The 72,089-nt window shown below is 39.2% G+C and overlaps 1 protein-coding gene and 1 long non-coding RNA gene across 2 annotated transcripts; both read right to left on the minus strand.

The window, feature by feature from the left end:
• Positions 1-8,329: 8,329 nt before the first annotated feature.
• Positions 8,330-31,598, minus strand: wt1a (WT1 transcription factor a). Its single transcript, XM_053318688.1, has 8 exons — positions 30,958-31,598; positions 26,884-27,006; positions 25,845-25,947; positions 16,363-16,462; positions 10,496-10,640; positions 9,452-9,541; positions 8,908-9,000; positions 8,330-8,607 (listed from the first exon to the last, which is right to left on the minus strand). The coding sequence occupies exons 1-8, from the start codon at positions 31,433-31,435 to the stop codon at positions 8,486-8,488; spliced, it is 1,254 nt and encodes a 417-aa protein (XP_053174663.1). The 5' UTR covers positions 31,436-31,598; the 3' UTR covers positions 8,330-8,485.
• A 35,518-nt stretch (positions 31,599-67,116) lies between these two features.
• Positions 67,117-67,678, minus strand: LOC128358295 (uncharacterized). Its single transcript, XR_008321397.1, has 3 exons — positions 67,643-67,678; positions 67,361-67,420; positions 67,117-67,169 (listed from the first exon to the last, which is right to left on the minus strand). It is a non-coding gene; the product is annotated as an uncharacterized LOC128358295 (long non-coding RNA).
• Positions 67,679-72,089: the final 4,411 nt, after the last annotated feature.

Here is a 72,089-nt window from a genome sequence, read left to right on the forward strand (position 1 = left end):
CCCTTACATCTTTTGGGAGGGAGCAATTATAATCAAAGTAAGCAAAGATATCTGTACTGTATATCTCAATGGTATACTGTAGCACACATCGTCTGATGTCTCCAAATCTTTCCAAAACATCCGAAAATTTCACAATCATAGAATCAGTTTGTTAAAAAGACTCTTATCAATGTCAGTAAATGTGTGTTTGGTTGATATCAGCTCTCCTGTTTGCTTTGTTGCAGCGGTCAGGGTGGAACAAAGTGTTTCATTAAAAACGAGTAGCTGATTAAATGAAAGGAAGTTGGTTATCAGTCTGGCAGTAGTATTGAAACTAGGACTTTTTTAAGCTTTATAATTTAAAAACTGACTACATTAAATACTAACAAGAGCTAATTTCTCATTATTATATATTATTATACTTATACCAGACACTGTCAAAGCTTCAGCTCGGTCTGGGATGAAGAACATCTCCTTCTTTCTTTTTCGTCTCACAAAGCAATTAAACAGATCATCCTCAAAATTGGCCCTGGAGGCACAAAATGTAAAATACAGAGTAACAGCTGGTAGAGACTGCCAGTCCTCCCTTAATTGTGTAATAATTGCGCTAACCCTAAAATCACAGTTAATGGAGAAAAATGTATAAGTACAGACTAAAAGGATAAATGATGACTTTGCCTTGTTTTATTTTGTTTACTCAGCACTTTTTTGAACATACTTTGTGTGACTTTCCTGTATTCAGATTTCTATCTTCTTAAAGCAACTCTGACAGTAAGTGAAGGAATGCAGGCTCTACCAGTGTGTATGTATGTGTGGGTGTGTGTGTGTGTGTGTGTGTGTGTGTGTGTGTGTGTGTGTGTGTGTGTGTGTGTGTGTGTGTGTGTGTGTGTGTCAGAGGAACAGGTTGAGCTGATCTGTACCAGGACCAAAGCATCTAAACATCCAGAATATTGTCTCCCTTTTCTCATGCTTCCTCAGAACAACTTGACCGCAGATTTGGTTGATCTCTCTTTTACTCTCTGATCTCTTCTTTTTCCCTCTCTCTCCTGCTCTGTTGCTGTTTTTCTTTCAAAGTATTCATGTTCTCTTTAGCTGTGGCTTCTCTATACTACCTAGTCTGGAAAGTAGTGAGATCATAATTGTTGTTTTTGCCATTTCTACTCTCATCTTCACTCACAGAATGATATATATATATATATATTTTTTTTCAATTATCTTTTTATTTTATTTTTTTTACATGAATGATATATTTGATCATATTTTGAGTGGTAGTAGAGAGCAGAAGGAAGTGGGTGAGATGTCATAGTATTCATGCTGCAGGGTTAACCCACTAGGGGGCAAAACTTTCCTGTATCAAAACTGTATTGCTACCAGTGATCAGCATTGAATCAGTACTTTATACATGTGCTCCAGTCTGTTTCCAGTCTTCATCTGTTAGATAAAGGGCATCTAATTTAGGGGAGGTGGAAAATTAGTCCAGAGGTTTTGGTATTGTACATACTAGGATGATGAAAATGTGTCTATTTTTCATTAAATACTGCAACAAAAGCCTGAATATATGGTACAGATGATCAAAAACTTTGATGATGGTTCAGTTTTTTAAATATTGTGGAGTTTTCTTATAAATAAAGTCTCTTACATTAAGTGTTTCTCTCTCAAACTCTTTGTGTATGTCCATGAGGCTTGATAAAACATGCATTTCCTCTCTCATAAAACATTTGCAGTCTTTTTGTTGTTGTTGCATTGTTTAAATCCTTGTTAATTCACTTGAGTTTTTGTCTTCACTGCCTTTGTTGGAGCATTGCTGCTCTTCTCAGCACACTAGTCTCCTGTAGATGAGTTGGTACTTTTAAGTTCTCCAACTTTGTCTTAAAGGCCAATATTATTCTAGTAGTAGATTTCTGCAGTATTGTACATGTTTTGTCAGTATATGTATACTTTATACTTGTGGTTGTGTGCATGACACAATGAATAAGACATAATTAATTCATTAATTCATAAAATACACCAGTGAAAACCCCAGTAATGACCCTAAAGAACTTTTCCACAGCAAACATTGCAGCATGTGTCAGTAGGAAAAGCACAGGTGTAATTCATACAATTAAAAGGACTACATTACACTGAGCTCTCTTTCACAGCTTACACCTTGGGACACCTTGATAGAATAGAGCCATCATTAATGATATGAGTAACATCTGTACCTCTCCTGATGTGACAAGTTAAAATACCTGCTTGGAAAAATATCAATAAAAGAAGGCATGTGAAAAACCTCTGCTGACTTCAGACAGGTGTTCCCAGTAGTTTGCAGTAATGATAATCTATTGTGTTCATTTATGTTCAAATTTCTTCCCAGAACCATAAGCATGACGAGACAAAAGTCTGGTTACATGTTGCTCAGCTCAGAATCAAGGTGTCGTCAGTTATTCTGGCTGATCAGGTTGAAGTCTGGCTGAGGCATGCTGGGAATTACAGGAGGACACCAAACTAAACGTCCCTATAAGAATGATAAGGTAAGTTGTCCCAGTCAGTCACTTTATAATTTTGAGGTACAGTAGTTTACTTGAGTATTTACTCTTTACTCCTATAATACTCAAAAACCTATAATAAGTATTGTAGTGCACTGTATATTTAAGTGCCCAAAAGCATATCAATTGTTTAAATTTGCTCAATTTCAACCAGATACTACATTAAAGTGCTGCATATGTTCAGGTACTTCTGATAATTGTTTGGTTTTTTAACTAAGAATAATTACTGTACTTTTAGTTCGGTAACATTTTGAGTGCAGGACTGACAGCCTGTACTTTGCCACCCAGCCTTGAAGGTTAATCATGGAGAATAAGGTCAAATGTCTGTCTAGTTGGATCACAGGTGTGTAGCGACTTTAGATCTTGTTTGTCTCCAAGATGATAATCATCTTGCAAAAGGGCAAAGTATTTAGAAAAGAAAAAATAATATTCTGAATCATACTGTATAGTTATTTATAATTACATTATGCATCAATCTATAGTTAATGCGGACATCAAACAAGAATTTTAAGCTCGTTAATCAATTTGTGACCATTAAAGAAGCCACTGGGGCAGAAAAGGCTCCAAAACAGCCTGACATTGCCTTCAAATCCTGCATATATATCTCCAGCAGGACATGATGGTCTGTTAGCTCTGCTTTGGTCTTCACTGAGAAAAAAATCGGACTCTTTAGTCAATAAATGTTTAAGTTATTCTGCCAGATAGCTACTAACTTTATGTGATTGCTGTATATGCTCAACTGAACTAAAACAGTATAAAATACTCCACAAACAACTCCTTGTACTTTACGCCAATGAATTCGCAAAATAAGCTAGCTATCAAATATGCCAGAGTGTGTAGAAGAATATAGTGCCTGTAAAACTCGCGCAAAATGTGAAAAGTTCTCTCTAAAGCCAAAGTTTAGTTTGCCCATTCTGGGCTACCGTAGCAACATGGCAGTGCACAATGGTGGGCTCCGTGAAAGAGGACCGGTTCCCTATTTGGATATAAAGGGTTCAAATAAGGCATAAAAAACACAAAGATTCTTAATCAAAACATACTTATGAGTATTATATTCCATTTCTCTCAAATCTGTTCTGCTAGATGCCACTAAATTCTACACAGTGCACCTTTAAATTACTACTTTTAATTATAGTCCACAAGTAATCAGTGTCAGTGTTAGCTTGTTGTTCTTGGCTATAATTAGGAGCTAAATTATAGTTTTTTGGAGTTTTTGTTTTGTTTTTTTTTCAAAATAAAATTGCAGCACTAATAAGAAGATACAAAGAGATTTTAAGTGTTAGCAGTTACATGGCTGTGAGCTTTATTTATTTAACATTAAATAATGGACAATAAGTTTAAAGCCTTCTCATTAACATTTTCTTGTTCAATATTACCATTAAATGCAATATAGTGTTATTCAGTTACAGTGGTAGATAGTTACTGGTATGGCGATGGTTTGATCATGATGCCTCCTGGTTGAGACTGTGTCAATAATGCCATTAACATCTCATTTTAATTTCTCTTCAGCAAACAGGCTACATAATAATCTATTGCAGCTACACAGCTGGAACTCAGGGTAGGTTGAGTCATTTGCTTGTAAATAACTAGATATATTCTGATTGGCTGAAGACACACCGCAAACATTATTGATGTTCTGTACTGGGCTGCCCATACTCATTGTTTTTTTCTTTTTTTTCCTTCTTAGTACTTTGCAAGAGATCTAATCCGTGTTTTCTACATCTGTTCTAAGTAGAGTATTTAGATACAGCATCTAATGTGACTACTGAAAGTGGACAAAACTATAGTTACACTGACCAGCTATCAGGCTTCAAAGGCCCTCAGCGGCATCAGGCTGAGACAGAGACGAAGCACCAAAACGCACGCACGCACACACACACGCACACACGCACACACACACACACACGCACACACGCACACACACACACACACACACACACACACACACACACACACACACACACAGATGAGAGATATAGGCCTTGTCCGACAGCTGAGATATAGCACAAGAGCCCTGGGGAGTTTCAGGGGATTTCCACCGAGGGAATCGGACACATTGTCTGATTTACACTAACACTTTGGCTAAACTTATGATAAAAGTTCACAAAAGAAACATTGCTTTATCTGTCTTTATCCATCGCTACCTCCATCTGTCTCAGTCTCTGTTTTCTGCTCTGCTGCTTTCTCTTGCTTTCTCTCTCTCCATAAAACTCAGCAGTGGCTGATTGGGCATTTTAAAGTGGTGAATCTACTGTCATCTTACTCAAGATTTCATTTCATCATACATATTATGAAAAATGTATTGTGAAACCAAAGGTCATAACGGTGATATTAGGATATATATATATATATATATATATATATATATATATATATATATATATATATATATGTATACATATATATGAAAAAAGACGCTATAAGCAAATTTGGAGTAGGGAGGATGAGACATACTGTAGAGTGAGTTTTGGAGAGGAAGCAACACGAGGGGAGTGAAAGAGAGTTGAGAGAGGCTGAAAGAAAACACGTTCATTTTTATCTGCCTTTTTTTTTTTTTTTTTACTGAGAGGGGAGCCAAGGAATGCAATGAGGAATCTGGTGAGAGATAAAGAGAGGAAAGTGGATGGTACTGTACTGTACGTGTGTGTGTGTGTGTGTGTGTGTGTGTGATGATTGTGCAACTGTTAGTGTCTATGAATGTGTGCATAGTATCTAAAGGACGTCTGGACTCCTTTGTCTTGTCACTCCCAAGTGCACTCATCATGTTTTAAATCAGTTTTACAATTAAAAACTTGTTTTAGGTTCAGTTGTATATTTCAAAAACTAAGACAATTATAGAATTATATGTAATATTTTATGGATATTACTGTGTGAGGGCTTTATGGTGTAAAAAATATTATACTAATAATTAATAAAGGAAGACTTTATATCATTAAAAACAACAACAAAGAAACTTATAATTGAATAAATAAAGACCAGAGAGACAAACTGTTACTGTATCAAAACAGCCACAATACATTTACACAGAGAGAAACCATCATTTTCAATTATAGCACACTTTTGAGTACAAAATGTTTCACTGACATTTGCTGTTTTATAACCCAAATATTAATACATCAAAGAAAGAAAAAAAGAAAGTATAAACAGTTCCTGGATCCATCCAAAGAAAGTCTAAAATATATCAGTTAAGTTACATATTTTCCCCATGGAAAGAGCTCGGTTCCCATGGTGAAGAAGTATTATTTACATCTTGACCAAAATGTCCTGGCCACAGAGCCAGTGTGACCCAGCAGACATATTTTAGAGCTTGCAGTGTCTAAAACACTGCCAAAGTCCAGCAATATTTACACACCACAGAGACAAGGGGACTCAGACGATTAAGCTCCAAAGAGCGCTAGAAAAAAAACACAAATCAGATTCTCACATTATTCAAAAAGAAAAGTGGACGTCTGCGTCAGCGTATTTAAGGCATATTTGTGTTTGCAATGTACTTGATAATGCTGAACAGAAAAACAACAAACACTTACATTGCAAACACTGCCTATGATGTCAGATGTGAGTTATTCACTTAATTGGATCTTTTTAAATTAAAGCCGACATATCTTTAATAGTGTAACTATGAAAACAATTAGAAAAGGCAGAGAGGGCTACAAAGAGACACTATATCACCTCTCTGCCTTTAAATCATTCCAGTGAAAACAATGTCTGTTCACAGAAAGAAAATAAATAAGTAGTTCAACATAAGAGATATTATTTACAACAGCTGAAAAAGAGCTAAGCTGTGGGTTCATCTGATTCTGACCTCTGACCTCCATGTACACGCAGTGGTGGTAGTTAGGGGGCGAGAGAAGAGGCAAAAAGTGGAGATAAGAAATGAAATATCACCTTTTAGTTAAGATGGAAAATTTTAGTCTGAGATACTTCAGGACTGAACTGTAGATTGAGTCATTTTTATAATATTTACATCTGCCTTACACAGCATTTTATGCCTGTGGGGGGAAAAAACAATATAAAGAAACATTAAATGTTGTGAGTTTTATGAAGATAACCTGGAAGAACTGATGAGCTTTTTGACTTTCTGAAGTGTCAATTTACAACTAGAGGAAAGGTTTCTGTAAAGGATGAGTTTGATAGTATACAGTATTTCATTTATAGTCAACAAATCTCATGACAAGACCAAAACCAACAATGAATCCTGCTAAGTTTTGTCAAGTATAGTCACCAGTAAAATGCACTATTTACACCTGTTTAACCCTCCTGTTGTCCTCCTGAGTCAAAACTGACCTGGGTTAGTGTGACTGTTTATAAAGCATTAATTATCACCCAATTCTGTGTTAGACCTTTTTTAGCCAACTTCATTCCAACTTATTACCACAGCGTTTTTTTGGGGGGTGGTTTTATGGTCGTAGGCCTCATTTAAATTAAATTATACCTCATGTTTGAGTTAATGCCTGTCTTTGCTTGTCCTTGGGTAAAAAATGACTCAAGGACATCAGGAGGGTTAGGTCATATTTGCTAAAAACTACAGTGCTGGGCTATTTAAGGAAATTACTCACTATTTTTTTCAGAATTTATTTTAAAAGTCTCCAGTATGAATGAATGGGCTTGGGCCCGAGAGCTATGGACAGTCTAGGAAAGTCAGATAGACTGAGTGTGCGTTCAGACTGAAAACAGCCCTGCGTTAAACAAATGCAATGAAGAGGCATGTTGTGTCAGGTACCAGAGAAACAATGAAATACAATCCAGAAGGTCCAGTTGGAGTGACAGACCCATGAGTTTGAATGCTCATCAGACGCCAAAACACTACACATTGGCTCAGAATATTACGAGCAAGGATTTTACAACTCTGCAACTCTTGGGTTGCGAGGATGGATTGTAAGACATAAACAGTAGAAATGCAAAGTAATCCACTAGGAATGTGCACTTGCATGTATTTGGCTGAGGCAGAGCCCTGTCAGAAGACGATGCATTGGGTTTTGGCAAAAGTTGAGCCTGTTTTTTTGGGGTTTTTTTTGCTAGAGCCCTGTGGGTCAAGGCAGTTAAATGAGAACACAGTGGCAGTGGCAGTCTGAACACAGCCTAACACACAGTTGGTTTTAGCCTTTACATGGAATTTCTTCAGTTTTCTAATTGGTCCATTTCCCCCTTTGGAACAAGTGATTTGGCCAGATCTGAAAACAGCAGTTGTACTCAGGTGTGGACAAAAACAGCTGTCCCAGATAGATTCTAGAGCAGTTCATTTGTGTTGGGAACGTGATACGACCTTGATCCGACCCATCTACAAAGCATGCTGTGTACCATAACAGGACATGCTTTGCATGCTTGGATGCAAATTCAGCTTTTGCACAAGTAATGACTGTTTTTATGTTCTTGCTCCCACCCAAAACACATCTAATCAAAGAGAGGAGTGAACGCTCTCATATGGCTTTTAGTGATACATTTTAGTTTGCTTGGATTTTGAAAAAACTGAATCAACACGCCCTTAGACAGATGTGCATTCTGTCTTAGGCTATACAGTAGACTGTGGTATCTAATTTGTCAAGTCAAAATAATGTAGAAGTACTATTAAAGGGTAGTTCCACAGATTTAACACATCAACGTGTGTTTCCAGGTGTGTTCCCCATTTTAGCCATGACCAGCATCACACACGTGCTACTCAGACCAAATTATTGGTGGTTGAGTTGCTTTGTGGGTAATGTAGGCACCAGGTATTGACAAAGAGGAAGAATGCATGGAATAAAAACAACAATATCTCTTGTTCTGCTATATTTCTTTTAAACTGTCCATTGTGAGTTTGAGGATGCTAAATTGGAAGAGTACTGTTTTAACTTTTTAAGGGCCGAATCGGAAAACACAGAGCCATAGACGTTGCTGTGGTTGAGAAGGTGATAACCAGGTTTGGATTAACCAGAGACAGAATATATAAACAGATGTAAGCCCGGTGTTTACATGTTGAACCGTGATATGGACTGAACACACACTCAGATGGCCAGCTGGAGCTTGGTGAGGTTCCTCTGGTGCATGTTGTGGTGCCGCACCAACTCATCGCTCCGGGCAAACTTCTTCTGACAGTTCGGCCACCGGCAGTTAAACGGCTTCTCACCTGAGAGGGACAGAGGTGAGATGGATGGATGGAGAGGGAGGAAGGTGGAAGAATGACAGAGGATGGAGAATTAGGACAGGAGGGGTTTGAAAATGAAAATGGAAGAAATATTAGAATATTATGTTGATCATAAGTGAAATGGGAAGATTAAACAGACTATTAAAATACTTTTAAAATCTAATCAATGATGGCATAAGTATAAGAATAAATACATGTTCATATTTCAATATTACTAAATACATTAATATATGTACACATCAAAATGGATGAGAAGAAATGGAAAAATAAAAGTTTACGCACTTGTTTTACCTGTATGAGTCCGGGTGTGTGTCTTAAGGTGGTCAGACCGAGAGAACTTTCTCTGACACGTCTCGCATTGGAAGGGTTTAACTCCTAAACACATGTACAGTATGCATGCACCCACACACACACACACACACACACACACACACACACACACACACACACACACACACACACACACACACACACACACACACACACGCAGGTTCACACAAACAAGCCCATGTTCACACCCACGCACACACACACACACACACACACAGAGGGAGATACAGAAAAATACAGTAGAGCAGAGGCTTGCAGGGAAGCCATTCCAAAGTCTGGCCAGCCTTAATTCACTTTATCTAAAGGGAGATCAGTACGGTGCACCACTGTACACAAAATGCAAACTGTGCACTTCAAAAAGACTGCATTATCCACAACATGGCTGTCATGCAAACAGGAGAGGAGAGCGAGTAGAGAGAGAGCAAAGACAAAGGACTGAAAGGAGAAAACGTGAAAAAATAAAGAAGACAGAGAGGCAGATGAAAAGTAATCAAACCTGTGTGTCTCCTCTGGTGTCTTTTGAGCTGGTCGGAGCGAGAAAACCTCCGGCCACAGTCTGTGAACTCACACTGGTAAGGTTTCTCTCCTGGACAAGAGAGACAAGAGAGAGGACACAGAGAGTTATATTGAATTGGAAATGATTTTATGTCTGGTCCTACATGATAACTTACTTCTGATATCATGGGTAACACATACAGTACCTAAAGGGAATGTAAAAAGGTCAATTATATACTTTCTTGACAGTAACAGTGTTGTTCTTCTTTTAACTGCTTACAGGAGCTAGAATGATTAGATTTTTTGATCAGTCAACCAATGGGAAATTATTTTGCATCAATTGTGATAATCTATTAACTGTTAAATTAATTTCCTTTAGCAAAAATGTTGAATGCTCAGTGGTTCTAACTTCTAAAATATGAATATTTGCTGCAACAACTGCTAGATTAAGAAACTGTCCTCATAAAATGAAAATAAAAGGCAACCAAATGATAAAAGCACCAAATTTGTCTGTGAGACATTTTAACAATATTCATTTATTAATCATATTCATTTTAAGACATCACTGCACTTCAATTAACCACTGAAAGTCCACTGAATTGGATCATCTACACGCCTCTACAACAGTGGTTCCCAGAGTGGTAGCTGAAACACCCTAGGGTGCCATGAGGACAAGCCAAAGGTGCTAAAAGATGTTTTTAATCTCTTCATACCGATGTTTCAAAATCAGTAGGGACATTGAATACTTTGTTGAGAGGTAAATGGAAAACTGAAGACATGTTTTGGCTGTTTTTGCCCTTAAAGACCTCAAATTAAGATTATTTTACTTTATTTTGATCATCATTTTAAGTTGATTATTGATCTGCAAACCTGCACAGCAACATGACCATGGCAGTGACAGATTATAACACTGAGGTTAATAAACATTGTGGCTCTCCATATGCTAAACTTAAAACTTGAATGTTGTCATGGTATCAAAAGCACACGTCAGAAGATGTACAATATATGTCATGTTGCATTGCAGGTGGCTTTCTGCTGGTTTCACCTGTGTGTTTGCGACTGTGCATCTGCAGATGAGACAGCTTGAAGTAGCGTTTGTTGCATCCTGGGTAGGCACACATGAAGGGGCGCTTCTCGCTGCTCTCTGACCGCACTATTGCTGGAGCGATGCTGGGCACCCGCCGTACATCCTGCACACACACACACACACACACACACACACACACACACACACACACACACACACACACACACACACACACACACAATCCAAACACTTTAATTTAAACCCAAACCACTCTAATAAGAATTAACAAAACCTCTCCCTGGACATCAATAATTGAACCAGTAAAGTGTAATTTAGATAACAGGCAATTCAATCTGTCCTGTGTGTAAATAAGTGCATGTGATCTGTCTGGCTCATTGGGATCATTATAATAAAATGCTCATATATTCATTAGATGTGAATTAGCAGTAAAATGACCCCAGACTGACTGCAGCCCAGAGGGAGCTGTTAGTCACGCCTTTTAGACAGACCCCCTTCCAGAGTGCCCCATTATTACCCTGCTGCTCCACTGCAGACGCTCTAGGAGAAGAATAACAGAACATAACACATGGTGGTATAAAAAAATATCTACTTTTGTATTTGAGTTCATCTGCAGAATAAATCATAGCATGTTTTTATTTTTTGAGCCTTTAAATGTCATAACCTATATTTTTTCAGTTTTACTATCTGACCCTTTTATGACATTTCTAACACTTTCTTCACACTTCTCTTATATCTTCCTCATTTTCTCAGCTGTTTCCTCCTTATACCACTTTACCCAAAACATCCCCCCCCCCACCTCAACACCCCTTCTTTCTCCCCCCCTCTGCCTCCACACCCCTTCTTTCCCTCCTCTGCCTCTACACCCCTTCTTTCTCCCCCTCCTGCAGCCATCTGCTCTTCATTTGCTTGGTGTTTAACATAATGGCTCCAGCGTGAGCCCTGCTGTACTGTTAACAGGTACTGATAAGTAGACTACATTACAACCATTAGACTACATGCTAGAATAACAGCCACTTCCAGTGTCCATGTAAAAATGAAAAACATTCAACCTAAATTCTCACATGATGAAACAGTATACTGTGAGCTTAATAATCTGAATCTTATCTACAGTAGCAGGTAATGCAAAATGCATACTGCACAATACTAGGAGCTCATGTGCAACATGTTGTTCAGGAATGCAAAATTAACCCCAACACCAGTCAACACTGACAAAGAAATTCATTATTAGATGCAAAACACACATTTTAAACGAGTTAGTGTCAAATATATAAAATGTATTTGAAAATAAACAATCAAATGGTAAAATACTATTTTAAAATGTATAAATAAAGCATATATTTAAAAAATAATCAAATAAATAATCATAACTCAACCTCCTTGTTATGAAATGCTTATTATATAGTTGTATTAACTAGCCTAAATTAACCAGCTAGCTTCTGCTGTTCGAACACTTTGATGCACCAACTCAAAACGAAGCCGGCTAGCTAGGTAGCATGTGTAGCCTTGTTACACTAAATAAAAGTAAATTGTGTTTATTTGCCGCAGAAACTGTTTGAGACATTATCACTTTACTATTGTTGGTGATAGAAAACAGATGCTAGCTGGCTAAATTTGGTAGCATTGCTCAGCTTGCTAAAAGACTGTCATAAAAAGCAGCCTTATGAAAAGCAACAAAATTGGGTAAGTGTAATTGGGGAAAATGCCAATATGAATGGCAATACAACTATTATTACTACAGTAAAATAAGAATGATGATATAATAATGTGCTGAGTGGTGAAATGGTTCATTTATACATATACAACTTCTTCATTTCATTATTACTTATTCAAAAATGTAAGATTAGAAAAACTTCAGTGTCTTCTGGGGGCAATTTGCTTTACAGACAGTAGTCCAACACAAATACATACATCATACTCAACACATCATAAGACATATCTCCTACACTGTCACAATGAATCGTGGATAAAAGAAAGAAAGATGCAATGACATCCAGAGTTATTGCTTGTGTAAGAAACCAACAGCAGATGGAACAAAGAGCAGTGCTACCTTTGGACGACTAAACCTCCATCCTGATGGAAGCATGTGGAACCCAAGACTAAGACTAGCAACTCAGAAAAAGAAATAACAGACTCAACAAAAGAAGAATAAAACACTCTCATCAGTGTCATGTCCAGATTAACGTTTTGCAACTTCCTTGAAAAGAACAGCTATTGATTTGCCTTTTTTTCATATAGCATCAACTTTTGCCACTAGCTCATCCCTATAATCACACACAATGCTAGGGCCTCACAAAGTCAATACACACTTCTTTGGTCTTAGCCACATTCATTCACAGGATGGACTGGTCATACTAGATCAATTCAATTCAATTCAAGTTCTTTTAAATAGTGCCAAATCCAAACAAAAGTTATCTCAAGGCACTTTTTAGATAAGAGTACTCTACTTTATTTAAGAGACCTAACATTCCTCCATGAGCAAGCACTTGGCGACAGCGGCGAGGAAAAACTCCACTTTAATGGTAAGAAACCAGAAAGTTAAGAAATTCGTCAAGGACAGGGTCATGATCTTGTTCCACACCCTGCAGAGGACTCACAATCACATAGTCATCGGCATACTTAAGAACAAATCTTGATACATGAATGCTCTGACGCTCATTTGTATAAAAGATGAATAAAAGTGGCGAAAGCACACAGCCCTGAGGGGATCCAGTGGAAGATGAGAGTTTACTGGGCAGAGTTCCATCAACCCGGACCCTCTGAGATCTGTTTGTTAAGAAGTCAGAGCCAACATACTGTACTAAAATCTGAATACAACTTAAAGCAGAAGAAAAATCAATAAAGCAAATGTGCATGGTTTTTATTTCCCCCCCAGGTGCCTCAGTATGAGATTTAACAGAGTAGCTATAGAGTCCTCCACTCAACTCAGTACCCTGCAGGCAAACTGTAAGGGATGTAACATGTCATCCACTGTGTGTAAAATTTCAGATGTGACAATATGTTCAAATGTTTTCATAATAAGTGCCACAGAGTGATAATCATTCAGTGCCTTGAGAGAATTAAACTTTCCCAGTGGCACCACAATAGATTCCTTCCACATGCCAGGAACTTTCTGTTGGTCCGATGAAGACTGGAAAATAAATGAAAAGAAATACTATACAGTTGCCAGGCTCAACACTTCAATAATTTCCCCCCTGTGCCATCAGAAAGAGCTTCTCCTCTCTTTAATACCACCTAAGGATTTTCACGCAACCACCTCATCAATTTTAATCTTGCAGGCCCATTTCTAAAATTAGAAAGTTCATCATTGAAATCATAGATATCAAATCAAGAGTAGAATTTGTTTAACTCTTCTGCCAATTCAGCATCAGGGTTCTCCTGGTTCTGCATCCCAAACATGGATTCCTTTCCAAGCCAACCTTCAGTATTCTTTATACAGCTCAACCTCCACTTTCCATTTCTACCTGATTTTAGTGTGCTTTATCTGTCTTTTAACAAGTTTATGTGCCTCCCTCCTTTCACTGATATCTCCTTCATAATAATACACCATCTACTGATTAAAGACCTGTTGTGTGTTTAAGCAATTTCCTAATCCAGGGATTATTAGTGGGTTTTGCGAGAAAACACCATATTTTCACAAAAAACAATGTACCTAGAGGCCGAGTCTGTGAGATCATCTAGGTCAGAGGAGTCTTTATATTGATCCAAATCAGCACCTTCAAAGCAGTCTTTCAGTTCTGGTGTAGAGTCTTTAGTTCAGACCAGAATGAGTCTGTGCACAATTTTCCCTCTCTTCAGGGCTGATTGATGAATGAACAGTGCTGTTGTCTGACAAACCCAGAAGAGATTTATAAGCTCCCCTAATGGTGCATTAACACTGATCCAATACTTTGTATTGTTGAATAGGTGATGTACTGGAATAAAACTAAATAAATATAAAACTAAATAAAGTAATAATGAAAATCCCCCCTGATTGGGACACATAGTCGGTAGATGCTGCACAGTTATGACTACAGTTGCTGTTGTATTATCCACATTTGCCTTATTGTGAATATCGCAACAAGAGTTATGGGGATTCAGGCAGAAAATATAGTGGTCAAAGTAAAACACTAAAAACTATAAAACTTCAATATCAGGGGTTCTGTGTCTCTAATGACCACAGTTTTACACAATTGGGTGTTTACGTACAGGCACACACCCTCCATGTGTTTTGCCAGTTGGGTGTGCGTCACGATCTAGGGGCCAAAAATCTTCAGTTTCAATGTCAGCGTCAGAGTTTTGGTTTTTAAGCCAGGTTTTTAGTGAGGGAAATGATACAACAACGTAAAATCTGATGAAAAACTTGCCTGTAATTAATCTATTTTATTCCTTAACAACTGCACATTGGCAAGCATGATGGAGGGCAGAGGAATACGAAGCGGCTACTGTCTCCGTAGTCTGTGGCGTGCTACACCCCTCCTTCCTCACTTCCTCAGTCGAACAGTCTTGTTCCTTGTAGAGTTGGCATTCTATCCAAAATCTTTCCGGATTGCCGGTGGAATTACAATTCCAGGCTCCAGTGCTGCTACACTAATGTTGCGGCACTGAAGAAGAAACTCTGGGCTGCACTTCATTCCATGAGGCTGGTCTAAATCACGAAGGGTGAACGCAGCCACAAAGTGTCAGAAACACCAGGAATCAATGAGCCACAACCGTGACTGACAGATGACAGCGAGCTCAAACAGGTCACCGTTCATTCAGTGAAAAGTAGTCAAAGATCGACAACCGGTTATTTCTTTAACATTGGACACTTTTAAGTCCGATACTGAAGTAACCAACAACTAATCCAGCAACATCTTGCGATCTCCTGACATGCAGAGTGATATAATTATCTGTGAGTTGACATTTCCGACAAAAGTCTCTTCATCATAGAGTTCAGTTTTTAACAAGCTGCCTAATACGTTTTTTTTTTTGTTGTTTTTTTAAGTCATAAACCAACATTAATGAAGAATGAAATTCCATGGCTGTCAGCCGTATTTCCTTTGGCAGTGCTGAGAATTAGTGTAAACCCTCTAATAAAAACGATGGAGCGAAGCATCACTGTGCTACTCAATCTGTTCTCTCGCATTTTAGCAGCTCTTCAATTATACTTTAAAAGACACAGGAGTAAGAGTTTGTTTATTCCTTTTGCGCTGAGCCAACCCTCTTATGTGTGTTTTGTACAATCCATTTCAATGAACAATGTAAAAAAAAAAAAGAAAAGGAGAAAAAAAAGAAAAAGAAAAAGGAGCAGGGTGAATGATGAAGCAGGCCTTGCAAAGAAAGAACGAAAAGATCCCAAAAAGTCCTGCTGTGGACTAAGAGCAGGTCTGGAGAATCTCTTGCTCCCTGTCCTTTAGAGCTGCTGACAGACAATAATTAAAATCTAATGATTTATTAACATGCTGATCCTCGTATGGAAACTGTATCTTTACCCAGTGTAACCCTACGTGTGTGTGTGTGTTGTGTGTGTGTGTGTGTGTGTGTGTGTGTGTGTGTGTGTGTGTGTGTGTGTGTGTGAGGGAGAGTGTGTTTCTTAGCTGCTAATGGATTTGTGGAAAAAGATTCCTCTTGGCCTTTAGAGCAGCCTTTTAAAAAATTTCTGTGCATGCGTGTGCATAATGTGTCTCTTTGTGTGTGTGTGTGTGTGTGTGTGTGTGTGTGTGTGTGTGTTTGTAAATCTGTGCTCTGCTACATATCAGTATTTCCTCTTCGCATCGCCTGGTCATTGCATCAGGCCTCTCCATTCCACCTCCTCCTCTTCCTCATCTCCCAAGTCCACTCATTAAAACATTAAAGGAATAACACGTATAGATTCAGTTCATGCTTTATAACAGTGTGAGTCTTACCTGTATGCCCCTGAAGACTCCATGTGTGTGTATGCGGTACTGTGTGCTGCAGCTGTACACCATGGGGGTGTTGGGGTCACTGTCGTAGCCTGCTGCATGGCTGGAGATGAGGGGGAAAAACAGAGTGATGATTATAATTCACATTATTTCATCAGGTGAATGAATTGAGATCGTAAAAAATCAATTTGGCATCAGCGCTTGGTTCAACACTTTTTGAACAGCTGTTTTTTTCAGCGCAAGATCATCATTTTCGTGAGTGTACGCAAAGATGAAAGGAAGGTTCCCGCATGGACTGTTGCCACATACAGTAAGATGAACGTAACGCAGACATCAGATAACAAGATGTTTCAATGCTGTAAATCCATACAATGTAACAAACTGTGGCAGAAATATAGAGCATGAACTGTTGTTTGAGTGAATGTACTGAGTGCAGGTAGGTTCATGAGGGCATCATTATTCAAACATGTTCATGTTGTCACATAGAGTCCATAACGCAAAACACAGACCAATCATTTGTCAGCTCACAGTACAGATGTTAGTCATGATGATTTGTTTTTGGAGTACCATATATCCAGCTGAATCCTGGAGAGGAAAGTTGTGTTGGTTTATGTACTCGACTGTTTGTACAGTAAGTTCTGTGAGGTTTGCAACGATAACCGCTGATGCAAAATCAACAGTAATAACTAATAATTACTGCCATTATAGTCAATTACTTTCTGGATTAGAGCCCAAGATGAAGTTTTCAAATGTCTTGTTTTGTTCACAACACAAAGATGTTCAGTTTACTGCCATAGAAGACTGATGAAACCAAAAATTATTCACATTTTCCTTTCAAAATGACTCCGAAAGATTAATCAATCATCAAATAGTTGGCGATTAATTTAATAATGGAATCAATTACTCGACTAATTGTTGCGGCAGGCTACACATGTGTAGGTTGACTTCATGCTGTAAAGGTGACTGCAGTCATCACTGCTACAGTCATTTACAGTATTTGTACAGGTTATATTTTATCCACCCAACCTGCCTCCTACTAAAAAGCAAACATCAACTAATAAATGACTCATTTGACTCATTTAAGGAACTTTGTGGATAGATTTCATCAGTTAGAGTAGCAGCAGTCAGTGTTTAACTGGTGGAATAATCAATACAATCAATAAGAAACCTGTCCTGTGTGAGGAGTGTACTGTATGTAGCTGACACAGAAGTAACCCCAACCAGACCACACCATGCCTGCCAGAAAGAAAGATGGGCATCACATGTTATTTATTTATTTTTAACCTATTTTCTGTCTAAACTACGTATAAATTAAAAATGTTTTATTATTAATGACCGTGTGTGATCTGTGCCCACGCAAGCGCGTGGGCTGCAGCAGGTCAGTGAAGCACACAAGGTACTCAGAGGAAAATAGGGTAAAAGTAAAGTAACAGCTGCATACTGAAGAATGGATGAGTACGTTTTAAAAACTACAGTATTACATACATTATAGACATTTCCCAAAAAGTGTATTGGCAAAAAAATTGAATTAATAAAATTGAATTAAAAATTGCACTTGAGGGAAAAAGAAGGGATTTGCACATAGCAGTGAAAATACAGTTATTAATTTGACATCTTAAAGTTCCGACAAACATTGCAAAACTCGAACACGCATTCATAATAATTATAACACATTTATAACTACATGTAAAAAGTGAGAGAAGAAGAACATGTCTTGCTTTGGTAAGTGACTTTCTGATTAGAAAGGTTAACGTTAATCTACAGTTGATTTCATCACTAGCTGCAACAGAAACAGTATAATATATGACACTAACAGCTTTCAGTATTTCAGCACGTGTTGAAAAGCAGAACAAAACCAGCTCTGTGTGACACAGCTGCCAGTGTTGCCTCTTGTATCTCCTTATGATAACACGAGAACATAAAGCTCTTGTCTATGAAATGTGTGATATTTCAGTCCGTTTAACCAAACGAGGAGGATGGGAGTTTGCATCCTGTGCCGCTGCAATGGGAATGTACTGTGCAGTATACAGCATAAGGTGCTCTTTGTCTGCCTCGCTGTTCCCAAGGACAGGACAGACATCGAGACTACGTCAGCGGTATTCACAGTGTAAATCATTTGTTCCTCTACTTACAGTTAGTGCATTCACTCTTTTAGTATTTTTTTAATGTGCAGGTAATGTACAAGCCAGGGCATCTTGGCTGGTGACTGGGAAACTTCCTCAATGAAACTCTTTCCCCTCCTTTTAAATGATGGGTCCTCACTCTGTGATTAAGGAGGATGGAGGCTGACAGCGGCTCAACACTCATCTAAACTGCCTTATCGACTAAGAACAAGCATTAATATCCACACTTATGACTTGACTAAACACATTGAAATAAATTCAACCTAACATATACAAATAATAAATACATACAGTATATAAATAGGACGGCAAGTAGTAGTGGTCTAAAAATAAAAGATAATAATTCTATTTAATTGCAAAAGGAAATCCCCTTCATTAACCCCTCACAGCCCTTTTGAACCCTTAATGGACATTTTCTGAGTCTGCAAAGCTGCTGTTTTGAGGGAATTACCCTAAATATAATAAAAGTGATGTAATATGTAAAAGATTATAGACAAAAATGCACCAAATGAGCCGCAAGGGTTAAAGTTAACTAAATAATGGTGTTTTAATGAAATGTTAATGACATAAACATGCCCTGACTTAACTCAGCTGTGTCTAAACATAACCATTTAATAAAAGTTAGTCAAGCTTTAGTTGCAACAAGCTGATCTTTTAGAGAAAACCAAATAAATGTTGTCAAAAAAGCTTTTCAGATACATTTTCCATAAACATAATGTCAGTGTTTGATGTTGTGTTTAAGTAATACACTGTATAAATCTACTTTTTAGGAGACAAGGTTGCATTATCTCATTCGTCACACTGAGCACACAGGTGATGTGCGGCTGTGTGTTTCAGTGTGAATGCCGAGCCTATCTGTTCTTCCTCTCTAAGCTCGACTCCCTTACGATTCCTCTTCCTCATCTCCTGCTCCTTGCCCCACTCCTCTTTATCTCCTTGTCTTCTACTGACTTCCTCCTCATCCTTACTACTCCCTCACCTCCCTTTCTTTCTACTGCTGCCCCTCACTGACTGAAAATAAGAGTAACATAATAAATAAGAGAAAAAAAAACAGAGACAGACTGCCTTCGAAAACACAAGTGTCTGTTTGCCAGAAGGCTTTAAAAACCATGTGAAAAATAATATGCTATTAAATGAGCCTCACCATGCAGCAACACCCCACAAAGCGTACACATTCCTTCTTGCTACCACACCTTTGTGCACATACACAACTCTGTAAGACGCAGACGCATGCACACACGCACACACACACACACACATTCATTTGTTAACTATGATGAATGCCTGTTGGCTCCAAAGATATTTGTGAGTTGACGCAGACGTTGACCGGCGTGCAGCTATGCAGGTCATGATGACACACAACACAGTACAACGCTGCTGAATGGTTTGAACTCTCAACAACGGACGCTCATGTTTCCGCAATTATTCCTGCCTGGCTTTCTGCTTTCATTTGAGAGTGAAAAAGAGGGAGAGGCATTATTTACCGACTTTTTAAATCATTATACAACTTAACCAGTATCTGACAAAAGTCTAACATGCCTGCTGTCTTTTTAATGCATGTTTTAATACTAAGCACTGACGCTAGCATTATCCAAAGTAATAAAATAAACATTTTTGTGAGCTTGTATGCATCTACTCATTTATTTACACAATGTGCTTTAATGCAAAGTCAGATGTATCTACAACTACTGGCCAGATTGCCATTAAAAAATGTTTAGCATGGACTTTCATGGTCCCCAGTGGATGATTTGTAATGATTTTAATGACATCCTTGACCTTTGTCTAGTGCCTCTGTCAGTTCTACATTAAACAACATGTTCTCAGTATGACTAGCTGGTTCAAACAGTGGATGTGTTTCCATGAAGTTTACCGTGAGAGGATCCTTGCAGCTTAAAGTGTAAGACATATACCATATCTGATACACATCATCTTCTCTCCTTGTTTCCTGTCACCTATTTAATGTCAAATTTTAAATAAAGTCACAAATGCTGCCAAATATTTAGAGAAATGCTGTCTGCGGAGAATCATGGTTCCCAGATGACCCTCTGACCTTTCATGTCATGAGATGTAATGAACATCACAGCCTCTAGGGGCTGCTAGAATGACTTTAAACTTGTATAACAAACCTCTTCATTCTTATTTTTATCGCAATGATTCAACTGATTCAAACTTTGCTCGGAGTCCAAAAAGACAAATATGCTATATAAAATTCTACTGTGTTTTTTGTTGTTGTATGTTAAGAATCTGCTGATCAAGCAGAGATGTTTAGGAGCATGTTTAACATCAATTAAACATCTGACTGCTACAATTTTTGTCAAACATACAGCACATGCTAAAACATCAGCATTTTCAAGAGCAGACTATCTGCCTGCAATAGCACGATTGTTTTTGAATATATTTACACAGCTCATCAATATATCAAACTAATGCAGCTTCAAGTGTAACTCAACACCAAACTGAAAGCAGTGTTTTATTGCATTCTCTAGTTGAAAGCTGGACCTTGAAGTGTGCTTTATAGTGGTGTCACGGTGTACTGACCACACTCGAGAGCACTTCTACATCACTGCAACGAGTCAAAGAAGCAAGAAACAAGATTTGTGGTCCAAAATGATCACTCTATTCACTCTCTGGAATCTAATCTACTCTATATGTTTCCCACTGTCTTTTTCTACATGAACTTGACTGGCCGCTGCTTTTCAAAGAGAGTGATGGATGAGTTCCTACCTCTTTATGGTGGATGCCAGTGTATTGACAGGGTTCCAAGTCACACACTCCAACTGAGAGGTCATTTGATATAAATTTTCACCACTGTGGAGGAAAGACAAAACGTAGAAGAAAAGCTCATGAGCTGCGCAGTGGACTGTCATTTACCATCTGTTTGCGTCGCTGCGTTGCCTTTTGTTGTCCTCAATGGAAACTCACTAATGAAAAATGCCAACACGCACAAACACACACACACTGAGTCGCAGGTGGAGCTGAGGTTAAAGAATGCGCCTCAGACAGACACCAAGAAAGCTGAATTCTCCCACAACAGCTATCTTTCATTAAACACAGCAGACTCCACAATCATTATTCAGACCTGCCATGTGATTAAATAGGCTGCCACAAACATGTGCACACTCACACACGTGTACACACACACACACACACACACACACACACTGGATTTATAGCTCTCACCCCTTAACACCACAGCCCCTCTATCACACCACCTGCAGGCTTGCAACAGTCTGGACGGGGTAGATGTGGTGCCTGGTACCCTGCTCATTACACAGCTATTATTTTACAGTACAGCAGGGGCACGCAGCCAGCAGAGCACAAATGGTATTTCTGCTGAAATATTGTTGGAACGGAGGCTGAGTACAAGATTTAAAGTAATGATCTATGACATTTTCAAATAAATAAGAGCCTACTTTTCTTCTCTATTGCTGAGTGATGGAGCCCATCACAGATTCAGCCTACATCCATTTAATGAAAACACCCTGGTCCAATTTTCTGCCCTAAACAGACAGTGAGTGGTACAGTGGATCATTGAGGGGAAATCCCTTCTAGCTCCCACGAAGCCTGTTGCAGCAAGGTACCATTTCACTGGAATAAACAGGAGAAGAAACTGCTTTCTGTACTCTTTTAGCTAGAAGAATGATATTACAAAAATGGAAAGAAGCATTACCACCTGTATATGGACACTGGGTGAGAGAGGTCATGTACTAAATTCAACTAGAAAAGATTCCATACACTATAAAGTGGTCAATTCAGAAATTCTTTGTTGCCTGGCAACTTTTCTTGAATTACTTTGAAAATGTGAATGCAGACAAGATTAACTTTTAGAGTGTAATATGTCAGTATGTATGCGTGTGTATCTACATATTATTTTCTTAATTCTTATTCTTTCTTTCTTTTCTTTTTTCCCCTTTCTTTTGTCTGGCTATTGTGTTCAGATGTTGGTGATGTTGGATGGGGAGGGGAGTAGAGGAAGGAAAAAGGGGGGGAAAGTTTGTATAATGAATATGTATATGTTCATCTTTTTCTCAACATATTATTAGAAAGACCTTGATAGTTTCCATCACTGAACTGACAACGAAAAGAGTGCAACTACAGAATATCATCAAGCACGTAGATCATAAACCCTCAAAGATAAAAAGGTCAAAGGTCTAGGGACCTTGTAAATAGAGTACAGATTTTCATGGCAATCCATCCAATAGCGGTTGAGTTATTTCACTCTGGACCAAAGTGGTGGACCGTCACATGCTGCTACTGTGGCTAAAACGCCAGAGGGCTAGTGTGGGATTTTTGGAGGTTTTTCTACTATTGGTCTGACTGGACCGTGCAGATTGAGAGAGTCTACTTCTGTATCCCAAATAAGTATTTCCCTCTGATTCCTCTCATAACGAATATAATAGTCAGAACAGAAACTGACTTCATGTTTGATGTTCACTAACTGATACTACACTGTGCATGAATACTTTAAAGCAACAAAGAAGCCGAACGAAAATGTATTAAATGAAGCTCTCGCTGTTCTTTCAGACAGCGATCATCCAATCTACCTAGAATTCACAGTTCTGCCTTCAGGCTCACGCTACACACTGCCAAAGATTAGGAGAAATTGTTACAAATTCTAGTTTGTTCCCAGTGCAATCAGATTATTAAATAGTCACATTGGTACCCAACAGTATAAGTATTTTATATATGTATATATTTATTCTTTTATCAACATTGTATCTTGTATGTTTACATGTGTATCAGTCTGGCTGCCCAATATGGGATCTCTCTCTCTCTCTCTCTCTCTCTCTCTCTCTCTCTCTCTCTCTCTCTCTCTCTCTCTCTCTCTCTCTCTCTCTCTCTCTCTCTCTCTCTCTCTCTCTCTCTCTCTCTCTCTCTCTCTCCTCTCTGTATGTGTGTGTCAGTATATCTCTCCCTCTGTATGGATTAATAAGACTTCAGCATGTTTTCATCTCATGTTGTTCCAGCAGGCCAAGCTGAAGGCCTGCAGAGTAAATACAGTCCTGTTGGTACCAGGCTGCAAGATTAGGCAACTGACGCAACTCAAATGAGTCTTCCCAGCCGTGTGTGTGTGTGTGTGTGTGTGTGTGTGTGTGTGTGTGCACGAACGCTGAGCAGATATCATTTATGTTTATGGCAAAGAAGACTCACAGGCTACCAAGCTCATGTTCACTCTCTCTCTTTCTCACACACACACACACACACACACACACACACACACACACACACACACACACACACACACACACACACACCACAGAGGATTCCTTCTTTTCCTCCATCGATGGAAAACATTGTGTCAGTATAATGTGAGGAATGTTTCATTTAGAAACAGAATAACAAGCAAACCACAAAGGTGCGCCTCCTTAAAATGATTCACTCTTATTACAACCTGTTAATAATTTATTACTATATTTCTAAAAGACAGGTAGTTCTTATACTTGCAGTTTTTCCCGGTCATGTTCTGAGTGAGATAATTTGACAAATACTGTATGTGAACATCAACGAGCCTTTCAGCCATTAAAAGTCAATCGCAAAATGTTCTTATTTCACTATCAATATTATTTCACTTCAAAGGAGGCAATGAACACATTCTGATATCTTTAATAAATTGTGCAATATTTCCTCTGAACTGTTGGTTGTGTGTCAGAGGGTTGAAGAGGCGAGGGTGGGGTAGAGATTAAGGCAGGATGTGGCGGGAGGTGAGCTGGTCATGATGAGCTTTTGGTTGGACCGGAGTGTGAGAACCTTTTACTATAGACAATAAATTTGACAACCTTTGTATGTGTATGCATGTATATCAGCACACAGTAAAGATATATATATACATATGATGGGTGTCTACTTGGTATAAATCACATAATAGAAAGGAATAAACATTGAATCATTTTTTTTAAAAAGTTTTTGAAAGACTTAAGTTTAGTAGAGTAAATTGCTTTAAATTGTTGACTGTTTGAAACTGTGCTCCAAGTCAACCTTTCTTTTAAGTTCATGAGGAACCTAGAAAATGAAGAATGAAGGTATGAAGTGCATCGTTGGAAATCGAAGCCCTGAAACGTTGATGCCCCTTCTAAAATTTTGTAACCTTGCTCGAAAAGTTCATGCTTAATCTAAAAGTCAAACAGAGACACGAGGACACGTGATTTAATAAAACATGAGAAGTATAAAAGCTTATAAATGTGATTTTGTCTCAGCAGACAGCCAGCAGTTTGTTGACTGGAAATATTCCTGGATTGGAGCCTTCCAGTCATTAATCTACTGAGGAAAATCACACACTGTTTTGGAAAATAGCTTAATGGAACTCAACAAAAAGAGAAGCAGTCTGCTGTCAGTGCAAGTTTTATTCTAACTAGTTTATTTTTTGCTTCATTCCATTTAACCATTTTTTAAAACCGTACTAGAATCATTTCAAACTTTGATATTCATCCAATGTTCTTTAGCTATCCGTCATTTTTCCAAGTTATCAAAACACATTCCCAAACGCTTTGCTTCAGTCTTTTAATTGTAGATCAAGATCAGATTGAGCTCAAGGTTAGCATGAAGAGCAGCATTGAAACTATTTCATTCTTACAACTCCTTGACTGTTTATGGCTCAAATATCTGAAAAGGTATTGAGCCAGAGAAAAAAAACTGTGGTAAATGATAAGAGTAAAATAATGATGATTAGTCCGCATAGCTCTGTCATTGGCAAGCAGAATAATCTGATCTGTAATATGTTTTTCAGGATGTTCCAAGTCATTAAATCAAGCACTTTCCATAAAAACCTCCTGCTGTTAGTTGACTTCAAGTGGCACCATGATTTTAAAGGAGACCTATTATGCTTTTCCTTGTTTCCACTCATTCAATGTCATCTGAACTGAGGGGCTGCATAAAGGGCCAGTATCTGATTTTATTTTGAAATGTGAATCATGCAAAGTGACTCTAGTGGAGTCCCGAGTTAAAACATAGAGGTAGAAATGAGCATAATAGGTGCAATGTAAGTGCTCTTGGAAAGCTACTAATTTGCATACACAAAGCACTTGTGGGAGAAATCCACGCTTCTCATGGCCGAGTGAACTCAACCAGCCAAAAAAGTATCCAGAGGAAGGAGAACAAAAACAGAGCGGATGCCGCAATGGCAGACAGACCTGTCCTGAAGGTGAACACCCTGTTCATAACCGCATCCTGCTACCTTTCCCCCGAATTACTGCGGTTTGACATGAAACAATCGACAATGGTTTCCGAAAAATTTCCAGGATTAATTGTTACATGTTTGTTGGTTATGAAAATAGATTTTTGCCGAGGTGGGGAACGCTACTGTACATGCATGTGCAAGGACTGTGTGTGTGTGTGTGCGTGTGTGTGTGTGTGTATGTGTTTTACCTGTTGTAAGGGTTCCTCAACAGCAGTGCCTGGCTGCCTGTACAGCTGTCTGAAGGTGTGTGGCATCCATATACAGGAGGGGGTACAGGATACTGCTGCTCACCTACTGTGCACACACACACAGACACACACACACACACACACACACACACACACACACAATAAATAACATACAAATGCATTTGAGCGTCTGCATGCATCCACGAAGGCTGAAATCCATGACTCACATGCAGTAGATGTTGTGTTTTAAACTTCCACCATATCTCATCCCTTTAACTCTGCCCTCTCTTGCCCTCTCCTATTTTTCTCCAATTTTTTTTTTTTTTTTGCTACTTTCTTCCACAAATAAAGACCCTTTGCTTCATGTTTCTCTGTCTCTGCTTTCCCCCAGCAGTGTAGTGAATGGCTCCCTTGACATTTCCTCCACATTCCAAAATCCTTCTCAGCTCCAATTCTGCCCGCTTATCTTTTTCCCCCGTAAAGATCGGCAGAAACAGCGGCGACTTCGTAATAAAATTAAAAAAAAAAAAAAAAAGGATACACACACGTTTAAATATTTACCAATAACATGCGCGGAGGAGGGATTAAAGGGGGATAGGCAGGCGGATGAAAGAAGGGATGAGGGGAGAAGAAGAGGGAGTTTGTGAGTCAGGATGTGGCTGATTTATACCTTCGACAGGCAAGGTCACTGTGGAGACGTCAGAATAAGGGACAAGACACTCCCTAGGTGAGGGCCATGGAGGCTGCCATACAGATGCAGCTGTGGCTTTAAATACACATAAAGATCTGCTTTTGTTCTTATTCACAAGCATTGTTTTTTTTTTTTAAAGAAAACTTCAGAAAGATAAAAATAGATACCCAAATAGAAACATCCCAAATCTGATACATGCATAATTAAACCCACTTTAAACTTAGATCATGCACAATACAATGAAAGCATGGAGGTTCAGTGGAAGGGGCAAATATGACCCAATATATTTGTAAAATGTACAGTCTATTATCGTGATGTTCCATGTGCCACATACACTCAAAAACTCACCCATGGTGTTCTGCTGAGTTAAAGCGTCTTCGTGTTTGAAGGTGTGGTTGGAGAACTGCGAGCTGTGGTGTGTAGGAGTGTGACCATAATTACCGGCTCCGTCAAACGCAACCGCGCCGTATCCTGCGACACAAGAGAATAAAGAAGAAAGGAAGGTTACTTTGAAATGCTACCATCACCTACTAAACTCTGTCAACAGCTGGTCTGTGTTTGTTTTGTTATATTCCTGATTATCTCATCTACAGCTAAAATCACATGAAGAGTTATTATTCATTGGCTTGGAGGAAGTGTGCAGATGTTCCTCCTTTGATCATTGATGCTTCTTTCTTAAAGGCCTTGCACCTATGTGATGTGTGTATAATTACTAACACATTAAAAATAGATAGATAAAATACCTAAAGAAAATGTCTAAAATATTGTTTTAAATATGAATGCATCATTTCCTGTCTGCATCCCAGAAAGATTATTTATTTACTACAACTGCGACCTTTTGACATGACATCATCATCACCATACTGTAACATTTCCAGGTTACGCTACATCTTCATCAGTTAAAACGTCATCATTTAACAAAATAAGTCGTCTTTTTGTCAGCATTACTTCAGCACACAGGCGCCTTTTTCCCCTGAGATTGTTTTTGCCAACTGATATCATGTAGGAATGTGCATAACCTTCTTGAAGCATAACAAAAAAAACAAACAAAAAAAATAAAGTCACTGCTGAACAGAGGGGTGGGTCACTGAGGCCCAATAAAGTTTATTTTAAACCCTTAAAAATCCTTTTAACTCCTCTGCTCTGACAGTTATAGCCAATAGAGTATAATTGTCATCAATGAGTTAATACTACGGATAAGAAGAATTGTTTCCACAGATATCTTCAAGCTATTTTAAAAGATGCAGTAACTCTCAAGTGAGGATTTAATTCACTGGACGACCTTTAAAAATTACATCATTATATATACAATAGATGTAGTCTGTCGCTGTAGGTAAAAACTATTATTTCTTTAATTTGGTTAAATCAAACAACATGATATCAAGACTTGTAAATATGCACACACACACACACGCGCACACACACACACACACACCTACGTACACACACACTGTTGTTTGGAGGAGACCTGATCTGTGCCTGACACCCCACACCAGACCTGACTCATGACTTAGACTGACCTAAAGGGCACAACAAACTCCCATAAATCACCCACATGCATGAACACACACACACACGCACACACGCACACACACACACACACACATCTCACCCTCACAAACATACTTCATCAATTAAAATGCAGCACTTTCACTGACTTAACTAGGTGGATTGGATGGGTGAGTGAGAGAGGGAGAAGAGAAAAAAAAACCTCATTAAGCATCTTCATTAATCTTCCACTCACCCCTGTCTGACTTTTCTGTGTGTGTGTGTGTGTGTGTGTGTGTGTGTGTGTGTGTGTGTGGTGATACTTTTGTTGCCTTGAAGTGCAGCACTGAGGTGACAAGTGATGAGATCAGTTTGTATTCAACTGGAAAACCCAAAGTCTGGAAATACCCCAAGACACTTCCTGAATTTTCAGTCTTATACAAACCAGAAGAATTTCAACCTTTATCATTGAAATTTGTATAAATTTGCAATTTAAAAAATGAAACACCTCAAAAACTGAACAGAATTTGCATTCCCTCGTATTCATTTCATTTTCAGCCTGACAGTATGTTTTTTCCTCCTGTAAGAGTACACTTTTTATACACTACAGGAATATGTGATGAGATCAAATTCCGGCTTATTTTCACTGATGTTTTGCTACTGGGTGCAGTTAACTGATAAAACATGCAGACCTCTAGAAGCTATTTAACTCTTACTACAACTTACATACGCTGTTAAATAAAAGCCTCCTTTGAAAATGACATCCATGATTATTTTGGCCTCCAACAAGCCTAACAATTGAAATGCTCTTAGAGAAAAATGAGATCCTTCTTGAGGGGGAATGTGGCATGATGTGATGGTGATGGTCCCTGTGTGACCCTGATCTGCTATCAGCTCTACTGTGTGACCCGAGTCCTGCTGTGAGTTTGTTTGCCTGCGCTCGTCCAGCCACAGCAGGAGGCAGATAAACAGGTGAGAGGTCGCCACAGCTCTTTGATTGTAATGTTATTCCTAAATTATCTGCTTGATAAGCATGTTATTACTAATTCATCTGATTGGTGAGCACTAACGGATTCATTATCCAGCACAAAAAAGAGGGGATAGATGAGAGCAGTAAAAAAAAAAAAAACCTTACAAACATCTCAGCTCAATGACATGTTCGCTGTGACTCTGTAGCATGTATTATGTTGCAGATACACTAATAATAAATTCAAACAGGCAAAGAAACGTGCTTTCAATTCGACTAAATTCCATTCAATTCAGTTGAAAAAAAAAGCAATTATCTAAAATAATCTCATCTCATTCTACAGAAGTGTCATTTACACTAATTATATATAAGGTAACAGACTATACCTCCATGTTATTCCATGCTATTTCTTCAGCAGGTATTAAAGAATTAAAGCTAAAAGCAGAGGAGGTGTTAGAAATACTCTAAACTCTAATACCCATAATAAAAGATTTGAATGAATTCAGTGAACTTTAATTTTTTTTCATTCATACAACTGGAGAAAATCAATTTCTGCTCAAGTTGATGCAGTTTCTCTGTCACCATCATACTGTGTGTATATATATATATATATATGTATATCACCTCAGGCATTAATTTACTTAACATTTAATTTAATCTAAATGTTGTTATTTAATTTTTTTTTAATCAGGTGTAGTTAAATAATGAAATAAAGAGTGTGTGTGAATTTCACAGGCACACAAATATTACTTTACATAGTTTTTTCATTTGGTCTGACACAGTAAGTCTTAAAGCAGTTGCTCCTTTTAGTAAAGTTTTAAAATCAGCTGTTAGTGGCTTCAATACAGGCAATAACTGAGTGTTTTTATAGTCCATTAATAAAAGGTTCAATTATATTTTACTGTCAAAATTCTTGTTTACATATTTAATCCTTAAACATTCATTTTAAAGTAAAATTTTAAAAAACGAAAAAGGAATGAATGAATCAGTCTTATTAGTTAATAAATTGTGATTAACAAAAGAAAAGCTCACAGAGACTCTAATTCAAAGCCCAGTGAGGCAGTGAGGGTCAAAACAAGTTCATGAACACAGATTCATGTACAGTTACAATTGTTAGGACGCTCTTTTTTTAAACTGTGCTCTATCTTTTAAATGAGCCGTTTCTACAAACAGACATAGATATCTTTGGCCTCAGCATGAATTCCTCCAACCTCCAGAATACTCGCACAAACCATGTGTATGAATCATTATTGAGACATTTGGGATGCTACATATGTAGCTTAGTAAGCAGTTAACCTACAACCTCTGACCAGCTGGGATGTACGAGACCCTCGTTTTTTTTCTTTCTTTTTTTCTGTCCTCATTCCATAACTCAAAAGAAGTGAAATTTTCCACTTAACTAAAAAGATTCCTCAGAACTTGGATTTACTCAGAACTCTAAAAAATAAATAAGAACAATTCATTTTCAAGTCTCTAATTGTATTTATAAGTAATCTACGTGTGTTCTTTTAAATAGTAGTTTATCACAGTGATGCAGTGTGAAATAAAGGCCTCCAGGCAGTGAAGCCAATTTAAACCACATTCAATTATTTTTCCACAGTAGAGTTGATGTGTTTTTATCTTCGCGTGGCTCGTACACTTCAGGTGTAATACCGATGATGACTAATCTGACCGACGGAACTTCTGCAAATTAAAAAAGTTCAAACTGGTCTACAGCATCTCTGCACAGACTGATAATGAATTTTGGGGCGTGATGAGAACCGCTCGGACACACATAGTGAAGTTTTCTGAGGAGAAGGGACGAAAAGAGTTCTGACGGTGTGCTTCAAAATCTTCTGGGGGCAAAAGGGACTAAAATGAGGATGTAACTTTATGACTGAAAGACAGAAAACACTCACACACACACACACACACACACACACACACACACACACACACACACACACATCATCCTCCTCCGGCCCTACCTGTCTGGTTACGAGCTGTGGACTGTGTGTCCATGCAGTTGGTCAGGTATGGCGGGTTGCTGAACATCCTGCTGGGGGGCTGGTGGTGATGCGGGGCCCCGACCCCGACGGAAGGCGGCTGGCTAGTGGGGGGCACCGGAGGAGGGGGCGCCCCGAACGCCCCGTACCTGCAGGCCCCCGTGCCCGTGAACTGCCCCGAGAAGTGGACGGTGAAGGCGCTGAGGCCGCAGTGGGGGTCCGTGTCGAGGTGATGGGGATCGCCCGTGGCCCCCCAACTGGGCTCCTGCTTGATGAAGGAGTGCGGCCCCAGGGAGGTGTGAGAGGCGGCCAGGGAGGAGTAAGGGGAGGCGGCCGTGTGGAAGTCCAAGACGGGAGCCCACTGAGGGGCCGTGCTGACGGGCAGGGCCGGGCAGCCGGGGCTGGGGCCCGCCGGGACTGGGGGCAGCAGGGAGTTTAGGTCACGGACATCTGAACCCATTGTGGTCCAGGGGTAAAACTGAGGACAAAGGTAGGCTATTTTTAAATTTGATTTGTCTCCTTGTACCTTTTCTACCTGCCTACCTCCAAGCCCGCGTGTGTGTGACTGACCTTTGGCCCAGACCCAAACCCAAAACAGCCACAACCCTTCAAATCCTTAAGAGTCTTTCACAAGTCGTCTCTGGCTCGGTTGTTGCCTGTCAGTTGTTTACGACACTACACAGTCGCTCTGGAAACTCCTTAAAGTTCATGGCGAAGCAGCAAAGTCACAGCAGTCAACTTTTTCTCAGCAGCGAGAGAGAGACGAGCAAAAAAAAAAGGAGAAGAAATAAAGAAAAATGAAAAAGAGAAGCAGTCGGCTGGGATCTTCAGTTTTCCGTCCACAGCGGTTGAGAGAGTGTTGAGCTCAGAGAGATGGAGTCCATTCAAGGAGGAGAGAGGGGTCTGCTCAGAGCTTTCTCTGTGAATGGAGAAAGAGGAGTGGAGGAGTGAGGAGGAGTAGCCCTCTTTTCCCTCCACGCTCTCAGCAGCAGCCTCTGTGTGTGTGTGTGTGTGTGTGTGTGCGTGTGTTGGGGTGTGCGTGTGTGTGTGTGTGTATGTTAGGGTGTGTGTCTGAGGAGGGTAGGGGGTGGAGTCAGGAGGTGATGAGGGACAGGAGCCCTCTGACTTCATTCATTTACTGTAGGCTGAACAATACACACACACACACACACACACACACACACACACACACACACACACAGATATGCAGGAGTAAAAAAAAAACACACATTTCTGACCTCAGTGACTAAAACAAAAAAAATCTAATATTTTGCCAATATGGGAAAAAGATGTAATTGTGTAACTGTATTTCAGCTTGTTGAGACAAAACCATCCCATAATATCCCATTCAGAATGTGCTAAAGCTATAAATCTACTTTATTGCTGAAATATGACAGCTATTTTCATCACATCAGCTATTTTAAGACGTTTTTAATCGAAAGAATAAAACCCAACACACTTGCTAACCCCCAGTAAAACCCTAAAACTCACCTGGACAGGAACAGGTGAGAAGGCCTCGCGCAGGAATGGATTTTAAAAGAGGAGTGAAATGAAATAAACGATCCTCCTTCATAAAAAGTGCTGCAGTTTCATTCTATACTAAAACTTGTCCCGCGGATTAGATTGTATAGTCTAATTATTTATTAATTCTATTTGACGGTAGATTAGAAACGGGAGTTTAAATTTGAAATAGTTGGCAGATTAATTGTCGCGCGGGTGAACGGCCCGCGTGGCCATAAATCTCGTCGATTTAGGCTTTAAGGCCTACGATGCCATTACTTTATTTTCCTTCTCATTATTTTAAACTATTTTAAATTTTTGTTAATAAAATTGAACCCGTATAGGTGCAGTAAAAATGGCTTATAATGTTAAAGCGTATGACATATAATCCACATAACGGAAAAATATCTAAATATCACCAAATAAACTCCCAACATCTTACATATTTTAAGCGGACATTTTTCAGTCAATATATATTTTTCACTATTTCAAACGGCGTATTGTTTTAATATTTATGCTTAATATTGTTATAAACTATAGGCCTACATTTAACCATTCGGTTGTTATTACTATCTGTAGCTAGTTCAAATATTATTATAGACCGTTTCTGTGTCTTCATTTTTGTTCGCAGGATGTGATGATAAATATGAAAATGCCAATGAAAAGTCCGTTTCTGATGTAATCTCTCTCTCTCTCTCTCCCTGTGTGTGTGTGTGTGTGTGTGTGCGTGTGCGTGTGTGTGTGTGTGTGTGTGTGTTGGTCAAAGGGAGGATAACGGCTCATTTAGTGCAAACATCATGTTGACTTTTTACCACCGGTCAGTATTGAAGCACAAAACACACACACACACACACACACACACACACACACACACGCACACACACAGGCTTTGACCTCGAGCTCATCTTTAGAATAACAGACACAAATATAACCGAGGATAAAAATAAAACACTAATATTAATATTTTAGGAGTTTAAAAAAAAAAAAAAAAATTGGTCACCTTTTTGCCTTAACTATAGTGTGTGTGTGCTAGGCTGCTGAATGACCTAAAATAAACTAGTTTACAAATTATGACCATAAAATGCGTGTAATTAGACACCGCAACGTGCGCTATGATGAACACAAGTCAAGCCGGAGTTTTGAATAAAAGGGACGGCTTTCACTGTCTTTTATGTCGCTGCATCATTGTAATACATTTTGGATTTTACAGTTCTTAAATGAATAATTTAAGAGAAATGCTGTGACGTTGTTTTTTTTTAAAACCTTTTTTTCTCGTTAGTCAATTAAAAAAATACTTTATACTCTACAGAACTGCCGCATATGCTGTACGTACTGTACCAACCTCTTCTTGTCAGGTCTCTGGTTACAATAAAGGCTTAAAAAAAACTCCAAGAACCGGCCTGAAGATCTCTTTATGACCCTGCGACCATAATTTAAGATGGCCCGAAGACACAGAGAGGGAGAAGATGAGATAGGAGGACAACTATGATGAAGCATCTTTACACTGCAAAAAAAAAAAAAAAAAAAAGGTCACCCCCAACAATTACACTCTCAATGTCTGGTCTGTGCTTTCCTGTCTGTATTCATTTTTCTCAAGCTATAGCTCAAAAGTCATTTCTTAAATATTGTCTGCTTCAACTTTTTTTTCCTTTGATTTCCAGATCTTTTTTTAAGAGTGCACAGATTATAAATTATAAACATTTTGGCCAAATCTGTCTTAATAGCATCATACTGACATAATAATAATAAATAATGTCTACATAAACAAGAACTGTGTAAAGTCTGCAGTGTTTATGAATGTGAGTAACAGGCGTGGTAGGGTGGATTTGTTTCTTAATGAAGGTTACTGTGACACAGCAGTCTGTAGAGCTTTGACAAGAGTCAGCTCATCAGACAGAGCTACAGTGATGACGTACTGTTTGTGACATCCAGGGAATGTCAAGCCTCCGTTTGGTTTGTACCACTTTCTTGTAGACAATAGTGTCACCAAATGAAGCGAGGAAATCCAAATTTGGGGCGAATAATGAGACGCAAAGGGGGAAACCACAACAGCTGAATATGATAGGTTGAGACACCTGTCAATAAAGGCCAACACGCCCCATTGTAAAAACTAACCAATGAGACATATTAGAAGGCAAATTAGTTTTTAAGAGCTAATGAGTTTTTTTCTCTCCATTGGATTCAACTCAGTTAGCATTTTCTTGGAGTCATCACCTAGTGGCCATTAAAGGAACTGCATGTTAAAGTCTGCATCTACTTCAACATTCAAGCCTGGTTCACACATACAGACTCAGACTGGAGACACGACATTGTAAACTGAACCTATAGGAAATCTCCTAGCGATGAGAAATGAAAGTTTCTTTATATCTGCCAGCTTCTCACCAATCTTCTTCACCAATCACACTTCTTTTGATTCTCTCATGAAACTGTAGAACACAGTTATACACAAAAGGGAGGAAAACGCTAACAGTAGCCAACAAACTGATATAACTTTGACGTGGAGCTGTAAGCTGAACAATAAAAACAACCTGTTAGCAGTTAGCTTACAACAAATCGATGGCTGTGACCCAAGTTACTCCCTGTTTAATATGTAGAGCACCACATTTACCCTCTGTCTTTTCATTTGAGTGTCGGAATTCTGGGTGTAAAATTGTACATACCCTCAAAAATGAGCATGAAAATGTTACGTCCATGACTATGTCCAAAATCACTCCCTTTTCACTTACTCACAATTACTTCATTAACTCTATTAGACACTAAAACGTTTACTCAATAGAAGGCAGCAAATCAAGATTTCGGACATTCACTGATCATTGTCATCTTGCTTTATCACTGTCAACGCAACGTGAAGCATTGCATTGTGAGATTGTTAGCACAGCGGTAGTGTACACGCCATGGACACTACTGTTTTTTTCCCATGGTTGGACATTCAAATAAATAATTCAAATAATGCACTAATACAGACTGATTGCCGACATCGCCACAATGACTTGCACACAACCTTCTGCTAACGATTCCACAATGCAAATGTATCACATTTTTATTGGTGTGCAAATTATTACATGGAAAAGTGATGATGATTAGTTAGCGGAGGAAGTTTGGACACAGCTAACATCAAGCTGACAACGAGCTGACACCACCAATCAGCTGACTTTCAGGACAGAGAACAGAAAACGAAACTGACTTTGTAACTAAACAGAAATTAATCACATTTTTGTAATTTGGCCTTTCTCAGTTCCCATGTCAATATCTTCCTCTCGTGCATGCTTTTCAAATTGGAGATTCACCCTGTGTGTGTGTGTGTGTGTGTGCGCGCGTGTGTTGTTCTTGAGTAACGCCACTGCTTCTGATCCAAGACTGTAGGCCTATTTAAGGTTATCTCTCTCTGACCGATGCTCCTGGTTTTGCCTGCTGTCTTGTGGCCATGGCAACAAACACACAGCCATACCCCCCCCCCCCCCCCTCACACACACACACACACACACACACACACACACACACACACACACACACACACACACACACACACCCTGACAGTACCAGACACCACTCTCAGTAATTTTCATTCTTGGAAATCTATTTCTAACAGCCATCTTCACAACAAAAATGATTTCCTTTCAAACACAAGACACTCTGCCTGAGTGTTGAAATGAAAACATGGTCTCTGAAGCCAGCGGGACAGATGTTTCAGCGTCCGACAGCTGGACACATTTACTCTTCTTTATTAACCTCTTCTCAAACAAGTCCGCCAACTTTGAATGTGATGTCTTGATTTCGGGACACATTTGTATTTTCATGAGTCTGGTTGTTCTTCCCATTGAAGACAAATGGATGTTCAGCAGGCCAGAGACACTGGCAAACTGCCATCAGTGGACACAGACACAAACACACACACACACACACACACACACACACACACACAGTCTGAAGCATTAAAGTATCACGGTTAAAGTGGGTTTTCCCCCTCTTAACGGAAGTGTCCACTCAGCGCTTTTCTTCCCATCATGCTCTTCCCCTGGAACCAATTACTGCACTGACATGTCTCAATTTGTTTTACACTCCGGCTCTGTATGTCAGAGGAAACGAGGCAGGTAGGAACCTGAACAGTCGGCAGCAACGACGTGTTTACTATTTGGGTGCGTTTCATTGGTTAATCTGAATTAAAAATCAGCGTGTGAACTTTTAACGTACGTACGTCTGAGGGCATATTGTGCGCATGCGCCCATAAGCACAAGTTTGGGTGTATCTGTGTTAAATTGATGAGTAGAGATAGATGGTGACTTCACCATCTGGAAATCTAGTCTGGCTCTCTCCGCGCAAAGAACTGCTGACCCATGATTCAACTCCTCAACTCCGCTAGGAACACAGAGAGAGACAGAGAGAGAGAGAGAGAGAGAGAGGGAAAGGAGGGGTGAGGAGGAGGAGGAGGGCAGTGTTAAAAGTGCTTGTCATGAGGAGAAGAATCAGTGTGTCAGACTACTTTGTTCAGCCATCAACGAGAGCCCTGGAAATACATGTGCACATATGCATAAACACTCACGCAGACGTGCACCGACACACACCACACAGACTCCGCATGCTGTTTTACTCGTGTACATGACTTATGTTGTTTCCTACAGAGGCAGACAGTGGCCGACATGCATGGAAAAAAATATGGATGTAGCAGTAATGAAGTGTGAGCTTGCATGACTGACATACCGATCCTCTATCCAAAATAGACTGTATGAAACATGCAAATAGATATAAAATGTGTGCATTGTTAAGTAAATGTAGACTGTAAAAAGAAGTTTCAGGGATCAATAAAGGTTAATCTCATCTGTAGAGACATTGCAGGATGATGGTTTATGCCTCTTTATGTATAAAACACAACCTTAAGGGTTTTTACATGTTTGTAAAAATGCAACATTGATAATAATTGGAAGGCAAAAGTGGAAAAGGTGTCAACACTGGTCATGTGTTTTGCCCATACTATACTGTACTGTACTGTGCTGTAGCATGAGAACAATAGAGAAGTATGTGGTGCTTTCTTGGCTTCTAAGACCACCAAAATATTTTAGTTGTTCAGATTTAACCAGTTACTAGGCTTGTCACAATGATGATCAACTTATCGTACAATAACATAATTATCAACATCATCATATCTATATATGGACTTATCATATGATAAATGGACTTTTACATCTTTTTTTAAATATATATTGCCACACTTCACATTAGCAGCTAAGAGGCTATTCATGTCACATTGGCTAATCAAGTAGTGTCCTCCATTCCTCACTGTGTATGTCCTGAGTGGAGACTGTAGAAGTGAGCGGCGTCGCTTATATGGAATTAAATAACTCTGTCTTGACCCATAATGGCAGTTTTTAAAAGGAGAGTGGGCACTACTCTCCTTTTACCTACCCTCCACCCTCTTGCATTATTATGCTATTATAGTATCATTATATCAGTGGCATAAAATGTTCTTGAAATGACAATAATATCGTTTATCATGATTATTTCTGAGATAATATATCTTCCAACAAAAGTCGTTTTTGTGACAGGCCTAAGTGTCACTGTACTGGCATGTGAAATAATGTAAAGCTGCACTAAAAAATATCATCACATTAACACAGGATGAGTAACAGGGTTGCTAAAAAATATCATCACATTAACACAGGATGAGTAACAGGGTTGCTTGTAGTTTGCAGTTCCCCTTCAGCTCTGCAGAGCATGTTTGCATCTTTCAGCTTATTGTTTGGTTTTATGGTCCGCAACATCACCGTTTTGCTTCACTCTCACTGCTCTGGTCAATCATGTTTCCAGCAGTAGCAGGCAGCTGTTTCCAACAAAAAAATGCAATAAAAAAACCCTACAAGTATGAATGTTGGACTTGGTCAGCTGTACAGAAACACGACTCAAAATAAATGTTGGTCATGCTGGATGTGTAAGCCAGCAATAGTTTGTTTAACATTTGACACAACAACTTTATGTGTTGATAATATGTCAATGTTGTGTAAGCTTGCTCGGCTTCCCCTAGTGAAATTAATAAATTATATGAAATTTTAAAAAAAAAAAACATTGCTGCTTTTGCACCCCTTAAATGTACATGTTTTAAATAGCACACAGTCTTATAAAATTGGCTGGCTAGCAACTGTAACTCTCACAGACCTCCTTATTTCAATTTGTCTTTCACAGATGGAAGAAAACAGAATCAAGAGTTGTGACTTATACACAAGGCAGCACGAAAGAAGCAGTAGACGTTTTTCACGACAAGGCATTTTTAATCCACAGCAGAAACAAAACAGGTGTAACTAATAACATTAATGAGGATTTACCAGTTTCAGGGCTGTGTTATTGTGTATTCTGGCTCACTATAGCATGCCTACTGGGGCGATTAAATGGACCCGAGCCATCGTTAATGTTATTAACTGCACCTGTGTGTGCTTTTCCCTCTATGACTATGTCAAACTGTCCTCTGTAATTTAATAAAGGCCTGTAGCCAACAACTAAACACATTAACAGCTTGAAAAGATGACTTATTTATCTGTTACTTGTTCAAACATAATAATGAGAGTGGTGGTCCAACCAAGTCCAAACCCAAGATGCCTAACAATAAAAGGGCAACAGTTCTATATACACACATATGACTACCTCGTACCCTCACTGTAGCCAATCAAGGCCTTAAAATCTAACAATTCTCTCCCTTTCAGTTGGGTTGACAGTTAGATACAAAGCCGTGTTTGTCTCTTTTGTGCTGTGTTCTGCTGATAAATGGACACACTGATCCATCATGATAAGCCCTCTGATCTCTGATAGGACTCAGCCTGAGAAATAAGCCAGCAGCACCGACAAGGACAGCAGCAATGACATGTTGAAGTCAGTCTGCTGCTCTTCTTTCCCTTGCTCTGTTTTTCCTGCCTTTCCTCATTTCTTCCTCAGGAACACATAAACAGCAGACGCTCACAAAAAGTAAGACAATCACGCACCCCTACACTCTCCGTATTAACATGGCTGCCTATCCCAGAGGAGCACTCAGGCATCCGAGCAGTCAACCAATCTGGTTTTAAGATTGATGGCCCCCATGGCTGATGGAACACATTCCTGCTCTACGAACAACAAATTATCTTCAAATGAAAACTCGACTACCTTGCACCCAGTGCTTTCTCTAGAAACACAGAGATCCCAGTGACCCGAGAAATATTTTGTTTTTCCATACGCAGTGGACTGATGTTGAGGTGGAGCTTCTTTAAATTAAGGACTACATCAATGTCACTGAACCTCTTCTGTTGTTTTTTCCTTTCCTTCACTTTTTAAATCTACAGACACAGAGTGAAACCAAGATTTCTTAAACGTAGTCTGGCTCTAAACCTCCCCTATTGTGAAAGCGTTTCACAAAGTTTCACAAACTCATACATGAAAAGCAGGTGCTTCATCCCACCTTTGAAAACATTGTACTGTACATCTTTTTAAGTGATACTTAACATATTTTATTATTGTGAATCGTGCACTCCTGAGATTTAACACGTTAAGTAATAAAAGAATTAAGTTAGATGTATAGCTTAGCTTCTGTATCCAATACTTATGCATGAAGCACTTTTTTTTGTTTCAGCAGGTCATGTCTGGATCAGTCGGAGCCCAGATGGTTCCTCCCTGCTCCAATACAGACAAGGTCTGTGTGTGTGTCCTTCAGTCTATACTATTTACTGATATGAAGCAGGAAGGACGAGTTTGTCAACTTACTAATGATAACGACAACAAAGAAATCATTTTTCTATATAGTTTGTTTCGACCAAACTGCCTTGAAAAAGGGCCTTTTTTAGACATTACCCAGAATTATCCAGTACCCAGATTTTTTTTAGTAACCAAAAGAGACAACAAGAGAGAGTATGAAGAAGAGATAGCAGTTCTTTGCCCTACTGTTCCCAGTTGCTCTATCCCTTGTGTTAACGCTGCTGTCTCGGCCATCTTGCACAGCAGACCTTGAGCTTAATAGTGGAGAGAAATCGCAAGACTTCTCTCAAAAGACACGCTCTTCTACAAACCCGCTTTGTTTCGTTTTAACGCATGCATTTGAATATCCAAGGATAAAGCCACAGAAGAATATGGCAGGTTACAACACTACAGAGAGTCCACCAGACGGGAAAAGGCTCAACTTGTTTTATGTTGTAACTCTCTGTGGAAAGTGAGGAAAATTCTACAACCTGTCCAAAAGGTAGTGTCAAGAGGGAGGTAGGATTATGAAGAAAGATGAGCTACTGGTATTACTTAAACTGAATCAGCAACATTTTTTAAGAGGCAGTTGGACACTTTGCATATTAAAGTTGGCTCAAAATGTGCACATTACTGCTGAAACACTCCCTGCAGTCGGTTTGATGACTCACAGATAAAAAGGTGGCGAGGATTAAGAGAAGTAATGCACTGGTCACACACAGACAAACAGGTTCACATGGCAGATGCATCATGTCATCAAGACACATGCAGAAACTGGAATTTAATGTGAAGAAGAATGAAAATATCAAAATCTAAATCTGGAAACTTTTGGAAGCTGAGATGTTTTTTTTCATGAACGCTGATAATTAATAGTTGTGAGTGAACGGAGCAAGGCTGCCACGACCTTCATCTTTGAAATAATGTTTTCTTTGGTCAATGCTGATATCAAATTTACAATCCACTGAGTGTAGAGACACTCCCTGAAAACACAGGTGGTGAACTGAACTGACCTGACCTGGAGTCTGCTGGACTCTTTATCCCTCTGAAGTTGTTTAAATAAACATTGGCCACCTTGCAAGTAATATAAAAGAGAACAGTTAGAGTTTGGTTTTAATCAGCAGATATGGGATTACACCCAAAAGAGACTGAGAGTGGTACTGCCATCTGCAGTCCCATTTATTAATACCACACCTCAAACTCACTACAGATACACTCAAACAAGCACCAACACAAATATACAGTAGATAAATGATCATGGTTTAAAATAAATCTTGCCTGTTGGAAGTAAGAGCAGTGAGATGAAAGATGTATGATAATACATATTTACTCGCTATGTTATATAAAGTATAACCACATACACAAATCATTTAATTTCTAATTTCTAACTTCTAACAGGCATCTATACAACAAAAAACTAAGAATTATACATTCATTCATCCTGTAACCAGTCAACAACAGTCATAACAGAATACTGCACTATTTTGGCAAATACTTCTTTGCTTTATTTTCTAAGAGTGAGATGAGAAGATGAAGAGAAGATCAATGCCTGTGCCGCAAGAACAAAGATGGAGTCAGAATTAGTTTAGCCTAGCTTAGCATAAAGACTGGAAGCAGAGGGAAAAAACTAGCTTGGCTCTGTCCAAAGTTAATAAATGTGAATAACAGTGTTCCTACTGGGTTTTTTTGTTTTTGAAGTAATTTCAGCATGGAAATAATCCAATTATAATCACAAACTGTCATTCTCATATTTCAGTTTGTGTTTCTTTTCTAAATGCATTTAATGATTTATGAACATCTCTTTGAATTGCCTTGGTGTTGAATGCTGTTGTGAAAATAAACATGGCTTTCCTAATGTATGGCTGAAACTAGCAACATATGAGTGAGCTTCAGAGGTGTTGGAAGAAATATATTTCAGCTCTGAACAGAGCCAGGCTAGCTGTTTCCCTGTGTTTCTGGTCTTTATGCTAAGCTAAGCGAGGCTACGCTAACCACATTTTAAGGAAGCCGTTATTTGAATCTTTTGGCCACTTGAGGGCAGCATAACAAGCTATACACACAACACGCTGTGAAGCTGTTTTGGCTAACATGCTAGCAGTTGCCTACTTGCACATCTGGCAGTTACCTCTTTTCCTTGTTTTGCTAACAATTTTGGTCTGATGTTTGGTCAAAGAGCACAGTGGGTCTTTTAAGCTTTTTTCCTGAAAGCATCTGTGTGCTGTGTCTGTAAACTGATGAGAGCCATGAGAGTGAACCTAACTAGCATGTTTGTGGGTTGTAAATACAAAACAATGAGCTGAAAGATGCTAAAATAAGTCTTATATAGGGAAACTGCAGAGTTGGGGTCATCACATATCATCACTACACATATGATAATATAAACTTACTGATTCGTGCACAATAATATCTTCTCATCTCGCTCCTACAAAGAAATACAAATAAGAATATTTCACAAAATGTTTAACTTTTCCTGTTCCAGCTAATATAATTTGTAAACGATTTCTCATTTTCTTATGGAAATTATGTTTGACAATGTATTGTAATAATGAATATCCTCCCACAAAAGACAGCAATAACTAATAAGAAAGTTCTGTATTTGTGTGGAAGTGTTAATTCCCAACCTTCCATCCTTTACAGATGTTTTATCGAGGCAGATGTTTGAGAGAAGACAGAGAGATACAGAAGAGGTGGAAGAAATATACAGCAACAGTCACACACACACCCACCCACACACACACGTACACACAGATGTTGGCTTGCTATCAGCTTTAGCGGGCTGTGTGAAGTAAGTTATGTTCTGGCCGTTGCAGACAATACTTCAAAGATACTATCTCTGTCTCCGAGCGGACGGCTGAAGGAAGAGCTTCCAAATTAGTAAGTATATATATTTTCAGAGTTGAATACTGGAGCAACAAATCACAGCTTTGTCCTTAATATCCAGCCAAATCCAACCGACACAATCTGAAGCCGCAGACGTTAGTTAATATACATCTGAAAATAGATCCAAACATTTGACTCACTTGAGATTCCTTTGATTTAAACCGCCAGACACTTGAAATTGTCTGATACTAAAACATCCTGAAAAGAACAAGTGATACAACGGCGTCTTGTAAAATATTTCTTTTCAACTATGGTGTTCATCATCACTATATCATCCATCAATTAAAACAAGAATCTGTATGCAACTTACCTCAGCGGTGTACACTGCATACTATGAATCTACATGCAATTTCTTGTTCTTAAAACACGGGAAAACACGTCCGCACAGAAAAAGTAGAAGTTTAAGGTTTTCGCTAAGGTTGGGATTACAAGAAGTGCTGACATTGAGATGGAAAAAATTACCAGACTTCTTCAAACACACAAAACCAGAATCGACTCTTCTTGTCTGATAAGACTGTCTCTACTGGTAAAACAAAGGCTATAAATAGGATAAATAAACATATTGAGATCAACCACTCTTCTGCCTTCAGCTAACACTCAGCCATTCCATTTTTTAGGTTTCTTCAAGCGGTAGAACATATACTGATAATATATTTATCCACTTTAAAGCACAACAGTGATGCAAGAAACCCTCTCAGGCCTTTGTAAGCAGACTTAAGACTACAGTGAAACACAACAAAGTGTGAACAGTGATAGAAACTCAGTCAAGGCCATAGCAAGATCTGATGGCTGGGTGGTGATGGAGGGAGCTGCTGAGGCTGTTTTGATGTTTTATTACAGGCCGCGAAGCCACATCCAACCTCACATTAACACACAGATGTACAAAACGATGTGTACTTCCTCCAAACATACACAGTAATATGCATGTTCATACACAGTATAAATCATAATTAGTAATACTAAAAAAAGCATTTTGAATATTATAGCAAAACACCCCTCCCATCAGTCCTCAGTGGACTAACTTGACTCTCAGGCTCCAGTGATCTAACATTGCCCTCCATCTTCATCTTGTCCTTGTCACCTGCTCATAATGAGCCAGAGTCAGTCAGCCAACCAGTGCAATAAAGTAGCTAACAGGGAGTCAGAGCGGGGCAGATGACCCTGCTGGCAGGGAAACTTCTGGCAAGAAAACTAAGAGGAACACTGAAACAGATATCAGACAGCGGAAGAGCTGCATATGTGTGTGTTGGGTTCACCGGCTGGTCAACTGAAAGTGTTTCACAAAAAAGCCAAAAAAAAAAAAAAAAAAGCAACATTCTTGGCTTGTCCTCACATAAAAAGGGGTTACACTAAGAGAAAAGGTTTCATCCCATAAACCAATGGTTGTGAAACTTTTCCCCTTACTTGGCTTCCCATTGTTTTCTCAACTGAATTTATGCAGTTTCAGTTATTAATCTAAACAAATGTAATGTTTTAAGCCACTTAACTATTATCCTCTGGAGTTGTTTATGTTATGCATACTTCTGTGTTCACCTGAAGCTGGTTTATTTCAAATCCAGTCTTCCTTCTGTGCAAAAAATGTATTTAAAAGTTGATCTGAAGCTTTTATGAAGCAAATCAAGAAGATATTTCAATGTTAGTCTTTTTGGTGCCAAAGTCCCTTTTTTTGTTACTATACTTCCACCACAGCTCAACAGGGTAACACAAAGAGGGAATTTGATGCTAAAAAGACTGTAAATGTGTCAGATATCACTTGATGCGACTGACTCAGAGTGCTGCAGCCTCAAATAAGCTTCACAACAAATTTTAGATGTATTTTTACAGTAAATGACTGTGTGGACACACTCAGAGCACCACTGTGCTTAAAAGTCATATTTACTTCAAGATGGTTCAAGACAAGAATCTGAGCAGTAAATATATTTTAAAAAATGGTATGATATTATTATCTGCATACTACATAATGAATGTCTTAGGCAGATGTCTAAAATAGTTGTAATGAACTGAATTTGACACCCATTGTTCCCTGCCAGACAAACACTTCCCTGCACTCAGACCATCCATCAGCTTACAGCTTTGCCATCATCAGCTCTGTGTGTGAGTCTTTTTCACACTACAGTATGTGTGTATGAACTCCTTTCATTTAATGCCTTTAGTGTCACTGGATGGAAGCATGTGTGTACCTGTGTTTTTGTTGTAGCGTGTGTGTATTGGGCTGTGGGTTGTGGGGGTGGGGGTGGCGGGGCGAAGACGTAGCCCAGTCGGGCGGCCTCCTGCTGCAGAGTGACCGCTCAGCGCCGCTCACCATGATGAAGTACCAGACACATTCCAGCACTTTAATAACAAATGGGCTGACAGGGAATGATGATGGTGGGGTATGGGTTCAGTCATCAAGAGTAATAATAGATTATTTTGATGTTGCGGTTTGGTGCTACATAGTCTCAAAGTATCTCATGTTGTGATAAAGTTTTGATGATGGGATGTTTGAATACATTTTTACTGCAGTGAACTCAGCGGAGTCATTGTGGTATAGTTCATGATAGACTTTATATGAGCTCACGAAATATTAAAAGCCTCTGCATCTCAGTAGGAGCGTGTTCCTCTTTCTTACAGTTTTCTTAACATCTCTATCTTCAATCTGTTTTCTTTCCAACAGAACTCCCTTGCAAATCTCAACCCTCTATTTCTAGTTCCGCGTGTTGCTCTTGGAGGACGGCCCGACTTCACTTCCGACATGAAGAACCGCACGAAAAAACAAACACTGGTCGTCTTTATCAGAGACAGAGAAATATAGAGATGACCACAGTGGCATTGGCCGGTGGTGGGGCAGGAGCTCCGCTGATCTGAATCCGATGACCTCTGACCTCATTTTTCCCACCATCTGACAGGTCATTAAGGGCTGGACTGAGCGCCATCAATCAGTAGCTAACAGATTACCATCGACTCACGTTATTGCCTCCCTCTGAATAGTTATTTGAAAGCAAAAACACTTTATCCATCATTTTATCAATTAGTATCAAAATACTATTTGGAGAAGAAGAAAAAAAGCAATCGGCCTGATGACTTTATCTCTCCTTTTCCAAAGAGTTTCTTAAAGAGAATTTGTATATTACTCTCAAAGTATTAAATAAAGAGCTAAAGCTAAATTAATGACTGATATCAATCAAATAATATAGTTAAGAGTTATTTTTAACAAAAATATGTTTACCAGTTATGGAAAACCATTAAGAGAGGAAAAACATGAGAACAAATAACAGTCAGGAACTACAGGAAGTGAGTAAATCAAAGTGCTGACCTCTGTGTATCAGTAAATCAAGTGTTTCTAAAATTACTGGTCGACAGATAGTGAACGTTGAGCCTCAAAATAGAAGAATGAAGCTTAGCTTTAAAACACAAAAACACAACCTGAAATTTATGAGTTGTGCAGCTTAACTTTCTACAACAAAAACAGTGTTTGGCACACAAAGACCACGTAACTATGGTTAGACTGCATCTACGAAATGGTTTCCCACACTGCATTACATCTGTAGCTACATACTCAACTGTTGTCTAAAGGAGGACTCGTTCATTCAAATACAGCAAAACACTGATAAATGAGACCAACTGTAATACTCAGTTGGCGTCAAGGACCAATAGCGTCATGGTAATCTAAGCAGTCTGTGGAGGTTCATGTAGGTGAGCATCATTCTGTCCAACTAATGTCATGGCTCCCCTTACTGCCAAATATGCAGTGTTGTGGTGGGTAATATGCAACCATAACAACCCACAGTATGTGGGCAAACAATCTAAAAGTGATGAAATAATGAAAAATGGCTTTGAACCTTCAAGTAATTCTCATCATATTTTTTAACAGTAAATGAACAACACTAACGTCGTGATTACACACAGTGTGTAGCAAGGGCAGCATGTTAGTAAAGCAACAGCAGGATGTGTTCAGGCGCAACATGAGTGCAGGTCACCAACATTTTGGCAGTGCTCAGAACCCACAAACACTCACTGTAGTTAAATGTGGAAAAGGGAGAGAAATAGATTTGAAATATTTAAATATGCCTCGCATTGCATTTACGCAAATATAATGCAAATGAAATGTGAGCAGTTACATGGCAACGTGTAGATGGCTACCTGGACTGAAACAAAAGAGTATCTGTCCTGTAACACAATTATGAGACGATGAGACAGCCTGAAAAACATGGCTGAAACACTTCATATCGACCATGCTATAAGAATCTACATCTATGCCAGTGGCTCTGTGAGGCTTTACTGACTGTAAACACTGGTATTCTGAGCTAAATGCTAATGTCAAAATGAAAATATGCAAACAGTGCCAATGCTAAGATGCTGATCTCTAGTAGGTACTGTTTACCATATTTGGTATCACAGTTTATAGCTAGCTCGACCTCTAAAAAGGTCTGCCTCATGGTGGTGCTAGAAGAAAAGATAAGGATTCATCTGGGGACCATGAATGGCTTATCAACATTTTATTGCAATCCATTAAGAAGTTGAGATATTTCAGTTTGGACAAAAGTGTTGAACTGACTGATCAACCAACCGACAGACCAACACTGACTGATTAAGCCACTCTGCTAGTTTGGCTAAAAATTTGGTTCAGAAGCTACAAATTACTGAAATAGTGTGTGTTGTATGTTTTTATTAAACATGATAAAATATGAGATGTTAACAGCTGTCACCAATTCTGTGTTAGTCATAATATTTGATGAAGGGTGTATAATGAAACACAAAGTACTTTTCCTTTGGACTTGTTGGTCTTGACTTGGGACTTTAAGGTCTTAATTTTCTTGTAACTCACAAAGCAATGACTTTTCCCCACCTCTGGGGAAGAATATGGTAAAACTCAGTGCTTCACATGTTTGGGTAAAGACATAATTAGAATATTCCTTCTCTACATTTTTAATTATCACTTTGGATTTCACTTAGTAGCACTAGCCAAATATTAATATACTCTCTGTAAACTGATCTCATTAGTTTCACTTCAAGCACGTTGCAATCCCAGCACTAGAACTTACTTAATATGAGACTGTCATGTACAGAGAGGAAATTTAAACATAGTCTCTTAGGGCCCACTTCCCTGCCAATTTGATACTTTTATCTTTGACCCTGTTCAAACTGAATTTGTGGCAAGAAAGGACAAAAATATTACCCTCTTGTGAGATCATAAAATTCCCATTCTGGTTCACATTGCTTTGTCCTTTTATTCATTCTTTATCTCCTGGGTCCTGACCCTCCAACATACCAGGGGGTCATCCAGACGTGTCCCCCAGTTGGAAAGGCCCTCTCTGGGTAGAGGGCAGTGGGCCTCTCTGGACAGACCAGCTCAAGGAAAACCACAGAGGCCGTGGGCCGTAGAGAGCAGGAAAATGACACTAGCTCTGCTAATGGAATCATAATAGAGAAAGACATTTATCTGTGTCGTCACTGCTTCGCTGTCAAAACAAACAGACTTGTGATGTATCTGAGTGGTTAATGGGCCAGTCAGTGGGATTACTAGTCCATTTTTAATCTTGATCGTCACCACTTTCTGCCCTCCTGTCTGCTTTTCTCCATTTCATTTTCACACAGACAAAAAACCAAAATGCGTCACAACAAGCAACGTGAGAAAGTTCACTCCACTCACTGGTCAGATGTGTCTGGGGCGGGAGCAAGAACATAAAAACAGGAAGAAGGTCCTGAAGAAGGTCCTCTGGCCAAATATAGTGTTCTTTGTTTTGCTATTCCAGGGCGGACTCACAGCGTACACATAGGAGTTGGGTTGGATAAAGGTTGGATCACATTGCCACCACAAACAAACTGCCCAAACCAATCACCACAGAGGAAAATGAACCAGAGTCCAATTAAATCAGGCTAAAAAGTGCAGAAAATGCCCTTAGCCTTGTTATCTAATGCACAGTCACGTCACAGATGAGACCACACCGAGGTGAAATAGTCTTGAAGCATTTAACCACAGTAGGCAGTGGAGCACTGTCTAAGCCTGGTGTTAAGTTACAGTTTACCTCCTGCACAGGACTTCATAGATGTTGGTAGGTTCACCTTTTGCCTTCACATTCTCCTCTTTCTACTTTAAAGTTATTAATGGATCTGTTTCACTGCACTTTTATAATACTACTATGCTTGCTTCACAGTGATAAAAATTAATACGCATTTTTCAAAGTCGCGACTGTACACAAATCACACATCACACGACACCCTGGGTTTACTGTTTCAGCCTCACCGGTCCCATCTATTTGAAACAAAATCTAAGAAAACAAGGTCAAATGTAGCAGCTGTTATCTACAGAATGAGTTCAAGCTATGGTTCAATGTCATAACAAAAAGAACACAAACGTGTTGTTATGGACTGAAGTTGTTGGACTCCAATCTCTGACATTTTGAAGCCGGTAACTAAATACATTTGTAGCATAATGGAGTTTGGCAGGTCGTTTTGGACCTTTGATTTAGAGGGCAGCGCACATGTGTGAGACACAGAGAGCGCAATGCTTCTTATCTGATGTGAGGATTTTTATCGTTCAAACATTTGAAAAGTAACATTACAAACTCAAAAGTTAGCACAGTAAAGACAAGAGAAAAGAAAGAAAAGCACAGAAAGAGAGAGAGACAGCTAGAGAGAGAAAGAGACAAAGATCATAGTCATGACAGGTTTATAGGATTCCCTGGAGTGAAAATGAGTTCTCCATCATACCGACTGCAAGAAACCCACTGAGGGAGGGACTCATACATGGACACCTCCTGTACTCTATGTGTGTCTATGTCTCTGTGACCCAGACCACAGTTTTAGTCCCCTACTCCATCAATAACAAAATGGCTTCATCTACTGGAGCGGAGTGCATGTGCAGAAACAACCACACACACACACACACACACACACACACACACACACACACACACACACATGTTCTAACACACACACATTCCTGTAGATATATAGGCATCAGTGACAGTGTTGGTCTGGGGGAGGACCATGTACCCATAAGAAGTTAAAGCCTTCCCAGGAAATCAGAAACGTATGTCTGCCGCCACGGTGGTCTACCATAGAGGATAATTCAGTCACATCCACAGTCTACACAGTATCACAGAGCCCACCAGATCCTCTATCTCACCTCATCCTATCTTTTCCTTTCTTAGGCTCTGTGTCTCTAACACATTTTAAGTGTGTGCAAAGATTTTTAATGGCTCCTGTGATATACTCAAATTAGGTCACAGGACTCTTTTAGGTAAGACTGTTGGACAGTCTCAGACCAGCCTTGCAAAAAAGACTGTATCTTGTTTCCACAAGAGGATTTTAATCTGAAAACATCCACTAACAATTGACCATCTAAAGGCCAAACCAATCAGCAAACTTTGGGGAGTTTAGATGATATTATCTTTGACAACAGCTGTCATGTTCTTCCAGTTTGAAAATGAAAAGCTAAGACTAATGATAGATGACAAAGTAGGCATTGTACAAATCAGGCATTTAGAGGAAAGATGTATGTAGCTGGAACAATTTTTGAGATAATGTTAAGATAAAAGTAGTCACCATATTAAGCCAGGGTTTGTTGATAATCTTCAAATCTGCGTGGTCTTTAATAGATAAGAATACACATGTTGGAAATGATGTAGCATCTGCCTGTCACGCTGTCTGCCTTCAAGTCATCATGAAGACCTCTGGACACATCTGAACAATCATTATATTGGCGGTTTGGGGCAAATAAAAACATTTTATCTGAACACACCTCGAGATATGTAACAGACTGACATCTAAACTTTCAACATGTGGGTCAGACTACCAGTCACAGTGCTGCAGTCATGTCCAAGGAAGAACTACCCTTCAATGATGGACGTCACATCAGGATATGTAGGGTATTGTGATGCGCCATACTGACTTGTGCTGTTAGTCTAAAGCTATTGGAATATTAGTATTTTATCTAAACACCTTTATTTATTGATTTCTAATCCAATTTAGTTGGATTTCTTTTAAATTGAATGACCATGAAATGTTTATCTAAATTATTTCAAAGCTCTATTATTTGATCGTTTTGTTCCAAACAACATAGTGACTCATAGTTCAATTTTCAATTTATTGAAGTTTAAAGCATGAAATTGCTATTGCATTTCCAATGCTGTGAAAAGAACAGATGTTTGGAACATCTGTCCAGTCCCACACTCTGTCATACAGATGCTGACACGTAGGATTAAACTGAATAACTGAAAGCTTAAAATCTTGGAAGATCAGTACTAAGAAGTACAGACTGCAAGAACTTTGAACTGCAATGTTTACTCTGATTATTAATCTACATCATCATATTTTCCCCTGGTTGTTACCATAGTTACAGTTGCTCGTGGGTAAAAAGGCAACCAGGATGCATGCAAATGGGCACAGCCACCTATGCTCATTATCCATTTGCTGCAACCCCTATTTTTATAGCTGACAATTGACTTGCTTTGTTTATGATATTTACATTAATGTCTGAAGTGAAATAATTGTATTTATGGTAAAATAGCAAAGAGCAGGGGACATACAGGAATCTTAGTCCCCAGACTCCACTTTAAGAACCACTGGTCTGTTAATCTCCCAAATTTGTCTCCTGTTGCTGTATTTATCATTGTGTCTCCCTCCATCTCTCTTTCTCTTTTTCTTGCACTTTATCTCTGATCTCTCAATACCAAGATGTGTATCAGGAAGATGATTCATAATTTAAAGTCTGATAACTGCTTTAAAAGGGAGAGTTGGCTGTAGCATAAGGCCTGGGCTTATTTAAGAGCCTATAAATGATGCGGAGGGCGACCTTTCAACTCTGCTGACCTTTGACAGCAGGGCGACGTTTCAGAGATTATCTTCTCTGCTCTGCTCTCTCTACTAGGATGAAAGACGAGAGGAGTGTGTGTGCGCGTATGTGAGTGTAGGTGTGTGTTGAACACAAGTGATTCACAGCTGAGGACACACTCTCAGAGAGACTAGGAGTGCAGTCAGTCATGTTAAGCCCTGCTAAGGAAAGGTGAAGCCTGTTATTTATCAGCGTCGTGAGGGTTCACCGCAGTAAAAATGTGCAGAGATAGAAACCACAGAAGACAAACAGCACAACTATATTTCAAACCTGAGAATAGGAATTGCTGTGTGAAGAAAATAGTAAAACACTGAGAGGTTTGAGTTCAAATGCCTTCTTTTCTTTTAATTCTGCTGATGCGTTAAACTGTTAAAGTAGTTAGTTAACTGATTTACTGTGTGTATAAAGTCTCACATATCCTAAAGCTGATGGGAGATTTTCACAGATTTGATTTGGGAGGAGTGGATTTAGACAGGTAATCCATGTAGCCTTGATTCAGCTTAGAGTAATGATGAGAAGGAAAATCCTTAGATATTTGCATAGAATGTTTTCACATTGGTCTGGTATTTCTCTGGATATAGGAAGATAAATATGGCCACAAATCAGTTGTACTGCCGTAAGTAAAAAAGTACGTCCCACAATAGGAAATGATCTTAAAGCTAATTTTTTCCCCCTTAGCCTCATTGACTTAAATTAATGATGCTAAGGAAATTTCATTTGGTGTATTTACTGTCGGTTCTGCCAATAAAATGATCAATACATTGGTGGGAGTTACCATTTAGAGCATTTACGCTTTAAATTAATTAAAAAGAGTAAAAAACTAGATACCTTTCGACTTTGAACAATGGCAAATTAAAACAAATAAAGAGACAAAATCATTAAGATAGATATGAAATCTCTTGAAAAGCTGGAACAGCAGCTGTTTTACCTTAAAGGACCACACTGATGGTTCAGCACATCTAACCAGGAATTCCCATGAGGGGTAGTTGTATGCAAAGAGGTCATTATTTTCTGGGGGGTACATGGAAAGACTGTAGATTAACTCATTTCATAAAAATTTGAATTACCATTTGATTAAAAAGAAAAATCCACACATTGAGTGAGCTGTAACACTTGAACATTAGCTTAGGTTTCCATGGATCATGGTTATGGATGGCAGGCTTCCATGGATTGTGGTTGTGGACTGTTTTCTGCTGTGGTCCTACTTGATGACCATGCATACTATTATTATTATTGTAATGTATCATACTTCTATTGTTATTGTCATAATTGGTGTTATTGTGCTTCTCTGGGTCTCTCTCTCCCTCTTCTCCCTCTTTCTCTCTCAACCCAATTGGTGGAGGCAGATGGCTGTTCTGCTTGAGCTTCCTTCCTGTTAAAGAGGAGTTTTTTCTTGCCACTGTCATTTTTGTCCTTATTGGACTGTTGAAAGTGAACAAGCAGACAAGAAACAAGGGAATAGAAATGGAGGTGAGTGAACCAGGGACGCTATAGTTATGAGGTGACCATTCAACTACCAGGATATTGTGGATATGTAATTCAAATGAACACACTTGCAACATGAATGGAGTTGATGATGCCGTATTTGAGAAATGTGGGCGTGCATCAGAAAAAAAATGTTTTACTAATTATTGCAAATCACAGATAACCATTTTCTAAATGTACATCTGAAAAATGCATAGCAGGACAATATTGTGAATTATATGGTATTTTGATATTTATTACATTTTTATATATTAAAACATAATTTAAAAAGTAGGTAATCTAAATGTCACCTTCCATGGGGTGAAACATTAAAAAATCACTTTAATTCATCTACACATAAACTACGTTAAACACCTGAACACCTAAACTCATCACCAACTAAAAGTATTGTAGACTTGATCTTCAATATCCTGGATTATACAACTCAAGCAGCTTTCAAGAGTCTGATTTTCAGGCTGCACAGAAATCAATGAAAACCAATGGCTGTTCGGAGCTGCAGTAAAATTGTAAACACAGTGGTCTGGTCCTTTAAGACTACTATCCAGTGTAAAAATGGGAGGGAGATAAGGTTACTTGACTTCCAGGAAGGCATTTATTCAATACCAACGCTAAATGTCTTCATCAAAAAGGTAAGAAATTACTTTTAAATATTTAAAACTTAATAATGTCAAATGGATTTATGTTAGAAGAGTTGCAATATACAAAAAAAAAGAAAAAAGCAGAGGTTTTATACTACAGTATTCGGCTTGCATCGGAGCACAATCGTCTCTCTCCGTTATAATCTGCTCGTTTAAGTATTTTTACAGGGCCAAAGGAGCAGCTGCACTTCTTCACTTTAAGACTGCAGAGTACACTCAGAGTGCCAGGATTGCACTCAGCCTCCGACTCAGCAGACATCTACTGCACCGTTTAATACGACTTCCCGACCAGATTTACTGTGATGGCTTTTGAAGCAAAGAGGTATAATATGACAAAACACGGCCCCATAACCCCAGGATACTCAACAATGTTTAGTGGTGAGACCCACTTAGCTGGAGGATTGGCAAATATATTGCTTTCCTCCCTTCTCATGTACAGAAGTTCAATAAAATGGGCCAGTAAATCAGACTTGAATTCAAACTTGTGACTGCTCTTTTACTGTACAGGCCTCTGTCTTTGAGTTAGGGGTAACCGTTATAGTGTGTGTGTGTGTGTGTGTGTGTGTGTGTGTGTATAAGCACCGTTCATTACTTCACTGTACTGTGACTCGATAGCTAGCAAGTGACTTCTGTAAACGCACAGGTTACCCCTCTGGCCGTGCTGAGACTTGATCTAAGAATACATGCATACTGTATCAGTAAGCTAATGCACACGCTAGCTACACAGTAGACGCATCTTCTTTTTCCCATGGTGCCCACCTCTAAAAGGGGGTATTTTACCATCAAATAAGCCCACCACACACATACACACACACACACACTTAATACAGCGTGTGCTGGGGGACACATTGATGGAATGTGAATGTCAGCGGTCTCTTTATTTACTCTCCATATAAAACACTGAGCAGTAATTAACAGCAGGTATCCTCCCCAGCCAGAGGGTAATTGAGTGTTTCAAAGCACCAACACTTCATAACCCAGGCTGTGTGTGTGTGTGTGTGTGTGTGTGTGTGTGTGTGTGTGTGTGTGTGCGTAAGTGAGAGAGGAAGAGACAGAAACTGTATGAGAGAGAAATCAAACGTGTATGTGTTTGTACGCGCCAGTGTATTAAAATTAACTCCTTTATATTCCACACTCCCTCCCCCCCACCTCTCCTCCCCTCCCCTCCCTACCTCCCAATAAGGATAAGGGTCAGCAGAGGTGGGCACAGCCACTCAAACGCTCCAGATTTCTTTATGAGCGCATTAACATTCAGGCGCATTCATTATCAGTAAGTGTAGTAAGATGGACCAAGCGGAGACCTTCTGCCACCATCAAATGCGCAGTATTAATTTTAGTACGTGAGCAGAATGGTTGTGAAGGGGGGCAGAGGGAGCAGAGGTTTTCTTTATCAAGTCAACAGGGGGCAGCAGAAACTTCCCCATAGCATTTTTTAAAAATTGGACAATCTCACCAAAAATGCTCAAAAACAGGAGCAAGAGAGAACAGTTAAACAAGTTGCCCGCTCTAACCTCTCTATTTTCTGCCACAGTTGGCAACAAAACAGTTTACAACCATCTCAGCTGATTGGTAAACCTCGGCACAAAAAGAATACAATGTTCTAGCACAGACTGACCCACCGAGATGTGGAATTGAAGGTCAGAAGAAGTGAAGTAACAAGGGAAGCACATAGCTAAAGCAGAATGTAGCTAATATTAAAGCCATGGTGTTGATGCTAAAACAAGGTTCAAATTAAACACATGGGAACTGAAGTCAAAGTGGCTCCAATGTTTGCTTCCTGACACTTTTAGACATGAATTAAGGGACTGGTACCTGGTTTTGCACAATCTTTACTCACGTACAGCACTTGACACATTTGTGAGAATATTAAATATAAATGGTTAGGGTTGCTTGCATAGGGGATCGAGCCTGAAGACACTATACCACTATATTTTCTACTGTTTGGCTACAAAAACATTAAATGGGCTACATCCAACATACCTTTCTGATATTTTACAACCACACGTTCCATCAAGGACACTCAGACTTGCTGACCAGTGGTTTGTGGCCGTGCCAAGATCAAAGTTGAAGCACAGAGAAGACCAAGTCTTTGCCTCAAACACTTTGCCTCTGCATGTTATGTTATGTTTTTAAATCCCGTCTTAAAACACATTTTTATTTTTTGGCTTGGTATAGCACTTTTGGCAACTGCTGTTGTTTTTAAATGTGCTTTACAAAGAAATGTGACTTGATAATCACAGGGATTTAAGTGAAGAAAGAACTTGAGAAGTTGTCCAGGAGGAAATATGTACACTGTATTGAATGAAGTATTATATGAATTTAAAGCTGCTCTATGCCTGAAATCAGGTATGGTGTCTGATAACTTTAACTCTTGTAATAATGTGACAGTTTTCTGTATTGTGCAGCTATCAAAGTTAGTAACAACATACATTTACAGTCCCTCTACATATTCATCCAAGCTACTACGCTGTCTTGTAAACTAATCCAAGAGGAACAAAGATACTATAATATTTCCCTCTACTGAAGCTCGACCTTAGAGAAAAGTTTAGTTACCCAAAACTCTATTATTTCATGTTCTTCCAGCCTATTTACACATGCTTTATCAGTTCAATAACGTGCATCAGACATGTCCTACAGTACACATGTACAATGAGAGCAGTCACACTAATCAGAGGCCAAGTATCTGTGGTCAGCTGCCATATGCTCATCCTCACAGGGAACATAAAGTTAACGAGAGGCTCATTACAATGTGTTAATTGGTCTGTATGCTCACTAATTGATTTTTGTTAATTAGGGTAAAGGGGGTTGCACTAATTGTTATCTCTTAATTAATGTTAATAGGTGTTAACAGACTCCTACCAGTTGTGTCTCAAGTTGTAATTGGCCCAGCAACAGCAGCACCAGCAGTAGAAACTAAATGTGGCAATCAAAGGTGCCTCTGCTGTTAGAGGCCCTCTGAGACCTGCAACCCTGATTGGCCGTGACGTTAATTAATGTTAATTAGCTGTAAACAGTTACAGGCCTTTTTAACTGGCAACAGACCCCAGCCGTTGCTCTTTATTGATTTGGCTGTTCTTTGTGAAATTTATGACAATTGCAAATGTAACACATGTTGCTGTTTCAATAAATTTGTACTCGAGAACAGAACAGACAGCTGTTTACTCTGTTTGTTTTGTCAAGTTACATTGCTCTGGTCAGTGAGGCAGGAGTAAGTAAATGTACTCATTAGGGAGGGGTATATCAAAGTTAAACCAAAAAACTGAAGCTCAGATAAAGCAGTAGTGTATCCCTTGTTTATATTATTTGGTGCATTGTAAACCAACGACTAATGTGAGTCATCATCACAATGGCTAACAAATTACATATGAAGCCAATGCAAGCTGACATTTTTATTTTTATATTATATTTTTGACACTTTTTTACCACCTCAAACACATACAACTGTTAATAGAAATAAAATCTTTCAAATAAAATTGCATACATTTTATTAACATCTAGTGGAATAATTCCCTCTTCCTGGCTTGGCTATAAATGCACAATCACTATATTACACAACAGGAAACAAACAGGTGAACAATTGTCTTGAATTCAAATAAAATGGAGAAATGTTTGTGTAACAGCCATTTGAACAGGCCAAAACTAAACACCCTTGAATACATTTTTACAGCTTGGGCTCTAATTTATTAAATAAAACAAATGAAACAACATTAAAACCTGGCCAAACAGTAGTTACCAAACATGTGCTATGGTAACCACAGATTTTATTTTGGTGGTTTAACTGTCTGTGCGTGGTCTTTTGGGCAGACGGAGCCTCTCTGTGTTGAGAAACTGTTCAATTTTGGATATATGGGCTCTGAATGATGACTGTTGTTCCTCCCTCTCTTGGGAGCCGGAGAGCTCCCAGTCAGACTCAGAACAAGGACCAGCAGCTGGTGTAGCACTACTACACCTGGTGTGAGAAGACATGAAAATGTTTTCATCTTAGTGAGCAATCACAGAATGATTTTCCCACTAATGGGGTCTCTTTTTTCAGGATAGTGGCCAATGGTGGCTGACAAAGCAAATGATGTCAGCTCAAACCGCAGCCATTACACCAAAGATATCATAAAATAAGGACATGACCCAGTTGGTCAAGGACATTTTCATTCAGCTAGCTAGATATTGTTGCCATTTAATTATGGACTACATCTTTAAATAAATACAACACTAATCAAGTCTGTTCTGTGCTAGTCAGATCTCTACAGGAGTGTGCATGATCACCAACCTCACATTATCTCAGGCTTGTTGAACTAGGATTATGCATTATCACTGTTAACTCTGTTTAGCGCAGCTGTGTGCAGTAGAGCTGATATGTACCTCCAGGCCTTTCTCCATTTCTGCCACAGCACTAAAACCAAGTGTGGAGATACGTCTGGCTATGAAAGACTACTGCAGACCTAACCTGCTGTCTGTTGATGGTCATATAAAGTAAATGATGATGATATAAACTGTTCCTTTAATGGTAGAACATTAATTCTGGTTCATAGGAAGGAGGTCCCCTTTCTGTATATATGTGAATGGACTTACCCTGAAGTGGACTGTCTACTGCCTGCACTGGACGAGGTGAAGGCTGGAAAAGAACTGATGGACAAAGAGACTCGGCTCTCCTATATAAAAATGACACCAAATAATAGGACTATCACATAATGTCAAACAGCAGCGCTTGTCTTATATTTAGCCTGTAAAGAAAACAGTTTTATTCTCTCTCCAGCTTCAAAGACTCCTGAGGAAACTGAACATTTCTGGTAAAAGGAACATTAAGTGATAAACAAAGGCATAGCAGACAATAACCAGTGGCAATTGATATGTAACAGTATCCAGCCCAGAGAAAGTAGCCAGGCCCAGACTGAACTCTGTGTGACGTTCCCAGTGTTCAGAGTCCGCAGAAAATGAAGGCTTTGGCCCTCGCTGCAATTTGTTAAACTATCAGACCATTTTTTTTTCTCATACTTGAGGCATGTTGTACTCTATCTCCCTCAATTGCCAGCACCTGGATCTTATAAAACACAGAGTGACAGTTTGCGGTGATGGTGACAAAAGAGAGAATGAGAGCGTGTGAGAGTGAAAAAGTGCAACAAAGAATGAAAAAGAGAGAAAAGGAGAGCAAGAGGACGGAGGGAGAGATGGATGATGAAGTGAGCGAGAAAGATAGAGAGAGAGAAAAAAAAGAGAGAGAGAAAATAGATGGATAAAGACTAAGTAAGTGAGAGAGGAGAGGTGCCCAAGCATCATTAAGTAGATTTTCTTTCACAGGTCATTCATCCCCTGTCTGTCTGGCTGTCTACGGGACGTCTATGAGTTCAACATACATCAGCTACATCCTCTCACTCATCACCCGGCTTAATATTTTGTCAAAGTTTTATACCTCTGAAATGTTTCTCAGATATGCTGCGCATGCTGTTAAATGTGTTGGCCTGAGCTGATGCGTGCTCGCTCTCACACTCTGAGCTTTCTGGACCGCAAAAATGTTGAAAAGGCATTTTAACTTCTAGTTCTTATGAGGACGTGTCAGCTTGATGTAAAAGACGTATTCGTTAAGCTGTAGCGCAAATTTCCCCCGGGGGTCCACTCGAGACACGTTTTGTAAAAATGATGAAGCTCTGAATCTGTGGAACAAAAAAATGACCTCGGACCGATTTACTCAATGGAGAAAATATTTTATAAGGGTCATTCTGATGTCCTCTGAGGTGGCTCATGTGTTAGTAAGTGAACATCACACTGTGGTGATTTCCTGCTGTTATGCAGAGCAATCTTGTGGCTTTACTGTGATGAAATATACTTGGACATGAGCTTCAACAGTTCAAATTAAATTTTCCACATAGCTGTGAGTTGATATCATGCAGAGTGGAATTGTTAATAGACTATTTGAGAAATATGGGCATGTAAATCTGTCATGCTGTTTTGCCTCTGTTATCTGTTTCATTGGGATCAGTTTAAAAATTGCCTCCGTTCCAAGTAGAGTTTGATATTGTAAAGTCTGTGGTGCTTGATATTATTTTTGAGTATCAACTTGTGAGTACGTTTCATGAGCAACGAACCTAAAGATTCTACTGGTAAACCACATTAGGCTTTGTCTGTAAAAGTTTGAACTGTCCCCAGAGCAGCTTCTGTAACTGACCGTGTCTCTGCAGGTCTCTCCCATAGCTTTCCATTCTCCCTGCTGGTGTCTCCTCGAGGAAGCTGCGGTCCCAGAGACATTGGAGGCATTCAACAGATCCGACGCCCTGGTAATCACCGAGGAGACTGAGAGGAATGAGGTGAGATGGCAAGAACAGCAAGAAGGTAAGAATGAATGATTATTAGTGATGAGATTCGGTATGAAATACAGATGTACACAAAGGTCACTAACAGTGCAGTACTACTGTGTTCCACAATGGTAAAATGCTTCATGAGCTGAATGGATCCATCACCTTTGCTGTGCTTGCTTTTGAGGAACATGGGCATAGTGCTGGGAGGATGTCCGAGGAATCCACCACTTGTACTGTGTTCAGGCATGTGGAATCCCTGTAAAGGTACCAATGTTTTAATGAGACCAAAATAACAACTGTAAAAATACTGAATCACACAGCAAAAAATAAGTGTGTCTTGTGCATATACATCCATTATAACCTGAATTTAGTTTTTGTGGACTTGACCAATGTCTCTATCAGTAGTAATCATATTAAGACAGACTTAGAATTAGGTCTAATGGGGCAACCAACACTAGCAATTGGACGATCAGTTTCAGTTAATGCTGCTCATAGTAAACAGCAGTAAGTTTAACTGCAGGACTAATAATATGTCACTTTATGAACTTTTAGCATTTTTCAGGAGAGAAAGTAACTTTTTACATCCCCAATATGTGGTCAGTTCATCCAAATAATGTCTATTTGGAAAGTTGCACAGTCATTGTCAGAGCAGCCAGCTGCTGCAGACACTGGCTGGGTGAGATACCAGCTGTATGATTCAATGAACTGCACTGAGCTGCACCAGCTATGTCAAAACTGGCATGAGACATTTGGCATTGTAATAAGCTAGAGCAATACTGAAAAATCATATCAATAAATTAGGTTTCTACTGGATTGCTGTGTTGTGAAATGTTACACATACTCTAGGGGCGTGTCACGTGTATGAAACTATTTAGTTGTTACTTGGAGTTATGTTGTAACTCATCTCAGTGGTGCAACCGCTTTCTGATCTTGAGTAATTTCTTGTCTTCCTTGTAGTACTATTAGTATCACTGTAAGCAGTAAGCTTTATGCTATATTGAGGGAGTAATAGGGGTGGGGGTTATTCTGCTACCTATTTGTTTGGATCAGGTGGTCAATTCTTACACATTGCACCTTTAATGCTAAGCTAATCGCCTGCCAGCTCCAGCTACATATTTACACACGAGATTAATATAAATCTAACTACCGCACTCCTTTAAAACCTGTAGTTTGCCCTTAGTTGAAAGACGGCTGCATTCCATGTCTGCAATGCAGTTATTGAGTGACATGTTTACGTAACCAATATAAATGATGGCTACAATGGAAAAAGAAAGCTTTTCAAGGTTCTCTTAAAGGCAACTCAATGGTCATGCTTTTAGTTGTAGTACCTGAGCAAACTGATGCAGAACGGAGACAGATGTAGTTGTGGATCCTGCTGTCTTTCTCTTGGCTCCGCTCCAGTCAAATGACGACCTGTAAGTCCTATTGCTGGGCAGAGGCATCTCAATGGTATCATCGAGGAGCAGTTCTTTTACAGGCTGCTTATGGCACTCTGAGCAGTCAGTTTCTGGTGATACATCATTGCTGTAACTTTGATGGACAGACGGCTTCCAATTGGTTTCGCTTTCAGCAGTTTGTGAATCTTCAACATCTTGTTTGTCATGTTTTAAGTGTTCCAGACAACTGCCAGTTTCAACTTGAGATTTAGGGTCTACATTGTCAGAAGCATCCTTCATATCAGATTCTTCCATTGTTTTCTTGGCAGTCTCACAGGAATTGCTCACATTTGTCTGACCGTCACTCTTATTATGTGCAACAGAATCAGTTACCAGAGACGTCAGCTGTTCATTCTCCTGTTCTGAGATTTCCTGACATTGACGTGCTTGTGGCTCAGTCATTGTTCTCAATAATACACTTTCTTCATTCACTTTTGTATCATGCATTTGATCTGTGGGATTTATTTTACTGGCAGTGTCAGGCAGATTACCAGTTTCTGTCTGTATTCGAGGTGTCTGTAAATCTTGAATGTTGACATAATCAGCTGACTGTACAGCAATCGTCTGTGAGCTAAATCCAGAAAGTTCATCTGGACAATCGGCTACGGATTGGTCAGATAGCCTCTCTTCTATGTTTTGGTGTTGCACCCCTTGAACAATGGGATTACACCTTTGGTTTACACTTGGACTCTCATCAGAACTAAAGATGCATACCGACGCTCCTTCTCTTCCAGTCCCACCTTTGTTAACATGAGTAGAGTCAGCATCGTTCTGAATAACCTGACAAAGACTCTGTGAGAACTCTGAGGGCTCACAGGCAGCCAATGGTGTCTCAGTGTTGACCATGAAGTCAACGACCTGCAGCGTGTTACTCTTTTCTTCATATTTGTTGTTTTTATCATCAGTCGTCTGGGCCTGTATCTCTGGTTCGGGCGTTTCTGTCTTTCCTCTCTCCACTCTATCTTTTATTTCTGTTTTAGGCTTTCTGGTGTCCCCTCCCCCGCACTCTTGTCTGTCCGCTCTATCTGTTGTTTGGGTCATGAGCGTTCCTCTCTTTTCTCCAGCATGTCCTCCCTCCCTCACATCTTCTGCTTCGACATCCTCTCTATTCCACTGCTGATCTTTATTTCTTTCCTCTTCTTCTATGTTGTTGACCCTCCCATCCTGCTCTGTCTCACTCATTCCTCCATTCCCTTCATCGCTGTTATCTTTGGTCAGTACAGATACATTGATAGACATGTGGTCAGGGATTGATGCTGTTATTGTGCTACTCACACAGCTACCGTTGGTAATCAGCAGACCTTTATCAGACACAGAGGAAGTAGTACACATCACATCAGAATCTCTTTCACCTGTGTTAGAGTTGTTCATGTACTTGTTCAATATGTTGATGTCACTGTCTGTTGTTCCAGAGAGACTATAAAGGCTGCAAAGGTTGCTGGTGTCAAGTGGGCAGGTAAATAGGTTTGAAGTGTTTAGGGGCTCTACACAATGAGATTGAAGATGATGGGTTGGACTTTCTTCTCCTGTAAGAGAACAAAACATATAGTTCAACAGCTGGTTAAACTGTACCGCTCATAAAATGGCCTCATAAGCAAAATAATACAAAAGTGTTTTGTTATCTGTCGCTCAACTTCTTGTGTTGAATTCCGAAGAATAAGAAATTAAACCTGTTTCTGTCTTTTTGTTTATATTTATCTGGCTTACTTCCTGTTGGTCTGGTGGCAAATAGCTTGTTCGCAGCTCTCGTGTCCTCCAGACAGTCTGAGTTTTCCATCTGAGAAACAGCCAAGTGTTGCTGACTGCCAAAGCTAGTTAGCTCAGAGCTGGAGTTGGGTTCATTAAGAGGTCTCGCTCCTTTGGTTCCCTCCGCTAAAGTGGGGAAGAGCTCGGTAGAAACACTGAGGCTGTGACTGCAGCCTCTCGTCTGTGTAAAGAGGAATAAACAGACACATGTTTAGGATGCACTGATGCTTCTTGTTCACCTGTGTAGTTGTAGGAAGTGAGGGGAGTTTTCTCTGCTGCTGCATCTTTTTACTGTGGTGCCAGTGTTTATAGTGTAATTGAGAGCGTTTCTGTTATGTTGGGTATGTGACACCACACACAATGACGCAGTTCACTGAACAACCACTTCTCATGATAGACCTCCCTAAGAAGTCCTATAGTCAACTGTCCAGCAAAAACACTGCAGTTAGATGAACTTGTGGCCTTTCTTATCACAGAAGTGAAGTTTGTAACTGAGCTTTCTGGCTGCTTTTTCTTAACTTCTGCACAAAGCTGACACATGTTCAAACTAGTCTTATATTTATTGTTTTACAACCAGTAACATATCCCCATGACTGTAAAAATGTGTATTTTAACACTAACTCATCATTATTTTTTCACTTCTGGATGTGTAAGATTATTGAGCAATATGCGGCACAAAGGAAAAACTTTGAAGTGCCAGTGACAGTAAAAGACCAAATATAGCTTCATCTCTGTATATGGTCACTAACTCGTGTGTTTTGCCACTATATGCATGTTTGTGTCTGTACCTCTATTTCCTGAAGGTGCTGAGCTTGTGCTTTGGCCTGTGTGGACAGTTCAGTGTGTTTCTGATGAAGCTTGTCATATGCCTCTTTCACTCCTTGATGGTCTTGCTGCTCACTCTTAATGCTATCAAGAAACATTGTCTTCTGTTAAACACACACACACACACACACACACACACACACACACGAAAGACATGATTACACTTTCAGATGTCTTTGTATGAAAAACAACATTTAATGACTAATATTTTTCCTTTTACAATACACGACATAAAAATGTCACTGTCACACTGCCTTTTCCCACACTTTTTTTTCCTTCTACCTCTTTGTCCCAGTTGGTCTTGGCAGCGGTGTAGCTCTCCATCAGTTGGGCCACCTTGTCTTCCATTGCTTTGCTTTTCTCTCGCATCACCTTGTGTTCCTGCTTAAGGGCCTGCAGTAAAATTAATCACCCATGGGATTTTTAATGCAATACTAAATTTTTATGTGTTTATTTAACGTGAACAGAAGGTCTTAAACAGGGCAGTGAGAGAGAGCAGGGCCTTCTTGCTAATACAAATCAGTTGGCTTGTGTCATTTTAATAATGATTTTAATAAATGAATGAATGGGTGAATTAAAAATAAGAAGGGGGTACAGAGAAAAAGAAAAGAGAACAATAAACTGTAAAGCCATAAATGCAGGATAAACACACTATCATTCAGTTGCGGAGTGGATCGTATTCACTAATGTAAATGTAAATGTTGTGATATACAACACCACATTCATCATATTTATGGGCAGAAACAATGGTCTTCATTTATTTCTGTCCTTGTATAAATTCAATCCATAATCGTTTAAATAGACCCTGAAAAATTCCTGATCTGTGTGGGACCAATAGGCGGTGCAGGGTTTTACAGGGAGAAATACAACACATTCTCTTTCACTCAAATCCATTTTGACATACAGCAGTAATCAGAGCGCAATTATAGGAATTATAGAGTAAGATTATGAACACTCCTGAAAGTAAAAAAGACAAGAACAACAAAAATGTTACAGTAGTTTGGCCCATTTTCCAAGAAGCTGTTCTTATTTCATATTCAGCACAAAATACAGCACAGTAAAGGCCACACCAAAAACTAGAAGTGTAACGATAAGTATAAATATATAATTTTAAAAATCATTCTTACACATGTGAATGGTGGAGTCCACAGCATTAATATAACGAGAACAAGTGACAAATAATATTGTTGGGATCACTTTCATAATGATTTGACGGACAACATAATTAGTGACAGCCAATCAGAACAATATTGCACAACAAAATCTGCATCCAGAATGCCAGTAAAACTTTAAAACCTGCATATATGATCTTAATTTTGGAAAATGGATGACTTTTATTTATATTTAATTATTATTAATTTAATGATTTACTTTCGCGACTTTCCAGATAATAAGGATGAATTTGATGTGTAAGTATTGCTACAGTAAAATTCAGAATAGAATTCAAAATCCTTCTCCTCACCTTCAAAGCTCTTAATGGTCAGGCTCCATCATATCTCAAAGAGCTGATAGTACCTTATGTACCTACCAGAACACTGCACTCCCAGCATGCAGGCTCACTTGTGGTTCCTAGTATCTCTAAAAGTAGAACAGGAGGCAGAGCCTTCAGCTATCAGGCTCCTCTGCTGTGGAACCATCTTCCAGATTTGGTCCGGGGGGCAGACACCCTCTCTACATTTAAGAGTAGGCTTAAAACTTCCTTTTTGATAAAGCTTATAGTTAGGGCTCTTAGAGCTCTTAGCTTATGTTGCTATAGGCTTAGACTGCCAGGGGACTCCCATGATGCACTGAGCTCCTCTCTCCTCCTCCCTCTCTCTCTCTCTCTATCCATCCATCTATATCCATTAACATTCATGTACTATTAATGCATTCAATAACCTAAACTTCTTCCCCCGGAGTTGTCTGTGCTTTCTCGTCTCACAGGTAATCTGGGCCTGTAGACGTCCGGATGACAGATTCCAGTCCCGGACCTTCTAGCTTCATTGTTGATTTTCATTGTGCTTCTCTCTCCTATCCTCCCTCTCTCTCCTCTCTACCCCAACCGGTCGAGGCAGATGGCCGCCCACTCTCAATCTGGTTCTGCCCGAGGTTTCTTCCTGTTAAAAGGGAGTTTTTTCTTGCCACTGTTGCCAAGTGCTTGCTCATGTGCGAATGTTGTGTCTCTTTAAAGTTAAAACATGAAGAGTTCGGTTTAGAACCTGCTCTATGTGTAAAGTGCCTTGAGATAACTTTGTTGTGATTTGGTGGCTATACAAATAAAGATTGATTGATTGATTGATTGATTGATAGATAAAGAAGTAAGCGCTCTATTAATTAGATATTATCGTAATTTTAGATCGCTGTATGGTTTTTCTTCTTTAACTTTCTCACTTTCACATCAAATCGAGGTCTACTTTTTAACAAATTATAATTGTAACAGCAAATGATGGACTTTCATGACTCTCCATGCTTTGAGGAGATTTCTTTGAGCTGTAATTGTATTACTGGTACTTCCTGGACTGTCTTTTGCTCCTAATCTTCACTTTAGCTCATTTAAATTAAAGTTTCCACAACAGTTGGACTCATTGTGGAAAAGCTGAAACTTACCACATAATGCAATAATCATGAAAATCAAGTTGCATGGAAGATCCAACCATTATTTTCCTACCAAATTTTCAGCTGAAAGACAAGAGGGACCCTCCCAGAAACAGCATCAGTGTCACTACATCAGTGAATACAACACCAGCGGTACCTGTTGCTTTCATTTACAGTTTAGTCACGTCCATGAATCTGCACACACTGAGACTCTGACCTGGTGCTGCTCTGCGTGTATCTGCAGCTCCAGCTCCACTTTGCTTACAGTCTGCGTCTGGCTCAACAACAGCTGCTGAGTGTGCTGCAGAGACTTCATCACCTCCTTCATTAACATGCACACACACGTACTCAAAATGAAGGTACAGCATGTTGAATTAAGCAATACAATATGACAGTTATTGTACATGACAGTGCAAAATTAGGTTTAGCTTATTTGCTCATCAGTATGTAGTGGTAGTTGTAATTCCAATGGTAAGTCAGACACAAACTTTTGGTTATTTTATAAACTCTCACCTGTTTCTCTGCTCGCACAGCGACGACCTCATCCCTGAGCTTCTTGTTCATTTCAGTTTCCTAAACATGTGAAGCTTCATTTATTAACAGTCGAGGAACAGCTCACATCACAGTTCCCCACAAGCTGTGTGACATACATGAGATCTCCATCCATCTTCCACAAACGATCCACTAATAATAAGTTCCAGCTAATTATTATTGTTGTAATTTGACTGTCATCTTGATGTGAAAGAGATGATTAGCAACTGTGGTGAGAAAACTTTAAACTTGATAGTAATGTACCATGTTTAGCTTGTGGTGCAGCTGCTGCACATGCGGCTCTCTGCCTGTAGGACTCTGGGTCTTATCATGTCGGACTGATGAAGTCTTGGCCTTGATCAGCTTGTTTCTGACCTCCTCCAACTCCTGAGAAAGCACCGAACATTCAAACAGTTAAAACTGACAAAATTACCCAGGTTGATTCCTCCTAAATGCCTCAAGTTGATTACTTAAATTTAAACACTTGGAGATAATAATTTGACATATGGTCCAAACATCAGAAAGACGACATCTTGCCTGAAATAAATAAAATAACAAATGTAAAAAGGCACTTTTCCACACACCTTCTTCAGTGACGCAATGGTTGCTTCCTGTTTTTCATTTGCAGACGTCAATTTGTTATTGATTCTCATGGCCTCATCAACTGTAGAAATAACACACAGAGAAAATAGTCATCATATATATATATATAATGCTATGGCTTAACTAATATTCGCAGACATTATCATTAGAGACACTCATGAGGACAGACAGGAATGAATCTGTAAACCACAAACTCTAAATAAACAACAAAGACATTCAACCTTACATGAGACATTGTAGTTTTATATTCTCATTCTGGTTGTTCTCATAGTGAATAATGATATCATGAAACATTTTCCAGACAGGTAACAGAACATTGCATTTTAAATTAGTCACAGCCATGGCAGCATGACACTAATGCATGACTGTGTCATCCCTTTGCATGAATAGAGATTTAGGAATGTGAAATACATGTTTTTTAAAAGTTGTGACTATCATAGAGATTTTTCATACCTTTACCGCAAAACTTTGATCTTATCTTTTGTTTTTTCTATGCTGTTGAATTTTAATTACTGTACTTATCTGATTTTATTTTATTGCTTCAAATGGCACGTTGAGCTGCATTTTATGTATGAAAGGTGCAATTACAAAAAGTTATTATTAAATTTGAAACTGCAATAGCTCCCTAATAATGTAAAGCCCTCTAATGTTAAAGTCACTTATTTCATATCCCCCATTTGTCTGATTACAAAGGAAAACTACGTTATTTACAGCCATAATACAACAATGTATAAAGTAATGCATATATTGTTGTGAACTGCAGAGAAACTGCTCTCTACTAATGTCAATATTCATAACAAAATACACTATGTAAACATATTTTATTAGTTCTGTCTCCCCATTTATGTAAACTGCTATCATCCACTCAGAGGAGATTCGGGGCCCAGGACTACACATCAGAAGTTAAGCAGTAGGTCATATTAGAGTCTCATCATGCCTGGCTCCTCTATTATCAGCTGATAACAAGGGCAATGAGCTACACTTGACAGCTAGTCAATAGAAATGGATGGCTGAAGAGTAGTAACAAGTCTGATTAACTAGCAGGATGCATATTTTCTTATCAACAGAATAAATCCATGAGTCAACCCTGCTTGGTGTCAGCTGGACAGGCTGTTGGTGTCAGTGTTATGGGAATGTTTTCTTGGCTCACACAAAGCCCCCTTGGTAGCAACTGAGCATTATTTAACACTGAGCACTGCCGTTGACCTGGGAGATCACTTCATAGCCATAAAGTCTACTCTTTATCAAAATTTCCTAGAGGAGTATTTAAAAGTAACATGACAGTGACCTCTGTTCATTACCCAGATCTCAACCCCCAAAAATAATATCTTTTGGATGAAGTGAAAGAGGATTTTTTTTGCCGGAATTAATGTGCTGTTGAAAATTTTTGGAAGGGGCCGAGTCATCCTACTGTATCAAGTCAGATTCAGCACAGACCAGCATCCCTGTGAATTGTTTTCAGCACCTTGTTACACTCATACTCTAAATAATTCAGGCTGCTCAGGGGGCGAAACAGGGCCCCTTCTGTTAGATCTAATAATGTGAACACTGAGAACATTTTAGGTATACTAGCAGGGTAACATTCAGGAGCATGTATTGATGCACTAACATTATCAGTGCAGTTATGTCTGACTTCACAGAAACTGCATTTTGTTCAGCATAGTAAAATCAGCAAACCTAATCAAATCAATTCTGTGTATCCATCCATCAGTTACCATTCTGCTCTAGTTTCTCGTGGGCCTGCTTGACCATGGTGCACTGCCTGGACAGAGCACTGAAACGTTTCTCCACCTCCCCCAGCTGGTTCAGGTGGCTGTCCTTTGACCGACTCTGCAAGGATAGTTTCTGTTCCTACAGTTACAAAACAGACATATAAACAAACGCCCTCTACAGAGAGAAAGAAGCAAGAAAAAAAAGTTGCCATGGTACTGGACATGGTTTGACTCGCATATCTGTGCAAAAACATTGAATTGCACAACAATGTTCTCCGCTCCATATATGTTGCAAGAATTAATCATTTCATTAAATCATAGAGGTATGATGATGAACTATGAAAACATTTTTCTTATCCTTAAAGCAATAATTTAAATTTTTCTTGCTGAACATTAGATGAGAAGATATACACCGCTTTCTTATCTATATGTTAAATAGGGAGCTACAGCCAGCAGCTGATTAACTTCACATAACATAAAAGGAACAACAACAACATAAAGACTGGAAACAGATGGGGTTTACAGATGATTATGTGTGGGACTATTTCTTGGCTGTGAGCAGTGACTTCATGGAGTCTTGTCATCACTTTAGGTGTTGGATTTTGTAACCTTCAGACAGCTCCAGGCTAGCTGTCTTTAAGCTAAGCTATGCTAACCAGCTGCTGGCTGTAGCTCCTTATTCTGCTCATGCGAGCAGCACGCATCTCATGTAACCTTCATTAAGAGAGCGAATCAGCGTGTATCCAAAAAAGTTACTTTCTCCTTTAAGGGGAAGAAGTTTCAAAGCAGGCACAGAATAAGAGGAGGTACAATGCAGAGGCACGTCTTGTCAGACTAGAGTGCTCCAATGAAAATAGCTGTCAGGTGATTGAGAGGATCACAGTTTAACACATCCAGTGTCTGTCTCTTTCAGTGGGATGGAGGAATCAACTCATCGTATGCCTCAGAGCGCTTTATTGTCTTCAAACTGCCATTACAGTTTGATTGTCTGTATCAAGCTGAGCGGATTCTTTTCTTCACTCTTCACTCACTCCCTTTCGCTCTCATTCTCACTCCCTCCTCCCCATCTCCCGACACACCAGCTCTCTTCAACTCCCTTGCTGTGCCACTGTTATGTGAAGAGGGTTAAACCGAGTGAGGCCCAGTTATAAAATATTTTAATAGAGATATTTTCTCTGCTGTGCTGGCAGTTCAAAGTGTCAAACACTCCCTATCCGTTACTCTTGATGAGCTCTTCCGTCCAAACCCGTCCCTCCTTAGCACCATTCCCTCATCCTCCTCTTTTAATTTTTCTCACTCCCACCCGTTCCCCGTCAACAATTTGTACAAGTGGAAGATCCTTCTCTTACCAGCTCACTTGATTTCTTCTCCAAGTTGTACTTCAGCAACTGCAAAACAGCAGTAAAAGAAATTCAACGCGATGAAGAGTTTCCATCCTGATGAGCAGAGCATTATGGGTATACGAACCTTCTTCTCAGCATCCAAAATAATTCAAATAAGGTAATGTTACAACAGTTTCTGCACATTAACCCATCATACATCTATGTACACAGACGCTGAATTGATCTTGAGGTGAGACTGATTTGTCATCTGCTGCTTTGCATACAACACAAAACCCTGTCTGATCTCTTATTATAACAGAACTTTTTATAAGTTAAACAAAATAGTAGAAATATTCAAAGTTTCTTTTGGAGCTCTATTATTATATTTTGTCAAATGTGCACTGACACTTTGTTCTTTTAGATTTTTGGAAACATTTACTATACAACCAGGACTTCATCAGCCAGTATAAGTGGATTTCTCATTCTGGGTAGCCAGACCATCAGAGGGTCACCAGATGACCAAAAGTTAAACAAATACTTCATCTACTTCCTACATGATTTATCAAATGAAAAAAACATGAAAAAGTGAAACACTAGTTGTGCAGCCAGTGACATGGATGATGCTTCACGTATGAAGAGGTCAACATTAGTTATTAAAGATAGGAAACACTGATCTGTACCTGTGCCAGTGTGATTACAAAGACAATCGATTAGACCTGGATCCAACTGCAAGGGTTTCCGTCATTTTACCGGGTAATTCAAAAGCATCAAAACCTTGTTCCGAAAAATCACAGAAAGACCTTCCAAAAATACGCTTAATTAATAAGAAAATAAAAGGTTAATTTCCCTCTTTCATTAAAGAAGTTGAGTCTATACAGATCATTTGTTTTAATATAGAGACTTAATACTGTTATGGATATTCATAAACCCAGTTATTTATTAGGATTAAAATAACGAGTACTAACATGGAGGAATTGAACCGTTCTGTTCCGATTGAGCACGTATTTGTAATTTCGCAGTTCGTCAAGGTACGTGGCAATTAAATCACTTCAATCCCAACTGCCGCTGATGTGA

Source organism: Scomber japonicus, chromosome 5 (genome assembly GCF_027409825.1).
Source record: "Scomber japonicus isolate fScoJap1 chromosome 5, fScoJap1.pri, whole genome shotgun sequence".
Classification (NCBI taxonomy): Eukaryota; Metazoa; Chordata; class Actinopteri; order Scombriformes; family Scombridae; genus Scomber; species Scomber japonicus.

What these genes read in the sequence shown, in the direction of transcription:
- wt1a (XM_053318688.1), bottom strand. Translation starts at nt 31,435, where the DNA reads ATGGGTTCAGATGTCCGTGACCTAAACTCCCTGCTGCCCCCAGTCCCG. An exon ending in CACAGCTCGTAACCAGACAG is followed by an intron (nt 27,007 to 30,957) that starts GTAGGGCCGGAG and finishes CTTGTGTCGCAG; the next exon opens with GATACGGCGCGGTTGCGTTT. An exon ending in GCACAGTCGCAAACACACAG is followed by an intron (nt 9,542 to 10,495) that starts GTGAAACCAGCA and finishes TCTCTTGTCCAG; the next exon opens with GAGAGAAACCTTACCAGTGT.